The 72,089-nt window shown below is 43.2% G+C and overlaps 1 protein-coding gene across 3 annotated transcripts; it reads left to right on the forward strand.

The window, feature by feature from the left end:
- The first annotated feature begins 14,033 nt into the window (after positions 1-14,033).
- Positions 14,034-46,161, forward strand: YWHAZ (tyrosine 3-monooxygenase/tryptophan 5-monooxygenase activation protein zeta). 3 transcript variants are annotated; one of them, XM_073330425.1, is made up of 6 exons: positions 14,034-14,183; positions 16,860-17,163; positions 41,291-41,414; positions 42,964-43,127; positions 43,238-43,333; positions 45,102-46,161. In XM_073330425.1, exons 2-6 carry the CDS (start codon positions 16,870-16,872, stop codon positions 45,159-45,161), a joined length of 738 nt encoding a protein of 245 aa, XP_073186526.1. In that variant the 5' UTR covers positions 14,034-14,183; positions 16,860-16,869; the 3' UTR covers positions 45,162-46,161. The 3 variants fall into 3 exon arrangements, with proteins under 3 accessions (XP_073186526.1, XP_073186529.1, XP_073186528.1); XM_073330428.1 differs by lacking the exon at positions 14,034-14,183 and adding an exon at positions 14,289-14,381; XM_073330427.1 differs by lacking the exon at positions 14,034-14,183 and adding an exon at positions 15,003-15,024.
- The last annotated feature ends 25,928 nt before the right edge of the window (positions 46,162-72,089 follow it).

A 72,089-nucleotide genomic window follows, 5' to 3' on the forward strand; every position in this document is an offset into this window, starting at 1 on the left:
ATATAACATTCTGAAAATGTCCTTATCTTGTGGTGAAACTAAGTTTTAAAATTTGTATATAGATTAACAAATCCATTATTCTCATTGATACCTATAATCCCCCAAATTAGAGCCACCGATACTCCCAACCAGATCGCTAAAATACCAGAGGCCTAAGGGGGACATTTTAAGAGTCCACAAATATTTGATGAGTGTAACTACCAAAGAAGGAGATTTAGGGTGGGACAGGGGGCTATAACAACTAGAAATGGGCTGGGGCTGTGGACACTGATCATCCGAATCCATATTCTAATTGGCCAGTTGAACCCATTCTGATAGTGAATGGCTGTGACCCTGGCTCCCAACAGTGCACTGCTGGGATCTCCTGACAATCACACCAACAAAATCCCTGCTCTCATTATGTTCAATGGATTGGTACGGGGCTGGAAGATGTTGGCGGGGAAGAACAAAGGATAAGATGCCCTGTGGGGAGGAAGGGGTGAAGAGAGGTTGTTTGGGGTGAGAGGAAAGAATGAGGGGCAGAAGGGGGGGGGGGGAGGAATGATAGTTTTAAATTTCTGCTGCCCTTCAAGCCTGTAGCTTCTTTAACATTTCAGCAGCAATTTGTGGCCCTTAAAGTGTTGTTCCACTCACAATCAGCTGTATAAGCTAAATTGGGAATGGCTCGCTAGACCAGATTTCATTTGTATATAAGTCCAAATTGGCTGCTGGCCTACAAACTGATATAAAACAGCAGCTGAGCTTCAATAGGTAAGGGTGTATAGTAGCAGAGCAAACAAACAAATAAAAAACACCCACAAACAAACAGATAGAGACTGAGAGAAAGGGATAGAAAAAAAAATTAAACAAGAAATATTCAAAAAAAGTAGTACTTAGTGTTTTCCCCCCCTACCAGTTTATCTTATACTGACACGATGAAAAAAGGTTCTAATAAAGAATGCCACATACATTCCAAAAACTGCTTAAGAAGGATTTAAAAAAAAAAGTAAAATGGCAATAAGCTATGCCAAAGGTGATCACCAATCACTCACTAGTGCAGAACTTGTGGATTTTTGCAGCAGTAGGGGGAATGAAATTAAGAAAGGGAAAAATTAAGGTATATATTTCGGATACATTTCATGACAGATCTATTTGGCTGTGGAACAGACCCCCCAAAAAAGTGGAGAAAGCCCCATCACTAGGGACTTTTTAAATGTGACTGAACAAAACCCTAGAAAAAGTACCGTAGGGAATAATCCTTTATTGTTAGGGAAATGGAGTGGATGTCCTATTAGTGTGTCTATGGACACTGGTTGTTTGAAGGCATATTCTGAGTGACCAGATGGTCGTTTCTGATTATGTCACACCCATGCACCAATTGTAGTGATGCACAGTTGGGATCAATGTAATTTTCCACAAAAATATTTCTGAGTGAGTTCTTTAGATATGATGTCAGTGCATAAGAACTGCCAGATTGGATCAGACCTCAGGTCCATCTAATCTAGTATCTTCTCTCTGCCAGTGGCCTGGAACAGATGCTTCAGAGAAAGATCCAAGAGCCCTGCATTAGGCGGCTGCCCTCCACTTTAGGTTTCATCCTAATCTCGAATAGCTAAAGATTGTTTTAAACACTGAAGCATGATCTTTAATAGTCCTTCCAAAATTTTTATTATCATTAGCTATTACAACGTTGGATATTCTTGTTATCCATGTAAATGTCTGATTCCTATTTGAATGTTACTAAATCCTAGGCCTCAAGGCCTTTCATGGCAATGAATTCCAACATTTAATTAGGAGTTGTATGAAAAAGTGTTTATCAGTTTTGAAATCCCTACGTTTTCACAGAAACTTTTCATTGAAATTACGTTCTTATATTATGAGACAGGGAGAACCCAATATATCTTCTTTAGGCCACTCAATTTATATACTTTTAATATGTTCCCTCTGATTCATTTCTTTTCTGAGGTAAACAATTCCAATCTTTTCCATTTCTCTTCATATGACAATTTCCCTATTCATTCTCATCACCCTTCTCTGAACCCTCTGTGATATTAGCAGACCAGGTGCCAACTCTTGCCAAAGTTCCCATGTGTCCATTGAACATGGAGAAATACATAGCTGGATGCAACCTGGCTCGTGTGTTAAGTATTGTTAAAATAGATATTAGAATTATACAAACATGTTTAGACTTTACTGAATGCTTGTGAGTTGCTGCATGCATTAATCTCACTTATAACATCTGTATCCCATACTGCAAGGTAATATTTAATTGGTTGTACTGTGAGCATCTGTGATGTGTAAGTCACCAGACAGGACAGAGACATAAACTAGTCTGCAATGCAGATCTCCAACAGAAGGTGTTATGTCCTGCCCAACGGGAAAAGTCCATTGACACCAGATGGTCTACAGTGGGATGTTGAAGAGGACCTCCATGTGAAGATGAGTCATGCAAGTGGATTCCTCCCCATCAGCTGAGTTTACAGCTCAGAGCACAAGGAAAGAGGGGGATGGAAACTCCTAACAAGAAGGAACTGGATATCTGTGCTGCTTTGACTTGGTGAGGGCGGGGGGCAGCTTTCCTAGGCATAAGCAAGAGATCCCCAGCTGCCTAGCCCAATGGACATGTACAGATTACTTATTATAGAAACTTCTATTGCCTTTTGAAATTTAAGATTGTAACTCATGTGTGTATATGTTTACCTGCTTTAACCTTGCAAATAACTTGCTTCCTTTTCCTATTTAATAAATCTTTATATAGTTTATTATAGGATTGGCTACAAGCATTGTCTTTGGTATGAGATCTAAGGTGCAATTGATCTGGAGTGACTGGTTCTTTGGGCCTGAGAGTAACCAGAATATCGCTATGATTCTTGGTGTAAGGGACCAGCTATCACAAAGGTACACTCACCTGGGTGGTAAAATAGATCAGAGTACCCAAACATACATAATCTGTGACTATGTTTAGACCCTGAAGAGTTTATAGTTGATGGTTGGTTGGTGAAATCTAAGTATAGATCTCACAACCAGGATTTGTGCCCTGGTTCTTAACATTCTGCCCTGAGGTTGCTACTCAGGCTCTTGAGTAACTGACTGCAGGCAGCATTACACCCCCTCTAATTGTACAATATAATTTTGGAGATGCAGTAACTTGTACAGCACACAGTACTCCCAAAGAGTAATTTTATATTATGGCATTATACTATTCTCCATATTATTCTCATCCTCTTCTGTTTGCATCCTAACATCTTGTTTGCTTTTTTTTGAGCATAGTTGCATATTAAGCAGAGTCTTCATTGAGCTATAGACAGTCATGCCTAGGATCCTTTCCTGAGCTGATACGTTCATTTAAAACTCTAAGATGTACAAGTATTTACTTTTTTCCTTCCAAAGTGCATTACTTTGTATTTATTAACAATGAACATTGAACAAGTCCAACTTCCAAATTCCTAATGCTTTTTCTTCTTAGAAACAAGAGGCAAGAGTTCATCCTCAGTTACTAAATCCAGAGGTATTTCACTGGAGTGTAACTGAGGATGGAATGGATGCATCATTAGGTTCTCAGATCTGTATACTATTTACTTAAGCTGTAGGGACTCATGTCTTCAGTTCTGGAGGTCCCTGGTTCAAACGTTGGAGTCAGCTACCAGGATGGCCATCACACCTTCATATGTGATAGGACATTGTATGTCATCTTCAAAAGCAGTGACAAGACTATATGTTTCCTCCTGTGGAGAGAAATGGAGAAGGAATTTCATGTGATACATGTTAGTATTTGTTTTATGTATCTTTGGAATACATAGATATACCACAGTGATAGGCATGGTGTAAGAACCAGAAAAGAATAAAATATTGTGATTTAAGTGATATGTAGGCATCATGCTGGTTCCTACACACGGATATGATCTATTCTAGACCCATGTTTTCAAACATTACAGCTTAGATCGCCAGTAAATTACTGGAAGCCTGCTTTATGACTGGTAGGTCTATTATATGACTTCTTGTTGGTTCCAATGGTAACAGTACCCACCCCAAATCCAGTTCTTCATTTACACCCCAAAGTGGCCTAATTAGTTTAGTCAATCTAATTCTAGAGAGAGAACTTTTTTCTTCCATTTTGTATCTCAGCTTGCATTTAATGCTGTCACACCAACTCCAAACACAGGAATAAACTGATTCTCCCCCAAGAATGTTAACAACCCCCAAACAACATCAAGCTGCCTGGTTTTCAAACCAAGCTCCACTGGATCCAAGAACCCACCGGGCTGCATAATTCCCAACTTAATATAACAGGTGCTCAGACACCACACTAATGGAGGCCATAATAGAGTAATCCATGATTTACATAGTGTACATGTGACACCCATTAGAGACTTATAGAGTCCTCTTCCTTCTCATCGGAGTCTGCAAATTTGCCTGCAGCCCTTCAGGCTCAGCCTGGACTCAGATTCAAGCGAGGTTCTATTCATCTCACATATTTATCACCACTAACAAAGGTTCTACAGATCAAATTAAGCCCTTAGTGACACCTTTGCAAACCCACTGCCTTCAGTAGGTTTGCAAAGGTGTAACCAATTGGAACTTTTCACACACAAGACAAGAAAGAACAGAATCCAGCTTTCTCTCTCAGCTGTGTTAGCTCTGCAGTTCTAACAGGAGTAAAAAGCAGTATACACCTACTTTTGTCACTCAGGCAACTAGATAAGCTGAGTAAGAAGTTGTTTTACATCATTTCTTTTCAGAAAATAACTGCATGTTAAGGTTACAATTTATGGGTTCTATGATATTTGTTTGCAAATATTTGTTGTGTATCTGAAGAAGTGGGGTGTTTTACCCACGAAAGCTTATGCCCAAATAAATCTGTTAGCCTTTAAGGTGCCACCGGCCTCCTCGTTGTTTTTGTTTGTGAATGGTATGTTAAAATTCTATCATTTTTCTTTATCACTTTCTATCGTTTGTAAACAAACATTTGTAAGATATTTCCTCTCATGGACTGGTAACTGATTAAAAGATAGGAAACAAAGGGTAGGAATAAATGGTAAGTTTTCAGAATGGAGAGAGGTAAATAGTGGTGTCCCATGGGGTCTGTAGTGGGTCTAGTCTTATTCAACATATTCATAAATGATCTGGGAAAGGGAGTAAAACAGTGAGGTGGCAAAATTTGCAAATGATACAAAACTACTCAAGATAGTTAAGTCCCAGGCAGATTGTGAAGAGCTACAAAAGGATCTCTCCAAACTGGGTGACTGGGCAACAAAATGGCAGATGAAATTCAATTTGATAAATGCAAAGTAATGCACATTGGAAAATACAATCCCAAATACACATATAAAATGATGCGGTCTAAATTAGTTGTTCCCACTCAAGAAAGAGATCTTGAAGTCATTGTAGATAGTTCTCTGAAAACATCCACTCAATGTGCAGCGGCAGTCAAAAAAGCAAACAGAATCTTGGCAATCATTAAGAAAGGGATAGATAATAAGACAGAAAATATCATATTGCCTCTATATAAATCCATGGTACGCCCACTCTTGAATATGGCGTGCAGATGTGGTCGCCCCATCTAAAAATATATATATATTGGAATTCAAAAAGGTTAAGAAAAGGGCAACAAAAATGATTAGCGGTATGAAGTGTCTGCCGTATGAGGAGAGATTAATAAGACTGGGATTTTTCATCTTGGAAAAAAACAAACTAAGGGGGGATATGACGGAAGTCTATAAAATTGTGACTGGTGTGGAGAAAGTAAATAAGGAAGTGTTACTTACTCATTCTCATAACACAAGAACTAGGGGCCACCAAATGAAATTAATAGGCAGCAGGCTTAAAACAAAAGGAAGTATTTTTTTCACACAACGCACAGTCAGTCTGTGGATCTCTTTGCCAGAGGATGTTGTGAAGGCTAAGACTATAACAGGGTTCAAAAAAGAACTACATAAATTCATGGAGGATAGGTCCATCAATGGCAATTAGCCAGGATGGGCAGGGATGTTGTCCCTAGCCTATGTTTGCCAGAAGCTGGGAATGGGCGACAGGGAATGGATCACTTGATGATTACCTGTTCTGTTCATGCCCTTTGGAGCACCTGGCATTAACCACTGTCAGAAGACAGGATACTGGGCTAGATGGACCTTTGGTCTGACCCAGTATGGCTGTTCTTATGTTCAAATAAATTGAACTTCTCTATCAGATAATGTCTGAAGTATCCCCAATGTGGACATCTGCAACCAAGATCTGCATTAATATATCACTCCATATCCAAAGTCATCTGAAGATATGACTACAAGGATTACCTAAACAGGACTTGAGGTTGTACTGGTTCTTTGCGTCTTCCGAGGAGGATATGTGTATTATTTATTTAAGACTTCAGAAGGAAGCCAAGCAGGAAAGAGGGCTTTGGAGAAGGTTCTAGGCCAGTGGTTTTCAACCTTTTTTTGTTTGCAGACCCCTAAAAAATTTCAAATGAAGGTGAGAATCCCTTTGGAAATCTTAGTCTGCGGACCCCCACAAGGGGTCCTAGGCAGAAGCTTTTCAGTGAAGCAGAGAGAGCAAGAATGTGTATAGCTTTAGGGGTAATACTCCTCATCTTATCCTAATCTATCACTGAACAAGGAAAATGTAAAGAAGGAGTTCTTTCTGTGATTTTTTTTATACCATTGTCACATGACATGGTGTTTGCATTTGATTAGTTTTGGATCAATACAAACAGAAGGAAGAGAAAATTCAAAAATTGACTGCCCCAGAAGTTTTTTAGCTTGATCAGCTGACCAAATATCCTGAGAGGAAGGAACATGTCAGTAGATTCCAAAACACAGCCAAGCTTGCCACAGAGAGTGATGAAATACAGGTCTGCTTGTTAATCTACATCATGAGGAATGAGGCTGAAAATATTTATAAATCATTAGCCTTTGCTGAGGAAGGAGATTGGAATAACTATGACACCTTCTTAAAAAGTATGAATGTTCAGTTCCAAAAAGGAATGTAATACACAAGCAGGCATGCTGTTACTGAAGGATGCATGCAAGCCTTTGTAAGGGTACTATAATGTACAAGTACAGCCTTGTGACTTTGATTTCAATAAAGAACATATAAAAGACCAACTAGTAATTAGAATTTTAAGCAAGGAACTGTCAGAAAATTACAGTTAATGTCTGACTTAACTCTACAATAGGCAGCACCATAAGCACAGAATCATGGAACTGGAAGGGACCTCGAGAGTCCAGTCCCCTGCACTTGTGGCAGGACTAAGTATTATCTAGACCAGGGACAGGCAAACTTTTTGGCCTGAGGGCCGCATCGGGTTTCCAAAATTGTATGGAGGGCCGGTTAGGGGAGGCTGTGCCTCCCCAGACAGTCAGGCGTGACCTGGCCCCCACCTCCTATCTGACCCCCCCTCCCCAGCTTCTCGCCCCCTGACGGCCCCCCTGGGACTCCTGCGCCATCCAACCCCGCCTGTTCCCTGATGCCCCCCCCCCCAGGACCTCTGCCCCATCCACACACCCCTGCCCCCTTACCACGCTGCTTGGAACACTGGTGGCTGGCAGGTACAGACGCACTGCCCAGAGCACCAGGACAGGCAGCCACACCACCTGGCTGGAGCCAGCCATGCCACCGCGCAGCACAGAGCACCAGGTCAGGCTGCAGCTGCGCTGCCCAGCAAGAGCTCGCAGCCCCGCTGCGCAGAGCATTGCGCTGGAGGCACAGTGAGCTGAGGCTGTGGGGGAGGGGGAACAGCAAGGGAGGGGCTGGGGGCTAGCCTCCCCGGCCGGGAGCTCAGGGGCAGGGCAGGAGGGTCCCGCAGGCCGTAGTTTGCCCACCTCTGATCTAGACCATCCCTGACAGGTGTTTGTCTAACCTGCTCTTAAAAGTCTCCAATGATGGAGACGCCACAACTTCCCTAGCCAATTTATTCCAGTGCTTAACCACCCTGACAGTTAGGAATTTTTTCCTAATGTCCAACTTAAACCTCCCTTGCTGCAATTTAAGCCCATTGCTTCTTGTCCTATCCTCAGAGCTTACGAAAAACAATTTTTCTTCCTCCTCCTTGTAACAACCTTTTACATACTTGAAAACCGTTAACATGTCCCCACTCAGTCTTCTCTTTTCCGGACAACACAAACCCAATTTTTTCAATCTTGTCTCATAGGTAATGTTTTCTAAATCTTTCATCATTTTTGTTGCTCTTCTCTGGACTCTCTCCAGTTTGTGCACGTCTTTCTTGAAATGTGGCTCCCAGAACTGGACACAATACTCCAGCTGAGGCCTAATCAGTGCAGAGTAAAGTGGAAGAATTACTTCTCATGTATTGCTTACAACACCCCTGCTAATACATCCCAGAAGGATGTTTGCTTTTTTTGCAACAGTGTTACACTGTTGACTCATATTTAGCTTGTGGTCCACTATGACCCCCAGATCCCTTTCCACAGTATTCCTTCCTAGGCAGTCATTTACCATTTCGTATGTGTGCAATTGATTTTTCCTTCCTTAGTGGAGTACTTTGCATTTGTTCTTATTGAATTTCATCCTATTTACTTCAGACCATTTCTCTAGTTTGTCCAGATCATTTTGAATTATAATCCTATCCTCCTTGCAACCCCTCCCAGCTTGGTATCATCCGCAAACTTTATCAGTGTGCTCTGTATACCATTGTCTAAATCACCAATGAAGATATTGAACAGAACCAGACGCAGAACTGATCCTTGCGGGAACCCACCCACTATGCCCTTCCAGCATGATTGTGATCCACTGATAACTACTCTCTGGAAATGGTTTTCCAACCAGTTTTCACCCACCTTATAGTAACTTAATCTAGGTTGCATTTCCCTAGTTTGTTTATGAGACGGTCATGTGAAACAGTATCAAAAGCTTTACAAAAGCATGACAGACCTGCTGAATCTACAGGATTCTCACAAAGACTAGAGATTTGCAGATATTTCTGGGGGGCTGCTGGGAAAACCCCTAGCCTATGGGGAAATTCCCTCCATTTGGCTGCTATAAGCTATTCCTCACATTCCTTCCCCCTGGAGAAAGGCAGTCAATCAAAACTGCTCTATAGACTGATGCATTCTTTACTCCCTTAGCACAGGGAGAAAGCAATGCTTTTATCTCCCAGTTGATGTGGTGGGACCCCTGTTTTAAGAGCCAGCTGGCAAGCAGCTGCTCCCACTGGCTTCTTGTGCTGTCAACCCCAGTACAAGGCCTTCTCCCTGCTGTATCCCTCCTTCCCCAAGGGAGAGAGGGGTTGGAAAAAAACTGCCCTGCTGCCACCTCCGGAGGTGAATAGCCTTGCTCTGCTTCCCCCATCCACCTTCTAAAAGGTTACAGTTGGAGGGAGGGATAATAATATTACGGGAGAAATAATTATGTGTTGTGGAGGGAGGGTGGTGGAATCTTCATCCTTAGAGGTTTTTAAGGCCTGGCTTGACAAAGCCCTGGTTGGGATGATTTAGTTGGGGTTGGTCCTGCTTTGAGCAAGGGGTTGGACTAGATGACCTTCTCAGATCTCTTCCAACCCTAATCTGCTGTGAGGGAAAGAGAAGGATATTTTGCGGTCATTCTCTGTCCACCCCCTCTTCCTCCCACCTGCTCTGTTTTTAATGTACTTTTATGCAAATCTATAAGTGTATGCAAGTTTCTATAATTTTAGAAATTCATGATCTATTGGTTTTTCCTTCCCGGATGTTGACAAGTATGCCTGACAGTCTGAGATAGTAAAAACACAAGTCATCCAGCAAGAAAACTGTAGAAGCATAGTGCAAAAAAGCAGCAAAGAAAAAAATTATCTTGAGGGAAAAGGAAGCCCCCTGTAACAGGGGATACACACTTCTTAAGCACCTTCTGCTGCTGCATGCAGTACTGCAGTCCTTTTCCTGCTCCTGGCACCCCTTGTAGGTTGTGAAACTCACTTGGCAGCTCTTTATGGCTCAGCCCTCCAGTCAAGTCACAAAGCCCAAATGAACCCCTTCCAAGGTGTTATAAACTCTGATAAATAATTTATTCCCCTTTGGTAGGGTCTTCAGTCCTAGCTCTGGGCCCCTTTAAATGCAGCCCTTTGTTTAGGGTCCCAACTCAGTCCTGCCCCTTAATGGGGTTTACAGCATTTTCTGTGAACAGCAGGGGAACCCAGGCCCACCCACTATCCTAGGTTCCAACCCAGGGTCCCTCTTATCAGCAGCCATGTACCACTCACTTCAGTTCATTGCTGCTTCTTCCCTGGGCTTCTTCCTACCTGCTCCACCTGTACCTCTCGGTTAAGGGTCTTAAGATATAGTTATAACTCTCTAGAAACCCAGCTAAGCAAAATGCAGCCAGAAGTAGACTGGCTACTAGCTCAGACTTCCTTAGGCAGAGAAGGCCCTCCAGTCCCAGCCAGGAACTGACTTACTAAGGCCTTGCCGCAACTTTTATCTGAGCCCTGTGGGCTCTGATTGGCTGCTCCATGCAGCCTCTCTAGGAAAGCCTGGAGGACGCACCTTCACTGCTCCTTTTCTCAGGTGGGGTGTAGTAGGACAGTGGGGCCTCGAAGGCCAGGTATACCCCATCACACCCCCTAACATAAGTCTTTCAAGAATACCAAGTTCCCTGGACAGAAATGTAACAAGCATGATAAAGTAGAACACAGGATTGATGAGGTTTTCCAAGCCAGTGGAAGCATGCAGGAAATGTAATAATAAAGGATGGTGGTGGGAATATATCTTGTTGAAGCAAATGAATCAGGGAGGCAGCACAAACAAAGGTGAGCAATGTATATCTCCTTGGATCATCACAGCTGCAAGGGTAATAATCCCATTGCTTCTAAAATTGAAACAAGAACTAGATATGATAGAGAAGAATAGTGTAACGGAACCTACAAAGTGATGTGCCTTTATGATGTATATTGCAAAAAAAAATGGAGACCTCTGTATCTGCACAGTCCTACAGAGGTTCAATGAAGCAGTAAAGAGGAAAAGGTATATTCTTCAAATTTATCTTGAGCAATATTTTTTCCTCACCACATGTAACTAGTGAATTCTGGTGAGTTCTGCCCCACCATTCTGAACACCTTACTTTTGTTACCTCCCATTTGGTCTCACAAGTGCTCCAGAAATCTTCCAAAGGAAAAAGAATGAGGTTTTGTAAGTCCTGGGGGAAGTGAAAGTTTAAATGGATGACATTTTAATTTGTGGGAAATCCAAGAAAGAGTATCATGTAAATTTAAAACAAGGTCTGAAGGCAATTGGGGTGGTCAGAATAGAACAAAATGTACAATAGCCTCTGATAAACCTGACTACAGTTCTTAGGGCATGTGATAAAGAAGGGGCTGTGTCATATCAGAAAAAGTCAAAACTACTGCAGAAATGTCACCACCTAAAAATGAACAAATGATGTTCCTTGGTATGAGTATACTTTTGAAGAGCTAAACAATCTAGAGACAACATCCTCACTTCTGTCATTTTATTATATTTACAAGTCTACAGCCATTTCTGCAGTCCAGACGAGAAATAGAAGGAGAGGACATGCCTAGAAGTTGTCTAGGGAGTGCATGGATCAACAAGACAGAAAAAAGAAAAGGAGTACTTGTGGCACCTTAGCGACTAACCAATTTATTTGAGCGTGAGCTCACTAAAGCTCATGCTCAAATAAACTGGTTAGTCTCTAAGGTGCCACAAGTACTCCTTTTCTTTTTGCGAATACACACTAACACGGCTGTTACTCTGAAAGACAGAGAAAGGGACACATTGAACCCCCGCATCCAAACCCCAACCCTGCTGAGCCTCACCTCCTGCAATCAGACCCTCCCCACTGAACCCCATCCCCTTCATCCAGACCACCCTCCCAGTGATCCCTCTGCACCCCAACACCCGCCCTGACGAGGTCCATGCACCCGGATCCCCAACCCACCAAGCCCCATTCCCCCAGCACCCAGACTCCCCTGCTGAGCTCTATCCCTCCTCATCCAGATTCTCCCTCTGAGCCCCAACCATCTTCACCTGGACTCCCCTGCAGAGTCCCATTGTCCCGACCTGGAAACCCCAAATGAACCCTGTGCATCCAGATCCCCCACATACCCAGATCCCCCACTGAGCCACCTGCACTCAGATTGCCCCACATAGAACTCTTTCACCCCAAACCTGGATCCTCCACCCACCACTTGGATCCTGCTGGGCTGAGCCTGCCCGGCCACACCTGGTGCGGAGGGGCAGGGTCCCAGGCTTTTCTGGGGTAGGCTCTGCCCTTCCACTGTGTCAAAGTTTGGTGCAGTCTCACCTCTGAGTCCGTGTCCGGGGGGGCAGAGAGGGGCTGCAGGGTGATGTCCCACCTCCATGCAGCCAGTGGCCTGTGCTCCCCACTGCCAGTCTGGAGCCTCCAAGTTTATTTATTGACAACAAATAAAATGTGCAGAATTTTAAAATATTATGCACAGAAATTTCTTTTGGTGCAGAATTCCCTCAGAAGTGTTATAACCTTTGACATATTTGAAGACTGTTATCATGTTGCCCCCAATATTCTTTTCTCTAGGTTAAACATGCCCAATTCTTTTAACCTTTCCTCATAACCCAGGATGACAAATGTGCGAAGTGGAGGACAAAGCATTCTCTGGCAAGGTGATCTGGCTGTAGACCAATTGATCGGGTGGATGCAGTCTGACCATTTTTAGATAATGTTGCAATTTTCTGTCAGAGGAACCCTTTCCATCATAAGTAATGCTCACAATTCAAACACACCTTTTATACTCAATACCCTTCTCAACCTTCCCCCACCCCTCCTGAAACCCCCAGCCCTATCCCCAGCAGAGATCTGACCACATAAAGGGAGAAGTGCCAGAGACTCCAGGAAGGCCACTAGGGACTCTGCTATTGCTATTGATTTTCTGTTTAAGGAACTCAGATCCTCCAGTGATGGGCAATGGCATAAAACTCAGATCGATGGATGACAGCAGAGCACCGGCTTTGCTAGAGTGAAGGGTAAAACCAGCTTTCTGCTTCAAGCTCAACTCTCCTAGGTGCTCTAAAGCAGCCTTTTTCGGCATGTCAGGCACTGAGTCGCTCTGGTCAGCACCGCCAACCAGGACATTAAAAGTCCCATCAGCGGTGCTGCCCAGGCTAGTGCCTATCTGTTCCAATACCACGCTGCACCCCAGCAACGGGTCTGGCTTCTAGGCAGGGGGGCCACGGGGCTCCGCGTGCTGCCCCCATCCCAAGTAGCGCTGAGGGGTGGGGGGGCATGCATGCGGGCGAGAGTCATGCGAAGCCGCTTGCGTGCCTCCACCTAGTAACCAGACCTGCTGCTGGCTGCTTACATGGCGCAGTGCGGTGCCAGGCCAGGCGGGAAGCCTGCTTCTGAACCCTGGTTGTGCCGCTGACCAGGAGCCGCCAGAGGTAAGCCTGTGCCCCAGCCCTGAGCCCCCTAAACCTGGAACCCCTTCCTGCACCCCAAACCCCCATCCCCACCCCCAGCCCAGACACCCTCCTGCACCCTGAACCGCTCATTCCCAGCCCCACCCTGCAGCCCTCACCCCACTGCCCCAGCCCTGAGCCCCTCCCGCACCCCAAACCCAAGCGCCGTTGGGTCATGGGCATCAACAATTTTCTTCAACTGGGTCCCCAGAAAAAATGTTTGGAACCCACTGCTCTAAAGAGCTGCTGCAGGGTTACGCAGACTGCTTTGAAATGTCGTGTGCCACATGGGAGCCGGGGCTTCAGCCAGCCACATTTGGGGCTATTTGAACTGAGAGACGCCGCCCCACCGAGGGCACCTCGCACAAGTCAGCAGGAGGGAGCCCCTCCCCGACGGCATTGTGGCAGGTCTGTGTGGGGGAAGGGAGAATCGGTGCGCAGCCTCTCCCAGCCCTGCCGCCAGGGGAGCGGCGCGGACCCCGCAAGCGCTTGCTCACTCACACGCTGCAGTTGGAAGCAAAGGCGCGCGCCCGCGGCACAGGCTGTGGCGGGGCAAGGCGTGTCCCCCGCGGTGCTGCGCGCGCCGACGCCAGCGGCAGTTGGGGCGGCGGGGAAGGCGCAGGCGCTCGCTCGCTCGCGGTTGCCATGGCCCCGTTTGACGTCACGGGCAGTGTGGTGCCCGTGCGTTGCGGCGCAGTGATTGGCGGAGACCCCGTGTGCGGCGCTGGGAGAGAGGCTGCAGCGGAGAGAGCAGCAGGGCTAGAGAGCTACAGTCCGTGCCGGCTACCCGCCCCGAGACACTCGCGCCGCCGCCGCTTCCTCCTTACACAGGTAACGGGGCCCAGGGCACGGCCAGCCCTGCGGGGCGTCCGCAAGGGGGGAAGGAGCTGGCGGGGTAGCGGCGCCCCCCCCCCCGTCCTTTCGCAGGCAGCAGGGCGGCTCCCCGCGCCGGGCTCCGCGGGCAGGGCGCGGGGGCGCTGGCCCCCAGGTAACCATTCCGCCGCTGCGGACGTGGCCTGCGCTGCACAGGTGAGGCCGGGTCCGCCCCTCCCTGTGCTCCCTGCCAGGTTGCTGCCTCGGAGAGGGGGAAGATGGAGCCGTTGGGGGAGGCGGGGGCAGCAGCGTGTGAGCCGGGGCAGGGGGTCAGCTCCTCTGGCAGGTGGGGCTGCTGGGCGGGGGCTCCTTCGGGCCGGGCAGGCAGCGGGGCAGGGGGCGCAGTCCCTCCGGGGCCGGTGCGGGCCGCCCCACCTGGGCGCGCGGGGCCCCGCCGGCAGGGGTGCCGCCTGCCTGGGGCCGGGCGCGTAGCTTGTGGGGCGCAGGCGGCTCGCTGGTTGGGTGTGGTCTCCCGCCGGCAGCGCTGCCTCCGCCTGGTCGAGCGGGGTTCCTGGAGCGCCTTGCTGCGGTGGCCCCGCCCCGGATCCCGGCGCGGAGGGAGCCGGGGTGTCGCTGGGCACCCGGGCCGCGGGGCGTGTAATGGGCGCTTTGCCCGGGCTCCCGAGCGGCCACGGCAGCTCCTGTAGGGCGGCGACTGCGCTGGCGCCGCGGGGCGGGTTCCGCGCCCCCTCTCTCGCCCGTGTGGCGACTGCGCCGGGCTGCGGCTTTCCCCACTGTCGCTCTGTGTCGGGGCGGGGGCGGGGGCGCGGCCGCCTCCTCCCCCCGCCGCTGGGCTGAGGTGAGCGGGGTTAGCGCGCACAGTGGGCTGGGCTCTGGCACGGATCCGCCATGACAAAGAGCCCAGCCGAGGCGCTGCCTGTCTCGGAACCGGGCGGATGCGGCGGCCGCAGCGCGGGAGGGGCGGCGGGAGGAGTCTAGCCCGGTTGTCCCTCCTCGCCCACGCCGCGTCGATTTCATGGTGTAGCCGCCCTGCGCTCGGTGTAGCCTTGCCGGCTGCAAGCGCGCACCGCGGCCCGGCGCTGCGGAGAGCTCCAGCAGCACCATTTTATGCTGTCAAGACGCGATTTAGTGTACAGAGGAATTGACTGGCATTTTTCCACCATCGCTGTGCTTCATGAAAGTAGCTTCTCTTCTGTTAAAGTGCAGCAGTGCTGTCCAGGATCCTGCCGTGCCAGTCTGCTAGCGTTAGCTGGCCAGTAATCACAGTTTGATCAACTGGCTTTCAGAGAATGTTTTAACCATATCTGCCCTGTCTAATCTATACTGGGTGGTATCATTGCTGTAGCTGCAACCATTATGTAAAATGGCTTCTTAACAGTGTTTGCAGTGTGGTCAAGGCCTTAATCCACCCTAGAAAATATTACAGAGAAATGGAGCAACTGTTCTTGACCAGTGTTGGTTGAAACAGCTACTGAAACGTCTTTCACCCTTGAGATGACCTGATCTCTGAAAAAAAATCTAAATTTTTTTAAATTGAGTTTAAATACAAGAAATTCAATTCCAGTAGTCCCATGTGAAGTATTACACTTATGTAAGACAAACAAAACTGTTGGGGAGCAATGGGATGGCAGTTGGAATAAGTAATATAAAAACACACTTTTTAGCCTCACCAGTTAAGATTCCAAGGAATCTTATAGCTAGTGAATATTGCAGGGCTTGAAATAATTACCAAATATTATGAACCAAAGACTAGTGAAATGAGTGTGGGGGGTGGTGGACTCTAACCATTCTGACATGCAAAAGGGTATATTTTAATCAAGTTAGATCAGTATGATTGAAAGGGCTTGTTAAGATGCAGACCAAAAGGTCTACAACACACCCAGCTAACACTTGCATCTCAATGAGGGGTTTTACTCAAATTGGGCAATGTGCCCATCAAGCCATAACCAGTAAGGTGGAAGAGCAATGCCCAGGTGAGAAGCTCAGCCCCTCCCTTTCTAGGAGGGCTACAAGTGTATGTGGGTGTATGATTAGGGCCCAAGCTGTGATATCAACCTCTGGCTAGTAAGTATCTGAAAGTTTAAAAACTCCTTCTGGCTGTGGCAGAGTTATTTTTTTTCATTCTAGAGCCTCAACTTCTTGAGGGAGTTGGGAGTTTTGTGCAGCTAGTTCAGCCTGGAGTTCAGGGTTTTTTTAATTTCTGTTTTTCATTTATTTTTTGGACTGGTCTTCCTCTGAACTGTTTAAGGGTCAGCAACTGATACTGCTTCCAATTTGTTCTCCAATCATCAGAAAAATGAAACTGACCAACTTAATCATGCTGATGCTGCTTGGCAGTAGTCTGAAGAGAACTCTGAGCAGTGGCAAGAGGCACTTGAATTGTCTACATACTTGGGAAAGCACAGAAATGGTGCACCTTAATCTTCCAAATGTGATGTGATCTCTGAAATGAAAGATTAGAAGTGTTAATTAAAGATTTGAATTTGTAGAAATGTCATGGCATGAAGACTTAAGTCACTGGTTTTATAAATATCCAAGCATTGAGAGCCTTAGTTGCATAACTGACAAGCTAGAATATTATATAATTTTAAAAAAAGACTCATTCTACATATGAGGCTAATTTTCCCTTGATGAATATTGTTTAAATAATGCCTTCCTATTTTCCTTCTTCAGAAAAATCAGCATGGATAAAAATGAGCTGGTGCAAAAGGCCAAACTGGCTGAGCAGGCTGAGAGATATGATGACATGGCAGGCTGCATGAAGTCTGTGACTGAGCAAGGAGCTGAGTTGTCCAATGAGGAGAGGAATCTTCTCTCTGTTGCTTACAAAAATGTCGTAGGAGCCCGTAGGTCATCTTGGAGAGTTGTCTCGAGTATTGAACAAAAGACGGAAGGTGCTGAGAAAAAACAGCAGATGGCCCGAGAATACAGAGAGAAAATTGAGACAGAGCTAAGAGACATCTGCAATGATGTGCTGGTGAGAGATAATAAAACTATTTAATTCGTGTTTGCTTAATATTGCAGGGTAAATAGTTTTGGCCCTGTTAAACTACTATTTTTTAGACCCTTGCTAAAAACTGAGGCATTCTATGCAAAGCATCCAAAATCTCCCCCATACCACCACTTCTGAAAAACAAAATTAGATAACCGAGTGACTTCTCTTCCTTGAATACATAATTCCAAAACTTCTATTAAAGTCTTCATGGGCATCAACTCTTACATATTTGCAAACTTGTTGAAACTCTTTATTGTACGTAGACTTTATATTCCATTGATTTCTTAATTATATACTTGTTTGTATATAAGCAAAAATATTGACACTATACTTATCTATGAATGAACTAATTAAGGGACATTGAACCTGGTTTCTTTTCAAAGAAATATTTTTTTCACATAACCCAGATGACTTTTGTATCTGGAATCTTTAGTATACTGTGCTGCTTGTATGAGGTTGTAATTCTCACTATGGAAATTGTGCCCCTCCCTGGGTAAGATGATGTAATGTTAGTTATGACTCAGCCATGCAGAAAACTGTCTGCACAAGGAGGCAGTAGCAAAGCTACTGATGCCCTCTTCAAGTTACAGCTTTGAGTGATAAAAAGCTATAACAAAGAAGGTGATCTCTAGAGTTAGCCTACTTTTATGGCTTGCAGTATAAAATAAGATTTGTTAACATGAGGGCTGAATGTTTAAGTTTCTAATTATGATGATTCAGGAGCCAAAAACGCTCTTTGAAGTATCTAGTTACCTACATTTTTCGAACTTTACAATAATACACACATACTGGTATACAATGAACTCATTGCTAGTGAGTGTCTTCCTTTTGCATGTGTGCTGAGGTAGAAATCCTATTGCTGGTGAGAACAGCGACAGTAAATGAAGAACTTCACTGAAATTTTGTGATATAAGGATTGAAGTTATACATGTATATGTTGTAAAATCAGCTGAGATACATGCAGGTGTTGATTAAAATGGTATGCACGCTTTAGCTGAACCCTTCTTTTAAACTTCTATTAAGGTTACTGACTCACCTTAAATCTTGGCTGGTGGATAGTCACTAGATGAAATGCGATATGATCATTCCTTAGAATGAACTGAAATGTATGGAATACAACTTCTTCAAAGGTGTAGAAGAGAATATGGCAATTTCAGCATCATCCTGAGTGTCTAGTTCTATTTAGGGTCTATCTTCCTTGGAGATTGGCACACTAAAAGTACTCATGCAGAATGTGTCTTATCATTAATATAAGGGTAACTTTAAAGTGCCTATGGAACTGGGACTGCCTAGCTTACGCAGATGTAACACTATTAAAACAACTGTCTCAATGTGAAGTGTGCTTCAATCCAATTAAGGACTACTACCCAAAGCTGCTAATTCCTAATTTTATTTCAGTAGGTCTCATTGGTGGGAGAGAACAGAATTTTTGAAAAGGACACTGCTTGAGCAGACTTAATACAAAACTCAGCCTTGTAAACTAGGTTCATAAAGCTTTAAGGCCAACAACTTCATAAAAGATTTCTTAATTCTGCTAAAAGATTTATTGGACACAGCAGTGTTTGCAATCAAACACTGAAGTATTTTTTTCTCGAGCATGAAAAACAGATTCTGAAACAAGGTTTTCATTGTTCCTGCTTAAAAAATAAAGCAGGAAACTAAAATATTAAACTATTTCAGCATGTTTTAATCTAAGGTATCTGTGTGGAAAAACAAGCCCCCCCCCCCCCCAAAAAAAAAGCCTGTCAGTATCCTTCAGATTTCAGAAGGGACTTTAAATTGTTTGCTGTATTTGGTGATCAGAAATATAAATTATCTGTTTAGATCATTACTACTCAGCATACTTAACTGACTTCAGCCAGCTAAAATCTTACTCATCTGGGTGTGGCCAGTCCAGTTATTCTTAATCAAAACTAAACCTGTTTGGACTAAGCCACCATCCAGATGAAACAATGCCCTGGTCAGTGACTTTTTTTTAAGAAAACTGCACTTCTAAATGCTAGGTTTAAAAAAAAAAAAAAAAAAAAAAAGTTAGACTATTACTATCTTATGTATCCATGTGACTGGTTATAAAAATGCTTTCAAAGGTGCACTAATTATCAAGGTTAAAATTTTGGTTAAAGAATTAACATTTATAGCTAAACTGACTCTTGTTTCTTGATGGATAAGATGTCCCACATAGACTCATTAATTAAACTAGTATGTACCAAGAAGTTTCTGTACCAGATTCGATGGCTTGAGATGGGCAAACGGGATAAAATCCAGTCCACATTCATTGTAGCCCATGTTACTAAGTGAGAGAATCAACTACAACAGCATATTTTAACTGCATATTCAACATAGGTATCTGCATGATACTACTATCTGAGTGAAAATGAAAAGAGACTTACTTTAATTACAAGTTTTTGTAGTTGGACTCTAAAGAATAGCCTACAACTATCCACATAGCAAACTAAATAATTTCAGAGGGAAATGAGACTGGACAGAGAGCGTAATTATTGACTCTGCTTTTATATAGACAACTGGATCTTAAGTGTGGGTAATAAAGTTCCAGTTATACACAGTTCATGGCCTTTACAAAGTTTCATGCAAAAACTACTCAGGCTCCCTGTGCTTCCCTAACAAGCTCCATTTAAATGAATGTATTCACTTTTCTTTCCCACTCTACTTGGTCATTAAATAAATGACTTTTTTAAGCTGCTGCTCTCCCTGGGTATTTGCAGGGTCATTCAGGAAACACTGCAAAGTATGAAATATTGTACCACAATTCACTTGGAAGTAATAGATATCCTAATCGCTAAATTGATAGATTAGGAAAGTGGTGGGGGGAAGCCCTTTAGTCTACTGTGTTTGTGACATTACCAGAATGTGGCGGCAGTTGGTTGTGCTGGAGCTTTATGATGCTGCGTTTGTAATTTGCTGGGAACGTATAAAAGTGGTAGATTAAAATAAATAGCATGAACACAATCCATTTGTTGGGGCAGTGGATTGGGATTTGGGAGACCTGGGTTCTGTTCCCAGCTCTGCTGCTGACCTGCTGTGACCCTGGTATTACCAATCTTCCATTTAAACTGGAATTATTCTGATATGGAAGTGTGGGAAATTGGTCAAGGAATACTTTCTAAAGGATTTGGCACTTCATAGTATGTATACAGGTACTGGCTTTTCCAAAACACTTAACAGCTGTAAAGGAAGCGCAGGGCTTCAGACAAGCATTGGCCTACGCCAGTTGCTAGGTGCTCACTTAAAACACGAGCAATAGCTGACAATTTACAATGGAAAGTAGTACTGGGGGAACGCATACTTCATAGATTCTCAAAAAGAACAGGAGTACTTGTGGCACCTTAGAGACTAACAAATTTATTTGAGCATAAGATTTTGTGGGCTAAAATCCACTTCATCGGATGCATGCAGTGGAAAATACAGTAGGAAGATACAGCTATAGATAGATATAGATATATTCATAGATTCTATAGGCCTAGCACATTGCACATACCAGGGGCTCCTTGCATTCCTCCATCTCCCTCTTAAGCTCCTTATGTGCTACCTTCCCTGCTTTTCTATTTCAGGGAGTCCCTGCAACTCTTCTGTGCTTGAGTCTGTGTCCTCCATTACCCCCCTGCACCTCCCTTCCCGGGCTCTATTTTCCCTTTCCCAGTCCTTCCACAGACTGCAGGTCACTGTTTCCATGCCCCCTACCTCTTTTTTTCCTCTTCTGGGTCCCTGATTTCCCTCATCACCACTCCCACTTCTGTTCCCTTGTATGTCTCTCCTTTTGTCCACTCGCTAGAGTTGTCTCCCACAAAGCCACCATGTAAGACTCTGTTTGTCTGGCCTCTGTCAGAAATATCTTCTCCACACAGCAAGTTAAATGGCTGCCACTGATATGTGTAGGCAGTACCAGGAAGCCTGATTATTCTCTGAATCCAGAGTCTCTGGTGTTTCTTTTTACATCAAAATTAACAGAGTTGTCTTTTGATGCCTAGAATACTCCCTGAAATTTTGGAATTGATCAATGCGATGTTCCAAGTTATTGTTAGAAAAATGCAGTTGAGTTTAGGGCCTTGTTTTGCTCAGCCAAAAAATCCAGGGACAAGTGGTCTGTCCAGGGACTCCTTGAATGAGGTAATGAGGCCTTCTTCCTCAGATTGTGTCTGTAAAACAATTGCTTCATACTAATTTCAGGGTCAGAAGTTTACAGTGGCACTTCTTCAGGGAAGTGCATCTACTTACACTTGCTATAAGTACACACTGTAAACTGAAGCTGGGTAGTAGCAGAACTGAAGGAAGAGGGCAGAATTTAATCATCCACCTGTATTTTTTTGGTATACAGTTCTCTGAAGAGCATATATAAAAACCCCCAAATTTTATGTGTTTGTGAAGGAGCATAAGTAGCATCAGAACAGACCCAAGTGACTGCTTGTTCTCAAAGTGCTGCAGCAGGGATGTCTGTTGCCTTAGTTTTGGGAATTGGCCATTCTAAAACACTATTTCATATTCCATTGATAAAGATATATAGGTGTAAGAGGTTAATATGCTATCACCTATTCATATTTACCACATTCCATCTGTACTTAATCATATTTCTGCATCAGATGTTAATGAGTAGTACTAGCAAAATTAACATCCCCCACTTGGCTTGTCTAGGGTTTGAGTGACCATTGAATGCTTTTGCAGATGGACATACATGACTATATTTTTACTTTAAAAGTGGCATCTAACATAGTGTCCTACTTCCAGCCTACTAATTTTTAAGGAACACCGCCGTAATTTTTCTGGCAGGTAGACTGGTGGGTTGCTGGTGGGCTCTAGTGGTGTAATAACAGTGAATCAGTTGGTTGAGTTCAGTGGGGTTTTTTCAGCAGCTGCATTGCTTAACTCTTGTGATACAATATAATTCACTATACTGTGAAAGATTTTAACAAACTTGCCAGAGAAGATATTCAGTACTTCCATGGAAGCACTATCGCTGCATGTAATTCTATGGCCATTTAACATCTTTTCTAAATGTAGACTTGATATTTAGTCTCCATGTCAATTCATATTTTTTGTCCTGTATTCAAAACTTTTTGGAGTATGCAGCAGAAGTTTAGCCAGAACTTGTATCAAGAACTTTATTTGAATTTTCAAAGGCATCTAAAGAGAGTTATGTGCTCCAATTATTAAAATTCAGTGGGAGTTGAATGCCTAGTCCCCTTAGGCTCTCTTGAAAAATCTTAGTCATTAGCAGTTGTAATATATCTGTGTTTCTGTTTTAGAACCATTAGTTAAGACTATTATATGCTAAAGAATGTTAGAAATTCTAAATTCATGAATTAAATTGTTAGTCTTTTGGATTTACAAGTGATGCATTGAAGGTAACCGGTATATTTCAGAGAGATTACTAGCTATAGTTCAATTTTTAGTTTTCCATTAAGGCTCTAAATGAGGTCTCCTCTTGATTTAACTGTCTATGATCAGTCTTTCCATTAGGCTTCAGTGTACAGTTGCCAAAGTATTGAATAGGAGGCCGGTGCAAACTCATTGAGTCTTCTGACTTCACACTGTTAATTTGTGAGAATTACTTCCTGGTTGTAGCTGCACCTATCTGAACTCTTTTCCCCATCACAAAGGTGTAGGAACTTGCTAAAATAACAAGATAGTTTTCCTTTAATTCTCTAACAAAAGGTTTCTAGTCAAACTACTAATATGCTGCTAGCAGCTCCAAAATCACAAAGCGGAACAGAAACTCTGTCAGTCATCAATAACTTTGAGTTTGAGATGGACTGTTAACTACCCTGATCAGTTTGGTGTAATATAAATCAGAATGACTACATTTGATTCTATTAATTTTTCTGCAAAGGTATGAAACTTTGGCTCACTAACAGGGTAGCAAAGTGTCTGGATTCCAGCACAGTCAAGATACGTGGTTCATTCTTAACAATAAAGCTGTATGGACAAAGGAAAGGACAACTGTCAATATTGTGTGTTCTGGCCTTCTAGCTAGATGTATTTGTTGCACCAGTCACCATAGTGACTAGGTGTGAGAGATCCCCTTAATAAGTGCAAGCAGGAACATGGAAAAAGTCAGTACAAGTTTCATGGAACAGTCAGTATTTGGAAGTGAGAACACATCTTTCTGATAGCCATTTGTTTTTCCCTCATTAATTTCCACCTGACTTTAATTTCTAGCATGAATACCAAGAACTGCACACAGTGCTTGGTACTATATGATGGCATCGGAACAAAGCTTTTCTTTAACTTTTCTTTTCTTTAACTTTTGCAAGAACTTAAAAATGAACTTGCCAGTAACAAGTAGGAAACTGACACTACCAAAATAAAAATGACACATATTTGGTCAGTTGCCTAATACTATGACTGTCTTTTTCCCTCTGACCCCCTGCTGTTCCTTGTAGTTTTCTACCGATTGTTGATGAAATTATTGTAATAAAGTTGCCTTACTAATAATCCATTCCTCCAGGCCACACTGCTTCTAGTAACCAGTTTTGCTTAAGCTCAGAAAAATTTCTATTTGAACAGCATCTCTTAGGGTATGTCTACACTACAGAATAAGGTCGAATTTATAGAAGTCGTTTTTTTAGAAATCTGTTTTATATATTTGCATGTGTGTCCCCCCACAGAAAATGCTCTAAGTGCATTAACTCGGCGGAGTGCTTCCACAGTACCGAGGCAAACGTCGACTTCCGGAGTGTTGCACTGTGGGTAGCTATCCCACAGTTCCCGCAGTCTCCGCTGCCCAATGGAATTCTGGGTTGAGATCCCAATGCCTGATGGCGCTAAAACGTTGTCACGGGTGCTTCTGGGTACATATCGTCAGGCCCCCGTTCCCTCCCTCCCTCCCCTCCGTGAAAGCAAGGGCAGACAATCGTTTTGCGCCTTTTTTCCTGAGTTACCTGTGCAGACACCATACCACGGCAAGCATGGAGCCCGCTCAGGTAACCGTCACCCTATGTCTCCTGGGTGCTGGCAGACGCGGTACTGCATTGCTACACAGTAGCAGCAACCCATTGCCTTCTGGCAGCAGACGGTGCAATATGACTGGTAGCCGTCATCGTCATGTCCGAGGTGCTCCTGGCCACGTCAGCCAGGAGCGCCTGGCCAGACATGGGCGCAGGGACTAACTTTGGAGTGACTTGACCAGGTCATTCTCTTTAGTCCTGCAGTCAGTCCTATTGAACCGTCTTATGGTGAGCAGGCAGGCGATACGGATTGCTAGCAGTCGTACTGTACCATCTTCTGCCGGGCAGGCAAGAGATGAGGATGGCTAGCAGTCGTATTGCACCATCTTCTGCCGAGCAGCCATGAGATGTGGATGGCATGCAGTCCTTCTGCACCGTCTGCTGCCAGCCAAAGATGTAAAAGATAGATGGAGTGGATCAAAACAAGAAAAGACCAGATTTGTTTTGTACTCATTTGCCTCCTCCCCTGTCTAGGGGACTCATTCCTCTAGGTCACACTGCAGCCACTCACAGAGAAGGTGCAGCAAGGTAAATCTAGCCATGTATCAATCAGAGGCCAGACCAACCTCCTTGTTCCAATAAGAACAATAACTTAGGTGCACCATTTCTTATTGGAACCCTCCGTGAAGTCCTGCCTGAAATACTCCTTGATGTAAAGCCACCCCCTTTGTTGATTTTAGCTCCCTGAAGCCAACCCTGTAAGCCATGTCGTCAGTTGCCCCTCCCTCCGTCAGAGCAACGGCAGACAATCGTTCTGCGCCTTTTTTCTGTGCGAACGCCATACCAAGGGAAGCGTGGAGGCCACTCAGCTCACTTTGGCAATTAGGAGCACATTAAACACCACTCGCATTATCCAGCAGTATATGCAGCACCAGAACCTGGCAGAGCGATACCGGGCGAGGAGGCGACATCAGCGCGGTCACGTGAGTGATCAGGACATGGACACAGATTTCTCTGAAAGCATGGGCCCTGCCAATGCATGCATCATGGTGCTAATGGGGCAGGTTCATGCTGTGGAACGCCGATTGTGGGCTCAGGAAACAAGCACAGACTGGTGGGACCGCATAGCGTTGCAGGTCTGGGACGATTCCCAGTGGCTGCGAAACTTTCGCATGCGTAAGGGCACTTTCATGGAACTTTGTGACTTGCTTTCCCCTGCCCTGAAGCGCATGAATACCAAGATGAGAGCAGCCCTCACAGTTGAGAAGCGAGTGGCGATAACCCTGTGGAAGCTTGCAATGCCAGACAGCTACCGGTCAGTTGGGAATCAGTTTGGAGTGGGCAAGTCTACTGTGGGGGCTGCTGTGATGCAAGTAGCCCACACAATCAAAGATCTGCTGATATCAAGGGTAGTGACCCTGGAAATGTGCAGGTCATAGTGGATGGCTTTGCTGCAATGGGATTCCCTAACTGTGGTGGGGCCATAGACGGAACCCATATCCCTATCTTGGCACTGGAGCATCAAGCTGGCGAGTACATAAACCGCAAGGGGTACTTTTCAATAGTGCTGCAAGCCCTGGTGGATCACAAGGGACGTTTCACCAACATCAACGTAGGATGGCCGGAAAAGGTACATGATGCTCGCATCTTCAGGAACTCTGGTCTGTTTCAAAAGCTGGAGGAAGGGACTTTATTCCCAGACCAGAAAATAACTGTTGGGGAGGTTGAAATGCCTATATGTATCCTTGGGGACCTAGCCTACCCCTTAATGCCATGGCTCATGAAGCCATACACAGGCAGCCTGGACAGTAGTCAGGAGCTGTTCAACTACAGGCTGAGCAAGTGCAGAATGGTGGTAGAATGTGCATTTGGACGTTTAAAGGCGCGCTGGCGCAGTTTACTGACTCGGTTAGACCTCAGCGAAACCAATATTCCCACTGTTATTACTGCTTGCTGTGTGCTCCACAATATCTGTGAGAGTAAGGGGGAGACGTTTATGGCGGGGTGGGAGGTTGAGGCAAATCGCCTGGCTGCTGGTTATGCACAGCCAGACACCAGGGCGGTTAGAGTACAGGATGGCGCGGTGTGCATCAGAGAAGCTTTGAAAACCAGTTTCATGACTGGCCAGGCTACGGTGTGAAAGTTCTTTGTTTCTCCTTGATGAAACCCCCCTCCCCTTGGTTCACTCTACTTCCCTGAAAGCTAACCACCCTCCCTTCCTCCCTTTAATCATTGCTTGCAGAGGCAATAAAGTCATTGTTGCTTCACATTCATGCATTCTTTATTCATTCATCACACAAATAGGGGGATGACTACCAAGGTAGCCTAGTAGGGGTGGTGGAGGAGGGAAGGAAAATGCCACACAGCACTTTAAAAGTTTACAACTTTAAAATTTATTGAATGCCAGCCTTCTTCTTTTTGGGCAATCCTCTGTGGTGGAGTGGCTGGTTGGCCGGTGGCCCCCACACCGCGTTCTTGGGCATCTGGATGTGGAGGCTATGGAACTTGGGGAGGAGGGCGGTTGGTTACACAGGGGCTGTAGTGGCAGTCTGTGCTTCAGCTGCCTTTGCTGCAGCTCAGCCATACACTGGAGCATACTGGTTTGGTCCTCCAGCAGCCTCAGCATTGAATCCACCTTGAATCCTGTCTACCTGGCCAGTGCATCCGAGTTGAGAGTGCTGTCCAGAGCGGTCACAATGGAGCACTCTGGGATAGCTCCCGGAGGCCAATACCGTCAAATTGTGTCCACAGTACCCCAAATTTGACCCGGCAAGGCCAATTTAAGCGCTAATCCAGTTGTCGGGGTGGAGTACGGAAATCGATTTTAAGACCCCTTTAAGTTGAAATAAAGGGCTTCATCATGTGGACGGGTGCAGGTTTACATCGATTTAACGCTGCTAAATTCGACCTAAAGTCCTAGTGTAGACCAGGGCCTAGGTGTGCCTCAGAACTAGATCCCTTTACTTGCCACACATGTTTGTGTCTGGCTTAGTCTGGACTGAACCATATTAATTCATGGTTTTTTTCCATTGGTGAAACTCACATCTGTGAGTAAGTCCTGATAAAAACAGATGTTTGGCTAACTTGTTATAATTACTAGTCTGAAAGGGTTGGAAGTGTTTTACTCTACTAGTAAAGGACAGGGTAGCCTAAAGCTCTTGACAGAACTCTTGTAATCCAGAGCATCTGAAGAGGCTTCTCCCTAGAAGTTGCCTGTAGCAAGGGAATGCTAAGTACATAGTATCCATGTGATCCTCAAACTAGGAGAAAATGGACATCTTAAAGATTCCTTTTTATTGGCAATAGTTTCAACTTTTGAGATAGCTTGATTAATAAAATCATTTAATGCTGCTACTGATTAGCATTTATCAAATTATACTCAGTGTGAATTCTTTTCTCTTTCTCCTGCTGCACAGGGAGAAAGACATGTATGGAAAGAAGCCAGAAAACTTGTATTTTGTAAGTGATGGCTCTCGTACTCCATAGATGTAACTGACGTTTAATAGTTGCTGGATGGCAAACAGTCATAACTACAAATCCAGTGTATATTGCAGAAGAAAATATCCAAGTTTATCATAAAATCTGATCAAGATGAGATGTACAGTCCTAAAATGGAATATCACTGGGACAACTATGGTCCTGCACTGTTGGCATGCTCATAAGTTTAGATTTAATATAAAATTCCATTTGGAACACAGACTAGATCACGATCTTTTCTCCTTGTGCTGTGTGTGCACTGAAAAATAACTCAACTTAGATTGTCTAACGTATGTTCTTTCCCTACTTCATTGGTAGGGAGAAAAACCTCTTAAGCTGTTCATTTGAAACATCACATACATAATGCTGTAAAATATAACTTACACTAAGGCAGTTAGTGGCACCCTTGCCTATTGTAGAGTGCCTAGTTCCTTTTGCTTTCAAAGGAGTCCAGATCTCAGGCAGTTTGGATAATGTTGCACTTGATCTTATGTATGGCCAGTTATTGATGTACACGGCCTACATGAAGGGAATGAACGTGCAAAATATAGTTTTTTAATAAATAACACTGGAAATTGCAGAAGTATCTTACAGCTCTGCACTGTAATCTCTCAAAACTACATGAGTAAATTTAAATGACCAAAATGTGCTACATCTTATAAAAGATTTGATGGACTGTCACTGATTTGCAGTGTAGAAGGGCAAATGGAGAGCCACTAATCACCCATCAACCGGTCACCCTTATTTTTTCTGTTATGTTTCTTGCTCTTTTTCCTGTCTCTTTCTTACTCCAGTCCCTACTATTCCTTCTTAAAGAAACACAAAACTTCTTTGTAATAGACAATATCTTGCATATGGAATTAATATGATGACAAGGGTCTACCATCAAGTGTGGTAGTTTTACTTGTATCCCCTTTTAGACTAAAAGCATTTTTGGCAGGCACTCTTCCTGTTACAGTACCTCTCATAACAGGGCCATGATCTTGATTTGGGCTTACGTACTACTGCAATTTAGATAATACTGAAATAATCTTGGTAGTTTCTACAAAATATAGCCAGATTTAAGTACCAATTTTTGATGCTGTACTAGATCTGATTGCCTGCCTGCAGGAGTTTATAATACAGAATCAAATAAGACTCAGAAGGTGGTAATAGAGCCCTTTATATAAAAAAGGAAAAGTGTGGAATTGTCGGAAGCCTCATAGAAATGGGTTTTCAAGAGGGATTTAATAGAAGATGAGACTCCAGTGTCCTGGGACAGGGAGGTCCATGTCAGAAATAGGTTGCATAAAAGAAGGCTTAGACTGAGGAAAAACAAGTGTGGTAAGACTTAATCAGTAAAACGCGGTAAAATATCCTCCAGTACTTTTAATCCCTTTCATTCCCTAGTAAAATTAATTTTGAATATAACATTGTAAAATAAACAAGTTTGGTATTAATGTTAAAAAATGGCATTGGTTTTGCTATAAACTAACATGACACTCATTTGAGTTCTTAAACTAGCGTAATTGTTTTATCAGTCCAACACATTTACAAATGCAGGCCTTCAAATTTTTGGTCCTTCTAAAGTTTGATGTCTTTCCAACATAAGGTCTGAGTTTTATATTAGTAATTCTAGGCTTTTCTTTCATTGGATATCTTAACAGTAATCAATGGCTTTAGTGTCCTAGGAAGGAAAGCTTTCATAAGGTATGGATAAGTTCTTACAGGGTAGGTATAATTTAAATCAAATTGATTTAAATCACTAGTCAGGAAAACTGGATTTAATCATGGATTTCTACATAAAAGTGCATTCTTGTTGGTTGTTATAACCTTAATACGTATTCTTCACAAGTTGGAGAAGGTTTCATTTTTAGAAGGTACACCCTATACATTTTTAAAGTGATTTATTTTGAAAACTTTTCAGATTAGTTTTCCAGCTATCTGAAAATGAATTATGTCGTTATTTCATTTACCAAAGCAGATATTTATGAAGTCATTGGGAGGTGAACGATCTCCATTCAACAGGTTAATCATTAATATGTGGAGGATTTTCTTGCCATGCTGTATTAGGAGGAGAACATCACCAGATACATTTTAATTGTTTTAGTTAAATAAAACAACGTTATGTATTCTGGATTTTTTTCTTCAACAGCAAACATATATTTTAACAAAACAAGCATATGAATTTTTGAATTTAGTTAAACACTCAATTTTTTTAAAATCAGGTTTGTTTTTGTTAAAATTGTTTAAAATAGTTTAATGAAATATTAAAAAAAAAAAAAATCAGCTGTGTCAGCCAGGTCAACATGAGAAACTTTAAAATATTGGCTTCTGCAGCTAACTCAGTCATCTTCACCTTCATTTTCCTGTTTGTTCATAATCTGGAAAAGAAAAACAAGCTTTCCTGCTTTTTCAGGTCCCAAACGATTTCTCAATTTGGAGTGAATTAGTCCAAAGGAAGAAAATATTATTTCTACACCGGCAGAAGAAGCTACTGCTCTTAAAAGTGAGATGATCACTTCACTAGTCTCTGAATCCAAGTGCTTAAGTGACTTCCACCAGTTCACTGGTGTGACTTTCTTTAAAACATCACCAGCAAACATATTTCTTGAATGGTTCACCCTTAGCTCTGAAGTTTATTATAGTTGGCATTATGGAGGGATGACTGCTGGATGTCCATGTCATAGCCAACTCCTCTTCTTCAGCAGTTAAGGCTTGACCCTGGTACCAAGTATTGAGAATATTTGCAAGAAAATGAGCTGGAGATAGTGCTTGTCCCATTTGTTTTTTTAATGCTTGTAATTTAAAACTCTGTCATTGCATATTTCTCTTTTTAAGATCTCATTCAGTTCCTTCCAGATTTCAACAACATCATCAATAAAACAGCTATTTCCCTGCATTTTGTTCAAGGCTACAGAAATAGGCTTCAGGGTACGCAGCATGTGTTCAACATTTCTCTTCGGCCCAATGTTGAGAACTTTTGCTGTTACAGTGCCATCTATTTTTTTAATGATTTTGTTCATAAACTGTCATCAGATTAGGCCAGTTCTTGATATAGTGCTCAAAACAGTCCACTACTGAGTTCCATCGCACATCTTGTGGGACAGTTAGCTTGGTTCCTCCCACTTTTTTCAGAGCAGCTGCTGCAAAGTGCTTGTTAAAGAAGTGTTTTGCAATTTCAACAACATTGGCCTTTATTTCTGGAACACTGAAGTCTTTGGCTAGGAGGTACATCAAATGAGCACTGCAACCGTCTTATTAGCTTGGGACTCTTTTCCCAAGCTAAAAGATTTTTTTTAATTTTTTTTTGTCAATTACCTCTTTTTGTAATCTGCTTGTTCTTATGACAAACTTATCTATGGTTTGGTTCTGGATGATGGAGTTGTTGTTTTTTCCTTTTCGCTACAGGTGATATACTGTGGCTATGTGACATACATGATGTGACTGAAACACTATCATTGGCAGATAACTCTGAAACTATAGAAAATGATGGTGATCTCGAAGGTGGATAATCTTCAGAATCCTGTATGTTGAGGGTAGATTCTCCTAAACAAAATAAGTCAAAGCAGTTATTTAATTATTACCGTACTGCTCATTTAGTATTCTCATTGCATTCACTGACACTCAGTACCACTTTAAAGGTGAAATTGTAAAAGGAAGATCTGCCTATTTCAGCTTTTTATTTTTTATCACAACTGCATCTAAAATAATAGTACCATAGAGTAACAACTATATTTTTTGCTCAAACATGAGAATTCAAGAATAGTCCAGAAGGAAGACAGGCAATCCTTAAGAAAGAAGTATGAAATATAAAATTTTACTAACCCGAAGATCCTGCATGTTCAGATATGTTCCTTTCATCATCTTCAACGCAGCTTGCTCCTGAGAAGGAACACTTCTCATGATGTTTCATTCGGGCAACCAGGCCTTGCATTTCTTTGTTGCACTCTTTGTGTTTGCACGCATGCCTGTCTTTCCCACAGGTAGAGGAACTTCATTAAAATATTCCCAAACTGGGTCTCTTTTATGGCCTGCTGCCATTATAGGTTTTCCCTTCTAGTGTTAGAATGGTATGGTAGATCTCAAATCAGTGAAGGCTACACTCAGAAAGACCTCAGGACTTCTGGAATATGCTGCTTAAACAGTTTCACTTTTTTGTTTCCCCTGCCTGTCCCTCCCTTCTCACATTTATTTCCAGACTTTTCTTCCTTGTCCAGATCTATTCTGCCCCCAACAATCTTCTAGTCATTGAACTTTTTGAAACTTTGCACTTTTAGAGAGAGGTAAGGGATTGACTCTGTACACAAATTTGCAGAGGGGACAATAGGGTTGAGGTCTGTTATTTCTCACCTCTAATTATGTATGTATTTATTTTAAAACATTTTTGCCCTTAACAAGCATGTTATCTCTGGAGACACAGATCCACAGTTTGAGAACTGCATCTCTGATAGTATCTTCTGGACTGAGCACCGAGTCCCATTTGGTAGATAGAAAGATTAACCTAAATAATCTATAGAGAAACCCCTGGAATCCCATAAGATTGGGTCCCTAATCAATAAACTATTGGAACTAATTTACAAAATTTTTCTTAAATAGTACATGAATATATTGTCTCATACTATAGAATTACTATAGAATTAGAATTTATAATCCCTATTCCTTGTTTAGATATCTTTGAGTGATGATGTATCTTTATCTTTAGATAATTTTTTTCCTCAAAAAGCATTTTATCAAAATTCATTTGATTTTTATCCACCCTGAGTTCTTATGTATTCTTTTAAATTAGGTATATTGCTGTTAATGAGCAGCTGATATCTTTAGGACAAGTGAGCCCACTCCTAATGGCCTGCCCTTGTTTGTCAGAAGGGAAATACTTTAAATAGAACACTGTATTGCAGAAACCTTCCTCAGGTACAATATTAATTATTCCGAATCCCCAGGTGGCAACATTCATTTTTACTGACAGCTTCATCAACAATTTCATCAGTGTACACACTCAGAACTAGAAGCAGCTGGCTAAAGTAGGACATTGGTTTAACATCTTCTGTTGGATTAAGGAACCTGTTCCTGCCAGATTAGTTTCACCAAAAGAAATGAATGAACACTTTTCTACAAAGGTAGTTCAGGCCCCAGATGCCAGTAAAGGGCTATTTTAATCGCCATGGGTTGCGTTCTAGTCTTTGCTTGAAGTCCAGAGCACAACTTCATAACTCCAGTATGTACACTACCTACATGAAGGAAAAGCACTTACATTGCAAAAAGTTTTGTTTTATTTTTTATTTATTTAAAATGTACAAACAGTAAGCATCTCTGGGATAAACCTCATTTTGCTGGACCACAGGAACAAATGACGTTAAATGACTAGTCCCGAAAGAACATATCTGCTACATTTGTAAATCACCATGTAAATTTACAATGTACAGATGTTTTAGTGGTGCATACTGAATATGTATATTTGCCTTGATTTTCTAACTAGCTGGTGGTTTCTCAACAGCTGGAACAGTGGAAAAATAAATCTCTTGCTTTGGTCATTTCTCAGAGTGGAACAGTAAATATCCTTAGCTAAGATCACTAGTTCCAATCTAGCCTAAGCTAATATGCAAAAAAGATGCAGTGACAGTGTGCCACTGCAGATTACTGGACATTACTCTTTAACTATAACAAGTGTTCTTGGCTGTTTCATCATAAGCCTAGAAGTAGATCAGGACTGAGATTCACTGGCAGATTAGTGAAGCTTGTGCTGAAGCTGTCTATATTGTATCTTTTTTATTCTGTTTAAAAAAATTTTTTTTTTTTGGTAGTACTGAAATTCCCTTGGGTTGGGATAGAAATGTGCCAAGTTTCCTCTTTAAGTGCTGGTCCATACGTGTATTCCATACGTGAGGTACCCACACATACCATGTGCCCAAGTCTCAAGGTTTGGGCAAGCAGTGTCCATTGGTCCCACATGCATAGTAGATCTCCTTGCACTTCTAAGTAAGGGCATAAGAGGCAGTGTGGGTCAATGCCCACTCAGTTGCTTCTTACCATCATATGGCCTGACTGTGAATCCAGTGTCCTCTCCTGCTCCAGTCTTTCAGAAAATCCTGTAAATAAGATTTTAAATAGTTATTCTTTTAGCATAGTATAGTTAGTTTTTAGTATAGCTTGTTTCCCCAGACCAGGTATAGTCCCTGACTGTGGGGAGGCAATCCAGAGTCCTGGGCTTCAAAAACTGTCTCTCCTGCCGTGTGTATCTCTCCATCAGTGACTAACATCGACGCTGCCTGATGCATATTTCGACGAAGTGCAGCATTTGTTGCTTGTTTCCACTGAGAACTCTCAAAGTCCATGAGCTATGCCTTAGAAAACACTTAGTGGAGAAGGCCATGAGGTCTCTCTCTGATTTGGCAAGGGAGATTTGGTACATCGGCCTCACCAAACGAGCAGCTCCCCTCCGAGCACATGCTTAAGAGTGGAGCCCTCAGTTTCTAAGCATAAAGACATCTTTCTCTAGGGATTTCCATGAGAGCAAGGGACACTTTCATGGGCACAAGGACAAACCCCATTGAAGAGCATCCATAAGAGAAGTGCTCCTTCCCTGAGCCCACCAAGGTTGGGTGACCCCCTACTTGCAGACCATGAGGAACTGATTCCGCAAAAAAAACCCTGAGACTGAAAGATGAAGCAGGTAACAAAGCGTAAGGACCATCATCCAGTGGTCCTGTCAATGAGTGCAGCTCCAGAATCTGCAGTACCAACTCATCTGCACAAAGAACACACCTCGTCTAAAGATGCTCCTGTACCATCAATGCTGACCACCAAGACCCATGCACACTGGAGTGCAGAGATCTACACAGCACTGGAGGATATCTTACTCCCCCTATCTCCAGTCTCCCCTTTTCTGTCCCAGCCCTCCTGAATGACATTACTAAACTGGAAGATACTACTGTGATATCCAGGAACCGTCTCTGAACCATCAGGCAGGATTGCCCTGGTACTGACAGCTCCGCCATTCCAGCAGGAGTGATCTCCCCCCCAAGATTCAGAATGAATCTGATGGGCTGGTCCCTCTTTCATCCCCACAGAGAGAGCCACACGCAGACAGTCACTACTCTTATGTACACAACCACCGTAGGGGACAGTGGTTTCCCATTCCATGCCCCCTTACCCCCAGTGGTTGGTCCTTCTTTTTGGCCTTACTGTGGGCTGTGGGATCTCTATACCAGATGTCCAGGAGTCTTTCCGCTCTTCTCCCAACCAGTTCCATCGGTGTATGAGGAGGAGGAGGGGTGTTAAACTGGAACTGCAGATACTGACGAGTTCCGATGGGAGTCTCCACCTCTTCTCCAGATGAGGCAGTTTCTTCTTCTTCTTCCCCATCCCGACCAGTAGACCATAAGCAATACCAGGACTTATTACGAATAGTGGCTGACAATCTCCAGTTATCTCTGGAGGAAGTCTAAGACCCACACCACCAACTATTGGACGTTCTGCAGCCTCAGGTCCCGAGTAAGGTAGTCCTTCCAGTTAATGAAACCATATTGGAACTTGTGAGATTAGTCTGGCATACCCCAGCGTCCTGTGCTCCCACACCTAAGAATTTCCCAACTCTGTTGGTGCAGGCTGCTACAGAATGAAATAGGTCACAATACCTAAGGATCCCATTCCATCAGGCAAGGGTTCCAAGAGATGACCTCCTGGGCAGAAAGGTCTTCACTGCTGACTTGCAATTCTGCATTGCCAATTACCGGGCCCTGTTAGTCAAGTATGACCTTTAATAACTATTCTAGACTGGAAGCCTTTCTGGACAAACTTTCCTCTTAGGAAAGAGCATAGTTCCTCTTTTAGAGGCGGGCAGGCTGGTGGCAAAAACGGCCCTTCTGGATGCAGTCAATGTAGCAGATACAGTGTTCAGAGCTTTAGCTACTGGTATTGTTATGTGGAGGGATTTGTGGTTGCAATCCTCAGGCTTCCCCAGGGAGGTGCAAAATACTATCCAAGACCTTCCCTTTAATAAGGAGATAACTCCCTCCAATCGTTAAAGGACTCTCACAGTCTACCCTTTACTCCCTGGGGATCCATCCACCAGTCCCCAGGAGGAAGCAGCAAAGGCAAATCTATAACCCAAGACCACCTTCACCACCACCTCATGCACTCTACTACCAGTGTCCTGCCGAACCTCCCCGTAAGTGATAGCAGACATAGAAGTCCCACTTTTCATCCCCCTCTACCACTGTGACCACAACCCATTCCCAGCCCACTGCTTGGACATTCAATATTCTGGAGCTGTGGGCAGTCCACCTTGCATGCAAGACCTTCCTCCCACTCATTCACTTCCTTCACATTCAAATGATGTTAAACTATATCGGGAAGGTGCAAGATTGTTCCTGCTTTGTTTGGAGACAGTCAGGCTTTGGAACTGGGGCATCAGGCGCAACACCACCGTCCAGGTGGCATACCTCCCAGGAGTTCACATTGAGGCCTTAGCAGAAAACCTCAGCAGGCACTTCTCAGCGGACCACGAGTTGGAAATCCATGACTGCATTTTGTCAGACATATTCACCCTCCGCTAGGAGACCTCTGTGTCTCAAGTGAACAAAAATCTTACTCTTTGTTCCAGAGGAGCCATAAGCCATGACTCCAATGGCGACACTCTCCTGCTGGCAAGGAAAAGTAGTCTCGGATATGCCTTTCATCCCATCCGCCTACTTCACAACATCTCTTTCAAAGCACTCGTGGAAGAGGCCAGTGTCACTCTCAGAGCATTCTACTGGCCAGGATGCTTTTTTGGTTCCAGGAGCTGTCAATGTCAGCTTGTCCTCCAATCAAAATTTACACCTTCCCAGAACTCTTTAACCCTGCCCTTGTCCTGAGTCAACCCCACAGTCCAGACTTTTCACCTCACGGTCTCGTGTTTGGATCGGTGTCGGAAATAGAGCACTCTAGTTAGTCCCCTGTCAGGTGATACTTACCCAGAATAAAAAAAGAATCAATACCTGTTTGGCTAAATGGAAACACTTCTTTGCCTGAATGCAACAGAATCAATCTCACTCAGTCTTGCCAAGCATCCCTATAGTTTTAGATTACCTCCTGTCTCTAAAAAAAAAAAAAAAAACAAAAAAAAAAACCTCCTAGTTTCTTAATCAGCTATTAGTGCCTCCCTCCCTCCAGGGTGCTCTTTATTTACCCAACTACAATACGGTTCATGAAGGACCTCATCAAGGCCTTCACATCAGTCATTAAACCAACACCAACCACTATGGAATCATAACCTCGTGCTGTCAAAGTTCTGGTCCTTCATTTGAACCTGTAGCAACATGTTCCATGTCCCACCTATCCATGAAACTGGAGTTTCTAGTGGCTATCACTTTGGCCAAGAGGGTCAATGAACTGGGAGCCCTCATGGCGGACTGCCCTTCATGGTATTTCCCAAGGACAACATATCCCTTTGCCTTCACCCTACGCTTCTACCCAAGGTCATTTCTGAATTCCACCTTAACCAGTGTATTCACTTGCCTGTTCTTTTTCCAAAATCCCACCCTTCTTCTGAAGAGAAGAGACTTCATTCCCTTAATGTCAGGCAAGCACTGGTCTTTTACCTGAAAAGAACCAAGCCTATCAGGCAGTCTCTAAGACTCATTGTGATAATAGAGGTGTCCTGTGGTCAAGCTATATCATCTTAGAGGATTTCTAAGTGGGTTTCTGGCTGCATTATCAGATGCTACAAACTGGCTCACCTCCATGGCAAAATAACGGCCCACTCCACAAGAGCACAGGCTGCCATGGTATAATCCCTACAGGAAGTCCCAATGTAGGACATATGCAGAACTACCTGGAGTTCTGTATGCACATTTGGTAGGCATTATGCTCAAGTCCAGGCCTCTGCTGTAGCAGTCAGAGTACTGCTTGTCAGTCACCCATATGTGAAAGGGGGGTGGTGGGATAGCTCAGTGGTTTGAGCATTGGCCTGCTAAACCCAGGGTTGTGAGTTCAATCCTTGAGGGGGCTGTTTAGTTGATCTGGATTGGCCCTGCTTCGAGTTGGACTAGACGATCTCCTGAGGTCCCTTCCAACCCTGATATTCTGTGATTCTGTGCTCGAAGAAGAAATAGAGGTTACTTGCTGTGACTGGGAGTTCAAGATGTGTGGTCCCTATCTGTATTCCACTACCTGCCTTCCATCTCCTATGCTTCGGTTCTGGATTGGATTTGCCATAAGAGGAGGAACCTGAGGAGCTATCGACCTGCACTGTCTCTTATACCCTCTCTTGGGAGCACAAGGAGATCTGTTGCACATGTGTGGGCCAATGGACACTGCTTGCTAAAATCTCCAGACTCTAGCACATGTTGTACATGCATACCCCACGTGTAGAATACATATAGGGGCCGCACATGTCAAAGAACTTCCAGTTACAGTAAGTAACTGCCATTTCTTGAATTTGTATTTTATGTACTTTGCTGTGGTATATAGCAACATAGATAATACTTCTCTAATCACATTAGAGAAGACAATCGAGCAATTTACGAAGCTAGTGGTTGCACAGCAAACAGTGGTAGACAAAACTAAATGTTGATACATAGACTTCTGGATTGTACAGTGCTGAGCACACTAACAGACATTCAAGTTAATGCATGGTGAAAGGAATAACTCGAACTAATACGTTTTTTGGGTTATATGTGGACAGTAACCATTCCAGAAAGGCTCAGCTATAATCGTGAATCGCTTAATGCATGGCACTGGTCCCAAAAAGCTGCAGGCAGTGGATATGTAGAGAATGGAATAGTCAGTATTTTTAAGCATCTTGTCTAAATAGTCCTTGCTTGTAGTTAGGATTGTATAATCTCAAAGATGCAGCAGAAACAAAACCCAGTCATATAGAAATTGGAAAGATTAGGTTGTCTCCTTAATAAAGGAGACTGATAAGGAAGGAATAAACCTTGCTTCAGTACGTGCTCCCCCATTAACCACCAGGGATTGGGGAGCAGTGCATAACTCCTATGTTCAGGGTGTGTTGAGGAAATTTACACCTTCTTTTTCCGAGCAGCTGGCTGCACTGTTAACATCTCAGCTGTACAAGAGGCTTTCCTAATTAGTAATCCTTTCTACCACCAGTGCAAATATGTCTCTTCACTTGGTAGTAAGCAAACAAAACTATTAAGCAACGGTTATTTTTATGGATTTAGAATTTCACCTGGAACTGTGGCAGTGGGGAGTTAATAATAAAGGGATATGCATGCTACTGATTGCTAACTGCCAGACTTCATAAAAGAAGCTAGTTATTCTTCTGCATAGCTGGAATCATGTTGCAGAAAACTTCTGGGGGTAATTCCAATTTCTTGACATTTGTAACTGAGAATGTATAGATATGGCTTATCTGAGGGTGGGGGGACTCGTACCAAAGGGTTATGTGCATACTAACCAATCTGGTAAACATTCTTTTCAGGGCTATAATTAAGAATGAGTGTACTGGCTTTTTTTCTTTTTAGTTCTTGATCACCACTGAATTTAATGAAAGCTGCAAATTCTTGGCACTTGTGAAAAGCAGGTCATAAGACTAAAATTTTGAAGGGTGCCTGGTTAGAACAAAGATTAGGGTGTTCTCCCTCGCTGTGATACTAACTTGCTTTTGGGTCAGATCTCTGCCCAAGGATTGGCCCTGCTGCGACCATTCATGCCAGAAGCAAGAACCCACCAGTCAGTTCTCATGTCTCGTTACGCATCTGTAGGAGTTGATACCTACTTCACAGGAGCTGAGAAGATGCTGTGAGAATCACTAATCTGATGAAAGATGCTAGAAGTATGCAGTACTAAAACTACACTAGTGGGCTTTCTCTAACCTTCATAGAGTATAGACAATAGACATTCCTTCTGGTCTGACTCTTGCTTCCACCCACCCAACATCCTGGCTACCCCCATCTGCAGGGGTATGGAGAGACATTTGGCTTAAAGTAGTTTTTCATCTTGAATGTGGGTGGAATTGGTCTTCAAGTCATATTAAATTTCACAACTCACGAAAATTAACAGCGACCCTTTTTAAGAGTATTGCTACATCCTTTAATTGGTTCACTCCTCCCATATCACTTTACTCAATGAGACACATGGTTTTTCCTGCTACATCACATGCTGTTTGCCAAATCTGGTACCAAAGGTGCCGGTATAAGAATTCAGTACAAGTGTGTTCTGAATATGGGGATAGCGTCCCTCCCCAAGAAGGAAACATGCATGTTGCTTCTGCTCCAACTGATTTCCTAGTTCAGTCATGTAGTAGTAAGTGCTGCAAAACTCTCCATAGTTCTGGAGTCTTGAACACCCCCCAATTCTATCATGAGTTTGAAAGGATAATCTAAGAACAGCGTGAGATAAAAGTTGAAATGTTAGGGGTTTATTTGTAGAAGTTAAATAGCGGGAAAAGTTATCGTTAATCAATAGTCTCTTATCAAACTTTAACATTACATACCCCAGATATCTTTAAATTATAACATGTGTAACTGCCTCTAAAATCTCACTCAACTTTAGATGAATGCTATGCCCAACTTTTTCAACGTGGGTGTTAGACACCTAAAGAAGTGGCCTCCACTCTTAGAAGAAAACTGAGTCATTTATATAGGTGCCTAACTTTAAGCACCTAAGTTGGGGGAGGAAACTTGACTACCATGCTAAATCTGAAATGTCCTGAAAAGTCAAAAGAAACAAGTACTAGCGATGACTAGTCTTATCCAGTTCTATTGTGGTGCAAAAGCAATGTGGCTACACTTCAGCTAAAAACATGCTACAGTGTTTTATTAACATAATTATAAACATGCACCATTAAATGATGTAAGATATAGAATATTGATAGGATAATAATGTCCCAGTGTAACATACAGTTAATGCTAGTAGGTACAAAAGTGTCAAGGTGAATAGTTGCATTGAGCCAAGTACTGTAGTGTTTTTAAATAGTGCTTCTATTCCACTACTGATCAGAATCTGATTTACTTTAAACTTTTAGTAGTGGTGTCTGAAACAACATTTGAGAACCAATGTTTGTAATATTGTTTCTATCTGTTAAAATTTTAGTCAGTGTATGCAGGCATACTGTCCTCAGTTTAAGACTCCATTATTAGAACTTATTAGAATTTACAACTAGCAAAATGGAATTATATTCAGATTGGGTAGAGAGGTTATAAAACCAAACATTAACTAGAATTTTTTGTAATCACTGTCTTATGTGAAGTATAAATATATTGCTCCTTTTCAAGGTACTGTTACTCATTTCTCCTCCAGATAACCCATTTTAAATCAGAGTTAAGGAAGAATATGCTAGAAAAACAGTCAAGAATTACGTATGGCATGTTACACAAATAGGTTTTAGGTACTCTCTAATAAGTGACTTCAAACAAATGTAAAATTGCTTTGTAGCCTGGGTGATAGACTCCACATTGTTGCTATGTAAGCACTAATGCTGATACTACTGTAGCTGAAAAAAATCTCCCAGTTTACAATGCTGCTTCTTTCATAAAGTGGAGTTTCATAGGCAGTTAACCTACATTTCGGTTATTTAGGTGTTTTGTTCTGCTGAACATTCTGTACCTAAAACAATTCCTCCTGTAGATCGCAACATGGCACATTCAGCAAAGAAGTGGATAAAAACTAGGCTGACTAAAGCTTGTTATCAGAACCAAGTTTTCTTGACTTTTTGAAAAACCTGCAATATAACTAATTTGATGGATCTACAATACTATTGAAAGGTATGGTTGTGTAAAACATAGTACTCTTTGTTTTGATTTTAGTCTCTGTTGGAAAAGTTCTTGATTCCTAACGCTTCTCAAGCAGAAAGTAAAGTTTTCTATTTGAAAATGAAAGGAGACTACTACCGTTACTTGGCTGAGGTTGCTGCTGGGGATGACAAGAAAGGTACAGTATGTCAGCTTCTTGTTAAATTTGTCAGAAAATGGGCTTGCTTTAAATGGGACAGTGCTCTTTCTCTGATTCTGGGAGATGATTAATGTTAAATAGAATTAAAAGGTGGTTTAGCTCTGTGGTTATAGAAATTCCCAGTTTATTGCCTAAACGTGGTAGGTCAATAGCTCTCAAACAAGAGTCCCCAGGAATTCTCCCTTACAAGTGTGCTTTGCAGATCCCCACTGTAGCAAACGTGTGGTTGGTCATGTAACACTCCTGAAGCAGTCAACCATTATGCTTGTGTATGTGTATACCCCTAGTTTCAGAACAGAGATATGAATTCCCTTTGCCCCAGCCATCTCCATTCATATTCCCGCCTTTGGGTGCGGGGTCAGTACCCTACCCTTTCTCCACAAGGCTTAATATTTAGCTTTTTTGCTAGACTTGCTACACTTCTACAATATTTTTAAAAATAGCTGACAAAACTAGGTGTTGACCCTCAATGAGGCTGGAACCCACCTTGGAAGGGAAGTGGCTAATGACCCAAACTCATGATGTACTGGAATCTAGGAATTGTATTGCCATCCCATAAATTGGTTTGCTTATTGTTTTAGAAAAAAATTTTACCTGTCTGCTGTATCTACATAGATACAAACTTGTAACAACCTAGTAGACAGATTAGCAAGGGTAAGCAGTACCCCTATAGCTTAGTCTCTTAGTCCTTGAGGGTCCAAACACCTAGTTTGTCTATTTTTTAAAATACTGTAGAATTGTAGCAAGTCTAGCCAAAAAAAGGTTTGTCTTTCTAATTCTAAACTTGTACCCGAACAGTTCATGGTAAGTCTCTTCTGCTTTGTTTGCAAACTGTTCAGAACTGACTTTGCATTGAACCCGAACTGAATGGTGTATGGGGCCAGTGCAGTGGCACCAAAATCATACCCAGAGACTATCTGTGTCTTCCTTCAACAAAGAGAAGAGTTACATATTTGTACCCAACAGTTATTTGTGTAGGAGAAATAGTTTCACAAAGTTTTATAAGCAATTGCAAACGGGGGCTTATAATGGTAAATGTGGGAGCAACATTAATCTGCAATGCTGCCAACCCTGTCTGTAATAAAAAGTAGATTTGGAATACTTTGCAGCATTAAAGAGACACTGTCAGATGAAATTGTAATCTTATACATATAGATTAGATACTAGAATTCTGAAACTTATGCTAAATTTTTTGTTCCTTGCCTCTTCATTCTTTACTAAATACTATAAAAATGCTGCAATGCTTAGGTGGCAAATTCAGCTTTACATATTGACCAGCTATCTCCATCCAGCCTTAATGCTTATTGTGGGCCAAAGCTAATTTGGACATGTTGCTTTAACTGGCTAATTCCGCAAAACTGTTTTTAAAACAGTATTATGCTATGAAAATATTTGTAAAGCTAAGAGCTCCTTATTAATGAGGAAACTAAACCCAAACCTATTACTCATGTTTGTTACATGATAAAAACATAGGTCTTGAACACAGCTGTGTAAATGCATCTAAATTATTTACATGTTTTTCTTGAAGGGATAGTGGAGCAGTCACAACAGGCGTATCAAGAAGCTTTTGAAATCAGTAAAAAGGAGATGCAACCAACACATCCAATCAGATTAGGTCTGGCTCTGAACTTCTCTGTGTTTTACTATGAGATTCTGAATTCCCCGGAGAAAGCCTGTTCCCTTGCAAAGACTGTAAGTTTTTAAAAAAGAATCAAAAGCTTAAATGTTGTATGTAACCTATATTATATGGGCAATAACATTTTTTAAAAATTTATTTATTTTTTTTTTAAAAAACCCTCTAGGCTTTTGATGAAGCCATTGCTGAACTTGATACGTTAAGTGAAGAGTCATACAAAGACAGCACACTAATAATGCAATTACTGAGAGACAACTTGACAGTAAGTACCATTAAAACTTGCTTGTTAAGCAAGGAATTTTATTACATGTCATCATGAATCAAGCATTTTGTTCATTGCTTGACTCTAACTAAAGCATATGAGCAGTTAACTGGGGGCTACTATTTTATGCCTAACATGTAGGTAAATAATGTTTGTTAGCAGCAAGTTGTTATATTCCTGAACTGAAATTTTGTTCACACTTTTGCCTCCCATGGTAAGTTAACAACTTTCAGTTTCTATGATCCCATAATTGGCAAATCCACTACATCGTTGAATAACTACACTTTCTGGCTTATGTAAGGAATCTAGCATTTTTAAAAACAAGCTGCAATGTAGGTTAACTTTCACTTACTTATTTTTAGTGTTATCCCCTAAAAATGGTATTGAAAGCTTTGACTGACAGTGCAATCTTTACATCCTCTTGGAATTTTTTTTTTTTGGTGGGGTTTTTTGTTTTGTTTTTAGAGCTACTCTTCACCTTTGTGTAATGGGTCCAGCCTGATCATATGCATAAGGCATGGGCCCTAGTGTAGTTCTAAATGGCTAAATATCATCCAGTGAGGTGTCAGTTGCCTCAGCAGTAAGGTGGGGTTTTTTTCCTCCCTTTTCTTCGTCCCCCCAATGGTTCGTTCTTGCTCATGTTCTAGAGGATTTTTTTTTTTCCAGGTTTACTTGATATTTATGCAAACAAATATTTTGTGAGGTAGATATACTTGAACTTAGTACTAAGACCAATATAAACAAGCTTGTTTCCTTTTTTGGTCATGTTTTTTTATTTGAAACTTCTCTAGAATCAGTGTTATTCAGAAGTCTTACAAGTGAGCCACAGAACAGTAACTTTTAATTTGTTAAAAACAACAAGGAGTCCTCATGGCACCTTAGAGACTTAACAAATTTATTTGGGCATAAGCTTTCGTGGGCTAGAAGTGGGTTCTAGCCCACAAAAGCTTATGCCCAAATAAATTTGTTAGTCTCTAAGGTGCCACAAGGACTCCTCGCTGTTTTTGCTGATACAGACTAACACGGCTACCACTCTGAAACCTTTTAATTCATTGTTACTCAAACTGACTACTATCCACAGCATGAATCTAGATTGGCCTGCATGTTTTCTGAAATTGTTTCCTGGTAGATACCATGTCTCGGCACATCTGTCATTTATTTTCTGGCCAATTTTTAGGTATTTTCATGCTGCTTCAAGTTTAAGCAAGGAGCATTTGCCATGTGGCATCTGCACTGCATTCAGGCCAGGAACAAGGCTGCACATCTTGCACAGTATTCTCCACTGCCTTGCATCACTTACACATATGCAAAGTGTGTGTAAATGTCTACTATTCTGAATTCGTAGTATTTTATACTATCTTTGCACAAGAGTGAATGTTGATTTAAGATATGTGCAAGGCAGTGAAGAATTAAACCCTTTAAGGTCTTTCTACTTGTGAGGGCCTTGGCAGCTAAGGGATCCAATTGGAGCGCCACCTTTTGAAGCAGAGGGATGCTCCAAAGCATAGTGTGATAGCAATGACCGAAAGACCAGCTGAGGGTTTGCTGACCAGCTGATAGTTAAACTCCCAGAGGAGCAACAAACTCCCAGTGACAAAGCCTTTAAGCAATAATACCATTCAAGGTAGGAAGAGCTTCCCCCTTGAAGAAAAGTAGAAATATTACTGATATCCTCGTCTACTCATAATATTTAGCAAGAATCTGGAATGGGATGGGTTTTCAGCATTCTTGCAAATGCAAACACTTTACTGCTTTTTCTCTCAAACAGTTGTGGACATCGGATACCCAAGGAGATGAAGCTGAAGCAGGAGAAGGAGGGGAGAATTAACCAGCCTTCCAACTTTTGTCTGCCTCATTCTAAAATTTACACAGTAGACCATTTGTCACTCATGCTGTCCCACAAATAGTTTTTGTTTACGATTTATGACAGGTTTATGTTACTTCTATTTGGATTTCTATATTTCCCATGTGGTTTTATGTTTAATATTAGGGGAATAGAGCCAGTTAACATTTGGGGAATTTATCTGTTTTCATCTGAGGTGGCCAATATAGGGTTGTGAAATTTTTATACAAGTTTTACATGTTTGGCATAGTACTTTTGGTATACTGTGGCTTCCCACAAGGTGGCCAGGGTTAAACAGCTTCCTATGTTGAGCAAAGAAAACTGCGTGCATATTGGTCTGTCATGATGGAAAAAGGGGATAATCAGTTGCAGCCACAGGTGTAGTTAGTGTGAGTGCTTCAAAGCTGAAGCATACCATGGCTGCGGGGGAACAGATGTCCCATGGATATTGCATGTCAAGCGTGTGAAATCCTATGGAATATACAATCAAGTGTACATCTTTGATTGCAGCTGAAAAGCGTTCCTTAAGACAGTTTTGATCACCCAGTCAACTTTCTCTAGAGAAAGGCAGAAACGGTTCACATTCCATTATTTGTAAAGTTACCTGCTGTTGCTTTCATTATTTTTGCTACACATTTTATTTGTATTTAAATGGTTTAGGCAACCTAAGAACAAATGTACAAGTAAAGATGCAGTAAAAATGAAATGCTTGATATCCATAACTACACTGTATATTGAGCACAGCAGTAAAACAAAAACCCATGTATTTAACTTTTTTAGGTTTTTTTTTGCTTTTGTGATTTTTTTGATACTTGCCTAACATGCATGTGCTGTAAAAATAGTTAACAGGGAAATAACTTGAGATGATGGCTAGCTTTGTTTAATGTCTTATGAAATTTTCATGAACAATCCAAGCATAACTGTTAAGAACATGTGTATTAAGTTGATGTAAGTGGAATAAAAGTTTTATGAATGGACTTTTCAACTACCTTCTCTGTAGCTTTCATGTAAATCTGTCTTCCTGTTCTGAATTTTTTTTACAGGGATTCTAGAGAAACTTCACTAAAACGAGAGGCATGGCGAAATATCTTGACTATTCGAATGTCAGTTTTCCCCTGATTAAATGATTCTCTGCATCCAGATTTTGGTTCACTTTCCGCAGGAAATGAAGTAGCAAGATTAAGAGCTTGTCTTAACTATCTTGAAAGCTGAAACTACATTGTCCTGCTAAAGTATGTAATACATACTTGAAGGGGCTAGAGCTGCAGGAGGCTTTTGAGTGTCCAGATGGTACACCCATAAAGGCATTTAAAGCCACGGAAGAGAATATTACAAAAGTGCAACCAATACAGAAAAGACCTGGGGGAATGGGGGGACTACCTTCAAGACCCAAAAATTCCATGTGCACCAGGGCATGACCAGAACTAATCTTTGGAGCAGATCCGGAATCTGACCATCACATTGAATCTCTCCATTTGCTTTTGTGTTCTTGCTCTTAAATGGAGCGTTGGAGAGTCTTGACAATTTCTCTGAACCCTCAGAGCACTTTACTATTTGATTCTGGGAAAGGATCTGGAGTCTAATTCTTTCTCTTCCATTCCCCTAGCATAGGCCCCCTGTAAGAGCTGCATTGACAGCAAACCTCTGACAAGTATCTTCATTACCTTCAGGGATGTCAGTGTGAACTTGACATAATCGAGACGGGCGGAGCACTTCTTGATCCTCATTTGGTGTTCCACTGATGGCAGAAACAACATTAATTTCATTTCTAACATTCTGTGGAATTATAGAATAAATGAAAATATTTTAGAATGAAGCTGGGTAAAAACTAAAATAAATGGGGATGAAAAGTATCACACAGAAAACTCAACAGTACTGTATCTGTAAGCACAGCTTAACGTGCTATTTACATCCACTTTTTGTAGCATTTTTTACACCAAATAATGGATGCTTCACTGTGGTAGAAACAGGGAACTCTTGAAGGATGAAGTGAACTGAGTTGCTAGATTGGATGTCTGCTTTCCAGCTCAGCTGACTTTCTAGAATACACTGGATTTTACCAAACAGTGCCTCCCCTGCACAGTTGTCTTTCCCTCCTTTTACAAATTACTCTGCTGTCTTACATCCTAGTCAACTGAATAGCAAATTCAAAGTGGCCTGAGAAATCTCTAAAAACAGCTGAGACCCACACCCAACAAACAGTATAACAAAACTGATGGAAGAGGGTGGGGAGGATAATCTCCATATTAAATGTATAAATGTTATGAGTAGGCTCACGTGTTAAGAATCTACTTTTTCTAATTAGGGTTCACAACAAAATCATACAAATCTATGATGACTTCAAAGGTGGGAGAATGCAAATAAGAGCAAATAGATTGCAGGGGAAAGTAAGTGTGAACAAGTTCCCTTATTAAAAGGAAAAGCTGACAAATCACCCAAGATCACTTCTTACAGTTCCATTCTTTTCTCTAGCATTATAACTAACTGTATAAAAACCAAATACCTGTCTAAAGGAAAAGGCAGTAATTGGTTAAGCTTCCTGCCATGACTAAATAAAGGGCCCAGTTCTATCCTGAAATCTAAGTGTAAACTGAGTTGTCTGTCAGAAGGTGGCTAATACATTAAGAGGATTTTCAAAGCCACTTTCTTAACAATGAACCAAGGATAGGTATCTGCAGTATGTGGTGGCTCTATTTCTATTTCTATTTCATAACTTTTGATGAAGACACAGCTTCACTGTGTGAAAGCGGTAGAATTTAACATCAGAGTTGCATGGGTTGTTTTTCCCCCCATTCTACGAATAGAATTAATTTAGACTTTGAAATAGTTTCAGCTGAAGTTTTTTTGGTCTAACCCTGCATCAAACTTTCAAAGGAGAGTTTGCCGCCTCCTGTTAAACGTAAGTAGGATGCTAAACTAGTAAGTCCTGCAGTTCTTTGTTTAATGTTCTAGTTACAAGTAAGTTAGACCATTTTATCATCTAGGAATACGCTATAAATATAATTCCTGGTTTTATATAATGCTTTTCATCAATAGATCTCAAAGAGCTTTATAAAAGGTCATTATCCATAGGAAATTGTATCCAATGTTTTTAGATGTGAAACTATTTTCTAAATATCTTTAGCACAGAGTGCTCATCCTGGAGTCTTGATCCCCACCCCAACTCTTGATGCTAGAATTTTCCACAGCACTTGATTAAAAATGTAATTGCTTCTATGGAATGAGTCTCCTGCCTGTTAGTGCAAGTAAATTTTAACACCAATCTAAGGCTCTTTTCTTATTTAGCTATTTAATTCTTTATTTGCACTGCATATTGCCTAATTAGAACAGTAATTTTCAAGAGTGCTTGTATTACAAGCAGAACCCATGCAGCTACATCATCCAGAATCCCATCAGCTGAATGTTCTGTTGTGTAAGCAGAGGGACATGGTGGTGAAAGCTCCTTAAACATTTGGGCATGGAGAAGACAGTGGAAGGGGAGAATTGTCTACAAAGAGAGGTGTGTTAACTACATGTTATGGCAAGGGCCCTACAACTAATAGGCTTAAACTACAGATGGGACAGCTCAATTTAAATAAACTAATTATATAAAGGTAATCATGGAACAAGGTGCTTAAATGAAGTTGAATCATTGCAATGAAGATAGTACAGGCTGGACTGGCCATTCATCAGCAACAGTTTGGGACTGACTGTAGGGGGCTGGAGAAAGATTCCTACAATGGCAATAGGCACATGCTCTCTTCTAGAAAAAGAATCTGGTTAAGTCCCCTTTCTGCAGCAGCTCTCAGTACCTGCTTATCAGAAGCTCACCTGTAAGCTAGCCAGTGGCATCTCCCCATAGCTCCTTTTGCCTTGGATTTCAGCTCCTCCCAAGTGGTAAGATGTGGCTATTGTGAGAGAAAATGACTTCTGAGAGCTGACACCTCTTGGTTGGGTGCATCTCCCTGTTTGCAATAATTCTTAGTCCCTTGTGACAAATTTCCTTCAGGTTGACGTGACCAACCTCTGAATAGTAGGGAAGGTGTTCTTCTAGTATGGCAAAGGATTAGAAATCAGGAAACCTGTGCTCTCTTCCCCGCTCTCTTCCAGATTTTTTTTGTGACCTTAGTTGGCCTGAATTTTTCAGAAGTGCTCAGCACTCAGCTTTAACTGATACCAGTAAGAGGTGTGGGTGCCCTACGCCTTTGAAAATCTGGTCGTTTAATCTGTTCCCTCTGAAAAGAGGTTTTCACCTACCATACTCAATGTGACACAAATTTTGCAAAATACTTTGAGATTCTTGTTTGGAAGTTGCTAGAAGTGTAAAATATTTTAAACAGTAGTAGAAACTGTGTAGAGCAGTAGTGTTTGAGCAAGTGCTCAAAGGCTTCAAATTTGCCTTCTACTAGGTGAGATTGAAGAAATACCTTTCATCTGCCCTACCCTTTCTCCCTATCCCTCTGCTCAGATGCAAAGTAGTAAGAAGTCTCAGGTGCAACTGCTGATTTTGATGAGTAAAACTTAAGTAGGTGCTCCACCAGTCATGAACCATACAGTGAATAGGCTGAGTGCCAATCACCATAGCAACTAAGTGCTATTGAAGTATTTTAGGAGCACAAATTACATATTGCTACATCACTGGAAAACAAAATCAGAAATCTAAACTAAACCAGATATGCCTTGCACTGTACTTAAAGGCCTCCAAACTCTGCTTCTAGCAGGCTATCAAAGGGGCAGAGTCCCAAAAGTCAGAAGAATCTGCTGGAAACCCTGTCTCCAGTCCTGAAAACTTCAGTCCTCAGAGCTGACAGCACACCAGCTGGGAAGGATGCTTTTGCTATAGTGAGATCTAAAGTAAGAGGTCTTATGTCAGGTAAGCAAGATTCTCACCAACATTTTACATTGTCATCAATACTTTGAATTGCACCCGGTAGTGTTATGTGCACAGAGCAATCTACCCTACTTGTTAGACTACTACATTTTTCATCAGTTGAAGCCTGTTGGTCTTCAGAGTTTGCCCAAAGTAGAAAGCACTATAGTAGTCTAGACTGTAGGTGACAACACTGTGGCTGACTATGAAGGTCTGCACTGACAAGAATGGTCACAGCAGCTGCATGGTCTAGTGTCCCTCTGACAATTGATGAGACACGATGTAAGTTTGACTCATTATATTAGGTGCCTACATAGCTAACTTAAAACTAGAGCGAAACTGGCAACTGAAGATCACAGACTTTAAGGTCAGAAGGACCATTATGATCATCTAGTCTGACCTCCTGCACAACGCAGGCCACAGAATCGCACCTACCCACTCCTGTAACAAACCTCAAACCTATGTCTGAGCTATTGAAGTCCTCAAATCGTGGTTTTCACAGATTACGTTCCCAAGAGAAGCAGCCAAGCTTGTCAGGGAAACCTACAGTTATCAGTATAGCAGATCTCCCAAGAGTTTCACACGACTGTCCTGCTTTGATCCACAAAAAACTCTGTCATGTGGGTCTGGCTGGGCTTGGCTTCCCATTGTGGCCACAGGTGGATGGGCCAATCCTGAGCAGCGCTGTGACCCCAGGTTGCAACACCTAGAGCAGGCAGCCACTCTCAGCCAGCCCCACGGGACAGGAGCCATAAGAGCTGCCTCTGCAAGGAAAGTATGGGGCAGGTTCACTCTGCAACATCCTCCCCAGACTTCCCCCCATTCCTGCACAGAGGCAGGACCCTTCCTGCTTTAGCTACTTTAAATGTTGGGCGGTATGCTGTAGAATCCAGGCACCGGTTACATAATATCACAGAAATCCAAACTGGAACAGACCTCTGAGAGTCATTAGTCCACCCCTTCCAACACCAGGGCCCCAGTCCTGCAACTTCCTGCTCATAGGCAGACTGGAGAGCCCTGCATAACTTCAGTGCAACTGCAGCTGTTTGCATACAAGAAGTTGCAAAATCAGGTTCCAAGTTTGCCAAGTGCTTTGGGATCCTTGGGTGGGGGTGCAATATGTAAACATAAATAGTTATCACATTGAAATGATACTATTCATAGTTTAGTGTCAAATTCCAAAAACCCCCAATGAGACCCTTGAGAGAGAAAAGGAGGAACTGCCCCCTGGCCTAACCTCACAGCAAAACTCAACTGTCACTATTTTTTAAGAGACTCATTAAAGTTTAACCTTTTGGGACTGGGTAGTTAAGCTGCCTTGCTACTAATGCTAAACCATTTAGCCTTGCATGTTTAATTCCAGCTCCCACTGCCAACAGGAACTGGAGAATCTTGTCTAAGTAGATAGGTAGCATTGCCCATAAAGTTCCAGCAACCCCTTTTCATAAATGAGACTTCTTCCACTTAAAGGCTTTGACACATCATTGGCCCAGATTGCAGTTAAGCTGTACTATATATCCTTGTCCCATTGCCCTTCTGCTGCTTCTCTCTGCCTCTTTCTTTCCCATTCTACTACCCCTTCCTCCTCCCCATGTCATCTCACCTTGTGCTCTCTTCTTTTTATTTGAGCATAAGCTTTCATGAGCTACAGCTCACTTCATCGGATGCATGAAGTGAGCTGTAGCTCACGAAAGCTTATGCTCAAATAAATTGGTTAGTCTCTAAGGTGCCACAAGTCCTCCTTTTCTTTTTGCGAATACAGACTAACACGGCTGTTACTCTGAAACCTCTCTTCTTTTTGTTTCCTTTATTGGCCATCTTCATTTTCTGTTTCTCAGTGTATTCTGCTTCGTGTACCTGATGCTGAGTCAGCTTTTCAAACAGCCGGGACCCTTCTCAGTGTATGACTTCAGATTTCACACATTGGGAGAGGCAGGTTTATAAAATGACATTCACAATGAGGGAGAAACAGACTTTTCTTCAATAGTAAAATGCAAATAGAATTGGTGAGAAAGGAAGGGAAAAAATGGAAAACTCCCGATTCAATATATTTCACAGATGATTCTTTTAATAATTCCCCTGCTTTCATTATGGTACTGTCGAAAGGTAACTGAGTGCAGGTATCTTCACAAACCCATACATACCAACCAGCAGAGCTAAGGGAAGGAGAACTAAAACTTGGAAGATACTTATAGAAACTCTGTTTCAGACCGAAGAGTGCTCCTGTAATTGTTGAAATGTGTTAAAATTCAGTTGTACAGTCTGTGGTTGGCCTACTCCGTTTCTGAATGAAAAGAAAACTTAACCCCTTGGTGTCTGGAGGCAAAATTTCACCAGCACTAAAAGATAATGTAAAGTGCATTTGTACTGATGTGAGCACTTGAGCACTAAGGATTCAACTCTTGTTATAGTTTGAGTGTGACTTTACTTAAGAGAGATGCATCTGAGCACTCTAAAAAATTCACAGAAAACCATATTAGAGCTATATGTCCTCTAGGTTACAGCCACTAGAGGGTGAGAGGATCTCACACTTGAGAGAAAGACAGTGGTCCCCATGTTCATTATAGGAGGACAAAAGGGTGGGAGTATTATCTACAGCAGCTAATATTGGCAATGAGTGATCTAACTGCCTGGTGGCAAGTCTATAATTCTAGCATTGCTGGCACTTGAGTCCTGATCTACCCTGAGTGAAAGGTTTTGGTGCACTATGGCCTCCAATGAACTTCAAGCCAGAAAAATATTATTTTTGTGTAAAGAATTTTGTGTAAGATCAATTTTTTGCTGTGCTAGCTTGACAGACTTGGAATTGCATTCTAGACAGAATGGAAGATTTAGCAGTGGGTCAAGCGATTACAACATGATTTAAGTGTGTATGATGTGGAAACAAAGTTTATTTTTAAGGGTTAGAGAATGAGTGTGTAAAACTATGCATGCTGGAAGATGCATTCTTTGACAATAAATACACTAAAACACATACTCCGTGATATAGCGGAAGAGGTGAGCAAGGGAAGGGTTACAACCAAGAATATAACAAGAAGGAATTAAGCAAACATGCTGAGAATGAAAGGGAAGTTAGGCAGCCAGTGTAAAACCTCAAAGCACACAGTAGATTACACCATCCTCCTTCTAAAACAACCATTCTGAACATTTTAATTAGGGTAACTGTAATAATATATTTATCCAAGCCCCTGTTATCTTGGAGGGCCCAAAAGTACTTCACAAACTATACCAAAGTGGGAATAGGTTCATCCCCCATTGAAATGCATCCACCTCTGGGGTTTAGCAGCTGCTAAAAAATGCCTAAGCAACACTATATGATGGGGGCTATGAAATGAAATGAAAAAAGAATATATCTATTTGAAACTTCATGGGGATTTTAATCAGGAAGAATGCAAGTTTCCTGCTCAATTTCCACTTTTTCATTACAAAGAGTGGTGTGGGATCTTTAAAGGTGGCCTGCAGAGAGAAATAAATTAGACTTGTGTTCTTTTGTTGTCTAATTTTTAAAAATAAAGTCTTATCAGACCTTCTTTATGGTGCTCTGTAAAATATTATAACAAAGCAGTGATAAGATATTCGTCTTCGAGTATCCTCTGCATATGTCCACTTTTGGGTTGCTCCAGCTGGTGATGCCTGAATGGTAGAATTTGTGACCCAGGGAGCTGCTCACTGCCAACTGTCTGAGGGCACACTATGCCATAACCCACATCATGCCTGACACACTCATTGTCCCACCTCACTGTTGTCATAATCCATATCTAAAGGTGTCATGTAAGATATCATATACAAACTGGTAACATGCTGGTCATTAATATTATTGTGTGACGCACGTATGGGTGGAGTATAAACCATTATAGACGTGTGATGGAAATATCTTCTGAAAAGGTGTGTGTTTGACAAGCGGTGCATAAGTCTAGCCTGGCCTAGACAAAGGAATGTTGTTTCACCCACTTGACTGTGTCTCCAATTGAAGTATATTTACATAGATGGTAAACAAAGCCATCAAACTATCAAGGGTCGGAGATGACCACTTAGTAATCACGCCAGGAGATGGAGACTGCACTTGCAGAAAACCACCCTGGCTCTTGAAACAGACAATGGACTTATGCAGAAACAGAAAACCATTTTGGTATCTGTCACTTGAGGGACACAAGAGGCCAGAGGTCTTGAAATCCGAGAAGGGTGGTGTAATGCTGGCAGACCAGGGATCAGTGCATGCCCAATCTCAACTGAACACTGACAAATCCGTAGCTGGAAGCAATCTGGCTCACCTATGTGTTAATATTGCTACAATAGGTATTAGAATTATATGAATGTGGTTGGTGTTTAGTCTTTATTGAATGCTTGTGTGTTGTTGCATGCATTAATCTCAGTTATAACTTCTGTATCCCATACTGCAAGGTAATATGTGAATGGTTGTATTGTGAGCCTCTGTGACTTTGTAAATCACCAGACAGGAGAAAGACATTAACTACTGTGAAGTGCTGATCTTCAACAAAAGGTGTTGTGTCCTGCCCAAAAAGAAAGGTCCATCCACACCAGTCAGACTATTGTGGGACATTAAAGAGGGCAAAATACTTTGTTTTTCTGCCCTCCCCCACATGAATATGAGTCATGCAAGTGGATGCCTCCCATCAGCTGAGTTTGCAGCACAGAGCACAAAGAGAGGAGTGGAATAAAAACCCCTAATAAGAAGGAACTGGATCTCTGTGCTGCTTGGACTCTGGAGGGCAAGGTTAACTAGGCATAAACAAGAGATCCCCAGTACTTAGCCAGGGATAGCCCTAAAGGACATACATTTCAGAATAAGCAAGCTCTGTAAGATTATAACTAATTTCTGTGTATATATTTACCTGCTTTAGCCTTGTAAATAACTCTCTTGTTTCATTTCCTACTAATAAATCTGTATATAGTTTATTATAGGATTAGCTCCAATCATTGTCCTTGTTATAAGCTCTAACGTGCAATTGACCTGGGGAAAGTGACTAGTCCTTTGGGACATGGAGTAACCTAAATATTGCTGTGATTCTTGGTGTAAGTGACTATCACAAAGGTATTGTCACCTGGATGGCAAGATATATCGAAGAACACAAAAGGACTGTCTGTGGGGCCACATTTAGTCTGTTATAGTCCCTGACGAGTTTACACTTGGTGGTTGGTGAAATCTAAGTACAGAACTCACGGCCAGTTTGGGATTTGTGCCTTGGTTCTTAACAGTCTGCCCTGAGGGTGGTACTCAGGCTCTTGAGTCACTGCAGGCAACTTTATAGATGGATCCTTCAACCAAGGAGTTGAAGTCTCTCAGAACTGGCTATAGGTGAGAAACCTGCTTAGACAAGGATTGTAACTTGCTGGAAGTTAAGTGTTAGTCACTAGAAAGTGTGTTTTGTTTGTAACATTTCATATTTCTTACTTGAAATCCCTTAATCCAATGTTCTATGTTAATAAATGTATTCTTGTTTTATTACAAAGCCATCTCAGGGCTGTCATATTGGTTTGAAGTGTGTCTTCAGCTAACCTAACAGGCTGGTATGTACTCTGCCTCTTTGGAGGCAGCAAACTTAATAACTTCAGCAAGGGCTTGCTTTCACGTACAGCACTATAGTGGTGCAGTTGCACTGCTGGAGTGTTTTAGTGAAGACGCTACTACCCCGATGGGAGAGCTTCTTCCATCAGTGTAGTTAATCCACCTCCCTGAGAGGTGGGAGCTATGTCAATGGGAGAAGTTCTCCCATAGTCATACCACTGTCTAAACAGGCGGTTAGGTCGGTATAACTACGCCACTCAGGGGTATGGATTTTTCACATCCCCGAGCAACGTAGTTATACCGATGGAGGTCTGTAGTGTAGACCTGGCCTAAGTGTCCAGTGGGAGGGACTGGACACTGCAGGGAGACATCTCTGGTGAACTCAGGAACTGGGGTTCACTGATGGTTACATGCAAGACAAGGTTTGGAATGGCAGAGTCCTGTAGAGCAGTGGTTCTCAACCAGGGGTCTGGGGCCCCCCATGGGGCTGCGAGCAGGTTTCAGGGGGTCTGCCAAGAAGGGCCGTAATTAGACTTCCTGGGGCCCAGGGCAGAAAGCTGAAGCCCCACCACATGGGGCTGAAGCCCAGGGCCCTGAGCCCCGCCATCCAGGGCTGAAACCAAAACCTAAGCAACTTAGCTGTGTGGATCCCCCTGTGGCATGGGACACTGGACAACTGCCCTGCTTCCTACCCACTAACGTGTGCTCTGGCTTTTATATGCAGAAAAACAGTTGTTGTGGCACAGGCAGGCCGTGGAGTTTTTATAGCACTTTGGGGGGTCCTCAGAAAGAAAAAGGTTGAGAACCTGGGCTGTAGAGTTTGCTGGCAAGGCAGACAAGCTGGTGTGTCAGGGCAGTGACACACAACTTAGCAGCAGCAAAGCTCACTTGTGCTGAGGCAGAGCAGTACATGGTAACTCAGTTTGCGGTGACCTGAGCAAGGTGTCAAAAAACCCTAGCTAGTAGTAGCTGTTGGAGCACTCGTGCACCTCCTTCTCCCCTCCCTTCAGTGAACATCAGCTGTTCCAGGGTGAGGGTATAACAGGCATTGTGTCCAGCTATCTCTGTTCCTTCCAGCCATAACCAGCTGAATGGATTAGGAACCACTCTGGGGTATTCCCAGATCCACAGCTAGTTTGATCTTAGTTAATATTTTGGTAGTTCATTCATAGTTTTAGATTTTGATCAAGTTACTTATAAGTTCTTTGCTGCAAAGATGGTGGAACTGAAGACTGAAAAGCCCAGATTTAAAAGGTGCATTTCATGCCTGGCTGTGTTCCCAGCATCTGACACATCTGCCAGGTTCCTGGGATGTTTGGGTGAGGCACACTCACTGTCAAAATGCTCAAGTTGCTCAACCTTTACAATGTGAGCAAAACAAAAGAGGCAGACAGTGCTTCAAGCGATTTTCCGATAAGTTCTTGTCAGCAAAACTATCTGGAACTGAGTGAGTGCAAGGTTCAAACACATCTTAGAGACTGGCTTTGGCTCTGAGTGAACCAGTAAGGAAGAAAGCTAAAGCCTCCTCCTCAGTACTCAGCGCTAAAGGATCCAGAAGCAGGAAGGATCCAAAGACAAAAGCCTCTCTCACCATGACGGCAGCTTCTGTTTCTAGAGCCAATCCATTGGTGAGTACAAATGCTCTATCCTTGCCAGTTGCAACCTCTTTGAAAAAACCCAATCCGTGAGAGGAGGCACCCGACCAGAGGATCTTCAAGGAATCTACCAAGAGTACAGATTCTCATGGTAGAACCAGGAGACTTGCTTCTTTGGATCCAGTCCTGTCGAATCCAGCTGAGCCAATTCCAAAAATTAAAACTCAGGAACCAATGGTTTGAGGGAAATATAAGGATCTGATAACCAGTACTGACACAGCACTGCAAAAAATAGTTATAGTGCAGAATATAAATCAGATGCTTCTCCGATTCCATCAGAGATTAACCCATGTGTTGCGACTCAGCAGGAATCAGACATTTTCTTGGCACTGGTTCAACTGGATGCTTCCCCCGTGAAGAGAAGTAGAGTTGAGGATGTCAGGATTTCTCCATTACTTCCATTACCTAAACCTCCTTCTGGATCTCCAGAAAAAGTTTTTCTCCACTCTCCTTTATTCAACCTAGAAGAATGATATCTCCATTTCCATCCAAACTAAGAATGGGCTCAGATGGCAGAATGGGTACAGATTAGAGGTTGCATTTGGAAAAAAGACCATTACAGCAATTACATGCATTTCCTTTGGATCCATACGGACAAAGATATTTCCAGCTGTCAAGAGACTGGCTCCTGAGTGGTTTGGCCTAGTGGTTGGAGCAGGAGTCAGGTGTAGTGAGGGGGGAGGGGGAAAGGTCAGAATAAGAATCAGCGTCAGGAATTGGAACCAAAGGTCAGAACTGGATTACATGGAGTCAGGAAAGGAAGGAGCAGGGGTGGTTTCAAGGCAGGAGCAATGCTGGGACAGGACTTGGACAAGTCTGGATGCCAAGAAGGGTCTAAGCTGGAGCAGAAGCAAGGCAAACACAGAGAGACAGAGAATCTGTGGGCATGTGCATTGAGCAGCCAGTGAGCTACTTACTGCAGCTGGGATTAAGAACAGGTCTGCTAGCTTCCTCAGTCAATAAGGCAGGGCAATCCCTCAGGCGGCCTCGCTGATGTGACCCATTTGTGGGTCAAGGCCACCAGGAGACTGAGCAGGTGCAGCTGCAGTGCCTTATTCCCAGCAGAGTATGGGCTTTTGGCCTTAACAGAAAGTCCCTCCTTGGGTACAATGATCTCATTTTGCCATCTCCAGCTCCGCATCAAGATGTCCCTATGTATTGGAATGGACATTCACTGATGTGGTACCAAGAGGACGTTCAAGTGCCTGATCTGAAAGACATAGATCCGACAATGTCCCGAAGTCAGGATAGATCTCCTCCAGTGGTAAGAGATATACTGTCAGAAGAGGAAGAATTAGCAGACATACAAGAATGGGATCCAGACTCTTAAGGAATGACTGGTGGAGAATGTGGGATTCACACCAGCCTTGTGGCCATCAGAGAATGTGGTATTATCTCATGAGCTCATGGATCTCATGGTAAAAACATTGGTTAGTCCCTCTGTTTCTGTTGTAGAATCTTCTCACCCTGTTTTCGATATTTTGAGGGCAGCTCCTAGACAGAGGGTCAGGCTCCCTTTAGTGGAAGGATTGTCTTAACTGCCTAAAACAATCTGGAATGCACCTCATCTGTTCAGCCTATGTCCAAAAACACTGACAAATCGTGCCAATTCCTTCAGGAAGGTCTTGCTATGTTCCATACTCATCCCTCGTCTAAACTGTTAGTAGTAGAGGTTGCACTACACAGGTCAAAGGGTATACAAGTTCACTCTACTCCTTCTGTTAAAGAAAGAAGAAGACTGGATGTGTTTGGGAGGAAAATATTTTCTTCAGATTCTTTAGGTACGCAAATAGCAAATTACAAAGCTGTCGTGGCTAGATAGCAATATTATTTAGGAGGGTAAATTGTAATGTTCCTGAATGCTCTCCTGGAGAAGCATAAACCTGCTCTTCCAGTGGAAGGGAAAATTGTTGCTAAATACCAGTTGAGAGCAGCATTTGAGTCGTCATATGTATCAACTAGAGCAGTAGCTTCACCTATTGTATTAAGAAGACATGCTTGGCTGAAATCAGTGGGTCTTCCTCAGGAGATAAGGATGAGAACTGAGGATCTTCCCTTTGAGGGAAATGGTTCATTTAGTATACAGACAGACAATGTGCTAGAGAAAATGAAGAATGTCACTCTACAGCTAAATCTTTAGGGATGTTTAATACAATAAGATCACCCTCTGTTCTATTTTTCCGATACCAGAGACCATACCCATCTTTTTTGTCATCAGCACCATACTCCTATTAGAGAAGGAATTATTATTACCAATAATATTACCAAAAACATCATTCCTCTTAACAACAACAGCAGCAGCAAAAGAAGAGGTCGTTTAAACCTCACAATAATTGGAAAATCTTCAATTTCATCTTCTGCTGCTACTCGTCCAAGATTACATATTTGACATAAGGACACAGAGCTTCAAACCTGTCTTGTTAGATTCTGTTGTCTCTCTGTTTGGGGCCCACCTGTCCCATTTTTACCATCAATGGGAACTAATAACATAAGACAGGTGGATTCTAGAGATTACTGAATGCTGTTGTTTGATACAGTTCAAATTGGGGGCAGGGATTCCAGCAGGTCAGCCTCATTGTTTGGGAAAGGTCCTGAGAACTCCTTCAATAGATTCCCAATGTATTCCCTGACATGGCCAATAATAAAGGGATAGGCAAGGGACGGGACCAAGCTGACCATCAGGGACTTAATATGCTCCCCCCACAGTTAGATTAACTTGGACATGAGGATAGGGTTTCACATCCCCATGTACACATCGTAGAAGGATGGTGCTCCAAGGTGATGCAGGATTTGGGACCATCAAATTCTGCACCAGGGTTTGGGCACATCCTGAGTCCACAAGACCTACCACTTCTGCCCCACTCACCTTTATGGGAGTGGTCAACTTAGCAGGCTGTGATCTTTGAGCTTGGGTTCGACCATCCCAATTTGCTCAAAACTGCGTTCCATGAATGGGAACTCAAAAACCCATGCCCAGGACAGCCACATGAAAAGCAAAAATCTCAGGCTTTGCCATTGTCTTGGGAGCTTCCCCGGGTCCCTGGGAGGTCCCATTGCATGGGGGCTCCCTACTTGGTTTTCATGGTTGTTACCTTCTTAAGACCAGGTAGGTTGGTGGTTTCTTGAACTGGGGTCTGAGTCAATGGCTCCAGACCTTGGTCCAAGCTATTGAAGGTCCCTGTGACTTATGGGACCTCCTGAGTGCTGGTGAGGGGGGAGCAGAGTGGAACCCCACAAGATGTGAGCCCCCATGGCCAGCTTTCTCATTTTCCTGCACTGGTCCTTTGGCCCCAGTGGGCCCCTCATGGAGTGTCATCATGGCAATCTTGGCCACCAGATAGTTCTCCATGAGGCAAGTGACATTGGCCATTGTCTTGGGTTGATGCCATAGGACCAGTCCTTTCCACCAAGGAGAAGTATCTGGGTTAACTGTTCAAGTAAAGTTATCTCTGTCTCCTGGGCTTCTGTCTTTGTCTCAGGTCTGACATCTCCAACATGAATGTTGTAGCTTTTGGGTGACCAGGCAAGGCTGCACTCCCAGAGGATACTACTCCTCCTGAAAACATTGCTGGAACATCTCTTTGGAGATGTCTAGAGCATCAAGCACAGCTGCTTTGACCTGCCATCATTTCATGAAATAACCAAGTCCAAAGCGTGATAAGCTGTGTGCACCGTCCTGCTTAAATACAGGGCCAGCATCACTGCCCATTGTTTGAGAGGCTACCAGGCTGCTGTGGCCACCTCCTTGAAGGTTTTGAGGAAGACCTTGGGGTTCTTGTCGGGCTTCATCTTTGTAAGCCTGACGGGGTTGGGGTTGGGGCCGCTGCCAGATGGGCCTGCTGGTCCTGCTATAGCAAGTGGTCATAGTACTGTGACCACCTGTTATATCAGCTGCTGCTTTTGGGCCACTAGATCACAGATTAACTGCTGCCACTGTTAGGCCACTTGCTAGAAGAGATGTTGTTGATGTGGAGCATTCTGCTCTGTCATCTACTTCAGCAGTTGATCCATACCCATCTGACAGCGGGGTGGGGGATGGGGAGTAGACTATTTCCTGTAGGGTTCCTCTTTTTTCCCCCCTTTATTTTAAGGATTGACTGGTTCCTTTCCACAGGGACTAAGTTGTTACCCACCAAATCTGTAGTAAGTGGCCTTGTGGTCCTCCCAGGCTTCCCTGCCTAGGGTGGGGAGGGCGTTCCACCTCCAGGGCCCACTGTAGTGTGGCTCTGGCCCACCAAATAACTGTCCCTTCAACTCTTATGCCCCTCTCAGGGAGGCAGAGGGGCTCAGCCCCCAAAAGTTCCAAAACACAAAGAAAACACAACTGAATACTGGGCTGTACCCCAGCCTTCCAGTGGGGCTCCCCATCCTTCCTTTCAGATTTGTCTCCAAAATAGTCTCTTACTTGAGCATTGCTCCCTTCTGGGCTTTAATGGCTCCTCCCCAGTGGTTACAGTGGCTAGGCAGCCCATCCCTCTGCAACTCTGCAACCGGAGCTCCTTTCAGGCAGAGAGGCACAGCTCCATCCTCCTTCCTGGCTAATCACCCCTCAACTGAGCTAGGCTCTCTCCTCTTGTTCCATCTCCAGCTTGGCATTGTGGAGATATAGCAGGGCAGGGTCAGCTGGGCCCATATGCTCTCCTTAACTCCTTCTCTGCTGGTGTGGGGGTCCTCTCTGCCCCACACACCTACATTTTGTTTTTGTAAGGGAACGTTATATGACTGAAAGCAAAAATGCATTAAGGGGAATGGGAGGGATTTGGAGGATTGGTGGTAGGAGAGAGCCTTTTACTCCTAGGTTGCAGGTTCACGTCCAGTCCAGGTTGGTAGTGACTGTGAATGTTTACTATTTTGTTGCCTGTATGAAAGGAGCTGGATGGTCTCAGTTCAGCTCCCACTGGGCTTGTATCCACATCTCCAGTAGCTGGCTTGTGGCAATTTCCTGCAATACCTTGGAAAAAAACCTTCTTGAATTAAGTTTAAGTATCTTTGGAGTCCACTGTATTAAGACTATATTGAACAATGTGGCAGGCAAGAATGATCTTTTGGATCAATGCGTGGGAGTGGATTTCCTGGGGGAATATCTAGGGGAAGGTGAAGGCAAATTCCTTGTCCTCAGTTATTCAAAAACCCCACCTTTTGCAGCTATGCTCTGAGGAGAGAACCATCATCCACTGATCACCTGTTCCAAGGGGTGGAGATCAAAGGCCTAAGCTATATAAAGAAACAGGCTGATCTGCGCAGTCTGTGTCCATGTTATGAGCTGAGGCAGTTATGACCTTGTAACCACATAAAAACTTCAAGGTGGAGTTTGAAGGACTGACTCCTGCAAGAGCCCTGCTGGAGTTGGGGTGATCTCTGACAAGCTTTTCAGCCTGTGCATAGGTTCTTTTATTGTTTCTAATATGTTTTCTCTGTAATGCTTTCCCCTTAAGAATAAATGTACTTTCAAAAAAAAAAAGCTGTGGAGTAACTCATAACTGTGGGCAATTCCGCTGTTTATAGCCTCCAAGGAGAAAACAAAGCAGAGGACATGGCCTGTCTTGACAATCTGGCTTGCTGGGAATATCACAGTGTAGGCAGGGAACTGTAAAGTCTGGTCAGAAGAGAGAGAGAGACACACACACAGGTCTCCAGCCAAGAGAGGTGATGGCTGAGAACCAGAAGCCTAAACATGGGTGCCCTGGCTGAACCACAGAGGGGAAATACAGGTGCAGTTGCCCTGAGCTGTGACATGGCTGTATCAACTTTTCTGAGAAGAACAGGATGGTGAAGACTGAACTCTCTTACCCCTAGAGATGATGCCTCAAGATCAGAGCTAAGGCAGGTTGGCCAGGGAATATGGGGAGGCTTGCAATGCTGACCTGCCTGTGTTGTTCCTATTCTGTGGCTCAAAGGAGGATGCTGGTTTCCAGGGCTGCCATCCTAGTATCTTTCACTAGCACTAGATGCACATAAGGTTGGGTTTTTTAAATTAAATGACTATTTGTTTAAATTGTTTAATATAGAACAGTTTAAGGAATGTCAAGATGCTATTTTAACCACAAAGAAAAAATATGAATGCATTTGAGGAAATGAAAGAGAGTCACATGCAGAGCAGACTTTGTGCCACATGTAATACCCTGATTGAGAACCACTACACGCTCTCCCGAGCAAGGTTCTTGAGACACAATTAAAGAACCAGTTAGATGGCTTCCAAAAGGAAATGAGACGTCCAAAAGGAATGAGCTCAATGACCTTTTCTTGATTCCAGCAAGGTCTGTTACACAATAATGTTACATTGTTCTTTTAACAGTCAACCCTGCAGCCTGAATCATAATATCACTTTTTATTGTTTTAGATTCTCTTTAATTATGTCTTTTCTTTCATGTAGCTTGTTGTAGGATGTCTTATTGTGCCATGGTCTCTTGTATTTCTCTTGCTAAAAGAGCAAAAGCAAGTGGAGTATTTTATAAAGATGGATCACAGTAGGAAGAAAGATGTGGTTATATTCTATTTAAACTCTACTCACTCTCGCTGAGTGACTGGATCTTTCTGCAAAAACAATGTAATGAACAATGCTGGTATTCCAATTTCTGTCATTAAGCTTCAGAATGAACACCAATTGATGCTTTTTCATTTTTGTTTTGAAATGAAAGCTTACATTTTTCAGAAATTTATGGTGGCCCCAAAAGACTTCTGGAATGCCACATTACCACAGGCTGGCTTGCTTCTACCCCTGGTTATAACTCATATTTATTGTGATGAGAGAGGAGACTGATAACTCACAAGAGGTTAGTGCTTAGGTATTGTAGGGGTCCAAGTAAAGTGTAAGCTTTCATGTACCTAACTTGCTGCAATATTTAGGCACTACAAAGTGAGCTGAGGGGAGATTACCTTAACACACACACACACACACACACACACACACACACTTGTATTAGTTAGTGTAATAATCTTAAAGATGAATTGCAAATATTTACCCAAATCAAAAATAAATTATATGGCTAAGATCCCAAATCACTAATATATTGTAGATTTAAAATTTACTAGTAAACAGATTCTGTAACAAGCTATTTAAAAACAATGGGTTAGATCCTCAGCTAGTACAGATAAGTAAAACTATACCAGTTTACCCCAGTTGAAGATCTATCCCCTATTCTTTTAAAAATCAGATTGAAAACTTGTTTGACATAATGCAAAGTAATTTCAGGGACATTTTAGAGAGAGAAGTAAAATCTATGTTTTCAAAAATTTCAAATATTATGGATTTTATAGTGAACAAAGAGAATTTAATTTTGCAGCTACTTAGATTTATTGCTGAAAAGAACTGCTGTGCATGACTAGTTGGCTCTTCGATGCATGTCCAAGCATACTGCTGTAGGCAGGAGCCTAGACAAGATGGAGAAGTAGTGTCTATCTCTGTTCTGCTTCTCAGAGTGGCAAGAAGATACAGGACTCTCTGAGCTAGCGAGTGGAATCAGCTTCCTTCCAGGAGTTGAGTGGTATTATTAGTAGCAGGAAACATGTTGTCACACTGTCTGGAGTGGCTCATGACTGTGAGTGCCTAGTGCAAGGCAGATTGTCAAAACCAAGGCAGAGACCCCAAACTGGTGGTGTGTTCTACAATTAGATTTCACCTAGCCAGTAACAAATGTGAATGCCTGGATCACTGTACCAGTCTTACCATGGAGTCACAGACAGTTCTCTTAGACTCTCCAGTCTATCTTGCCACCCAGACAAACTGGACTTTGTGATAAATGGTCACTTACACCAAAAATTACATTATATTCATGTAGCTCCCCGTTCTATGAGACCAGTCACTTACCCCAGATCCACTGGTAACCTAGATCCTGCACCAGGGGTGGGCAAACTTTTGACCCAAGGGCCACATCTGCGTGGGGAAACTGCATGCAGGGCCATGAATGTAGGGCTGGGGCAGGGGGTTGGGGTGTGGGAGGGAGTGTGGGGTGTGGGAGGGGGTGTGGTGTGCAGGGCAGAGGGGTTGGGGTGCAGGAGGGGTGTGGCAGGGGGTTGGGGTGCAGTAGGGGACTCAGGGCAGGGGGTTGGGGTACAGAGGGGCTCAGGGAAGGGGGTTGGGGTGCGGGGTGCAGGAGGGGTTTGGGGTGCAGGCTTCAGCTTGGCGCCACTTACCTCAAGCGGCTCCGGGGTGGCAGCAGCACACAGTGGGGCTAAGACAGGCTCCCTGCCTGTCTTGGCCCCACGCTGTGTCCCGGAAGCAGCCAGCACGACGTCCCTGTGGCCCCTGGGGGGGCAGAGGGCTCTGTGCACTGCCCTCGCCTGTGGGTACCTCCCCCGAAGCTCCCATTGGCTGCGGTACCCTGTTCCCAGCCAATGGGAGCTGCGGGGGGCAGTGCCTGCAGGTGAGGGCAGCACGCAGAGCCCTCTTCCCTCCTCCCCCAGGGGCCGCAGGGATGTTGTGCCAGCCGCTTCCGGGAGCGGCACGGGACCCGCAGGGCAACAAGGGTGGCAATCCCGCGGGCCGGATCCAAATCCCGCGGGCCGGATCCTGATGGGCCGGATCCAGCCCGCAGGCCATAGTTTGCCCACCCCTGTCCTACACCAAAGACAATATAGCTAATCCTGCAACAAACTATCTAAAGGTTAAGGAGTACTTGTGGCACCTTAGAGACTAACCAATTTATTAGAGCATAAGCTTTCGTGAGCTACAGCTAAAGGTTATTAACTAGGAAAAAATGTTATTTACAGGTTAAAGGAAACAAACATAAACACACAAATGAGCTATCATCTAAATCCTAAGGGTGACAGAGTTGTAGAGTTCTGTCAATTCAAAGTGTCTTTCAGGTTGGACCCAGGACATAACCCCTGGGGATCTCTGGCTTCAGTTTGGTTTATCTGACTCTGTGAGAGTTCAAACAGATGAAAAATCTTCACATCAACTATGTGGATGTGGCAATTAACAAAGCTTTTGTCTTATAAATGGCCCACTTAAATTTGGATAGTTCTAGTTGAGGGGAGGGAGGGGATGTTTCTGTGCCTGGGTTCATAAGTTGAGAGCAAACGTTTTCAAAGTTATAAAGGGAAACTTACATATTTTCTTACAGCCTGGAATTCAGACATTACAAGTGAGATTAATCCAGCAATTTACAAGCATTTCACAGCATCTAAACACTAAATGAATTCTTATAGGACTCATACCTATTATGAGCAAAACTAACATATGGGTGAACTGGTCTGGTCTCCAGCTATGAGCTTGTCAATTATTAGCTAAAGCCTGCAGTCTTGGCAAGAGCTGGCACATGGTCTGCCAGCTTCACGCATGTGTAATACGGTAGTACTTATAGATCCCAACTGGGATGGGGCCCCTCCCTGTGCTGAGTGCTGTATGGACAATGAAAATTCATGCCCCCAACGGTTTTAAAGTCTAAAATATTGTTGATTAAGATGTGGAATTCAACTAGCAAATTAACTCTGGGATATACATTCGTCCATAATTGCCTGGCACCTTTGCCTGGTCAATATCCAGTTCTAGGAGCAGCCATCCCTAGAACGATGTACCACAAACTTCAGCACTTATGATCAAGGGCATGTGCCAACACAGATGTAGATCTAAACTAACATTTTTTTTTACCGGGTTTAGGTAAATAAATAAATTAAATAAATAGTGGGCCCCTGCGGGTGGAAGAGAAGGTAGGTACACGTGCTCTTTGGAGCTAGACATATCCATGGGCACAATCCCCACTCCAGCGATGCTCGAAGGTCTATGTGCAGGAGTAGCTCCAAAAAAAGGGCTTCCACGGCATCACTGGCCTCTTTAAGGAAGAGAAGCTCGGAATGGGGGAAGGTACAAAATCCCAGCTCTTAGTGTAGTAAGTTCAGCTGCTACTATGGAACAGGGAAAGCAACTGATGACTCCTTTGAAGCCACTCAGCCATCTATCTGCTGTTGTCCCAAAACACCTGTGCTCAGCTCAGGAGCAGATGACTCCAGGAAATGTACACATAAGAAGGCAGCCATCAACCCCCACCCCCACCCCCCGAAACACCTGTGCCTCTGCCTTAGCTGTGTTGTCCATGGTGGGCCCTGTGCTCTCTGGCAGCAAGGCTCCAATAGAAGTGTTCTGACAGAGCTTTTGCAGCTAGTGGTTGCCCCCAGAACCTCCCTTTAAACAAGTTTCCTGCCATAGGAGGAAGAGGAAGGGCATTGCCCTACTGAGGGAATCTCTATGGGACCAGTAGGGCCCCATGTGCGTCTCCTCCCTACTTTCAATCCTTCCCTCCTTTGCCCATCCCCTAGGGCCTGTGGAACCTAGGAGAAGGGGAAAACTTTATTTCTGTGAAGGCAGCTGAGCCTACTTCCTTCATTGGTGGGCACAAACCATAGACATAGTTTGACTTCTATATTTTGGGGCGGGTAATGGGAGGTGGTGAGGCTCTGTGGGGGATCCAGGTGTGTGTGGGGGGGCACTCTGGATGCAGGGGGTAAGCCTTTGTGGGGGTGGGGATTCAGGCACAGGGGCACTCAGAGGAGGGCTTAGTGGAGTTTGGCAGAGGAGTCTGGGAGAAAGGGGGCTCTGGATGCAGGGGGTGAGGCTCAGTGGGGTGGGGATTCAGGTGCAGGTGGCCTAGTGGGGGGGGCTGGATGCACAGGGATTGGGTGGATGGGGGCGCAGCCCATCCATGCCCATTGGGGGAGGTCCTGGACAACTGGAAAAAGGTAAATATAGTGCCCATCTTTTAAAAAGGAGAGGAGGATCTGGGTAACTACAGGCCAGTCAGCCTCACCTCAGTCCCCGGAAAAATCATGGAGCAGGTCCTCAAGGAATCCATTTTGAAGTACTTGGCGGAGGTAAAGGTGATCAGGAACAGTCCACATGGATTCACCAAGGGCAAGTCACGCCTGATCAACCTGATTGCCTTCTATGATGAAATAACTGGCTCTGTGGATATGGGGAAAGCGGTGGATTTGACTTTAGCAAAGCTTTTGATGCGGTCTCCCACAGTATTCTTGCCAGCAACTTTAAAAAGTATGGATTGGATGAATGGACTATAAGGTGGATAGAAAGCTGACTAGATCGTCTGGCTCAACGGGTAGTTATCAATGGCTCAATGTCTAGTTGGCAACTGGTATTAAGTGGAGTCCCCCAAGGGTTGGTCCTGGGACTGGTTTTGTTCAACATCTTCATTAATGATTTGGATGATGGGATGGATAGCACCCTCAATAAATTTGCAGATGACACTATATGACAGGTTGGACCCCCACTTCTGGGATGCCACCCGATGTGCTGGGGTTTAACTGAGCCTCCCCTGCTCAATCAGCTGGGTACCCTCTCCCTGCTTTGCTGAATTAGGCTCTCCGGCCTCTTGCAGCACACACAGGCCACACCCTGCTGCAGACACAGACTGAAGTCAGATCTGTGTGAGAGGACTCCCCCAGCACTCATGTGTCCACCCCTTTTGGGAGACAAACCCAAGATAATGCTGTCTTGCACTGTATAGCAATATCTGTACAGCACAAGCTCATAAAAATCCACTCTCTTCTTCAATGTGAAGAGAGATGTGCATGACTTCTTGCCCCCCCAGTTGGAAATGACATAAACTGGGTTATATTATAAACAATAAATAAGTTTATTAACTACGAAAGGTATATTTAAAGTGGTTCAAAGGATAGCAAAGAGAACAAAGCAGATTACCTTAGTAAATAAACAAAAGCCGAGACTGAGCTTAACATACTAGATAGGTAAGATACAAATTAACAAATTCTCACCCTGAGTGATTAAACAGGCTGGCAGATTCTTAACGCATAAGTTGTCTTGGCTTTCCCAGGTTTTCTTACAGAGGCTAAAGATCTTAGCCTGGGACCATCACTTCTCACAGTTCAGTCTTTGTTCCTCAGGTGTTTTCAGGTGTGTTGTCAAATAGAGAGTGAGGACCCCTCATGTTGTCATTGTCCCTCTTTTATATCTTTCCCTCACTTGCTGAAAAGCTTTTTTGCTGTGACCTGGGTCAAACAGTTCCCATTGTATAGGGCAGGGGTTCTCAAACTGGGGGTCAGGACCCCTCAGGGGTTTGCAAGGTTATTATATGGGGGGGGTCGCGAGCTGTCAACCTCCACCTCAAACCCCGCTTTGCCTCCTGCATTTATAATGGTGTTAAATATATTTTAAAGTGTTTTTAATTTATAAGGGGGATTGCACTCAGAGGCTTGCTACGTGAAAGGGGTCACCAGTACAAAAGTTTGAGAACCACTGGTATTGAGCTATCTGACCCGAGTCAAACAGTTCCCATTGTGTAGAGCTATCTCTGAGAGGTTTCTATTGCACATGTGATGGGGCAAGGTTAGATGGCTATAGTAAAGTAGTGGGAGACAGATATATTAGCAAATCCCTGTTACCAGGATAAGCAAATAGCAGCTGCTCCAGGTCAATTAAGACACCTGGGGCCAATTAAGATTTTTCCAGAAGGCAGGGAAGACAGCTAGGTTGATTGGGACACCTGAAGCCATTCAGGGGCTGGCTAAAACTAGTTAAAAGCCTCCCAGTTAGTCAGGTGGGGGTGGGTGGGATGGGGTGTGTGTGTGTCAGGAGTTGTAGGAGGAAGCCATGCTGTGGGAAAAACTGAGCAGTACAAACCATATCAGACACAAGGAAGAGGCCCTGAGGTAGGGTGAAGTAGCTATTGAGGAAATGGGGGCTGCTGTGGGGAAGTGGCCCAGAAAACTGTAGGTGTCCTGTTTCCAAAAGGTCAGCTATATAGCTGATACTATTAGGGTCCTGGGATGGAGCCAGAGTAGAGGGCGGGCCCGGGCTCCCCTCTTTCTCCCCCAAAAGTAATCACTGAGACTGGGAGACAACAGAGACTGTGCAAGGGAGAGTAGCTTCTCCTCATCACCCTTGCTGGCTTATGATGAAAATGTGTCTGTAGGCTGTGACCCTTGCCTCTAGAGAGAGAAGGGCTACTTGGAGGGTCACAGTGAGCCTCTGAGGCTAGTGAAATCCGCCAGGAAGCACGGGACCCATGGAGACAAGGACAGAGCTTTGTCACACACACAGTTCCTGGGCTGATCCTTATGCTTGTGTTCATTTCTTCAATAAACCACTAACAGTGTTTGGCCTCATCCAACGTACCACATTTGAAATACAGAGACATGGTCAATATTCCCAGCTTCAGATAAACACATTCAGTAAATCATAACCTTTCCAGTGATACCTTACATGAGCCATCTTGCATAAAGTACATCTCAGTTATGTCACATTCATATCATAAGCATATCTTCATAAAGAATATGGAGTGAAACGTCACACACTAAGCTGAGGGGAGAGGTAGATACGCCGGAGGGTAGGGTTAGGGTCCAGAGTAACCTAGACAAATTGAGGATTGGGCCAAAAGAATTCTGATGAGGTTCAACAAGGACAAGCTCAGAGTCCTGCACTTAGGACAGAAAAATCCGATGCACTGCTACAGGCTGGAGACTGACTGGCTAAATGGCAGTTCTGCAGAAAAGGACCTGGGGATTACAGTGGATGAGAAGTTGGATATGAGTCAACAGTGTTCCCTTGTTGCCAAGAAGGTTAACGGCATATTGGGTTGCGTTAGTTGGAGCATTGCCAGCAGATAGAGGGAAGTGATTAACCCCCTCTATTCGGCACTGGTGAGGTCACAAATGGAGTACTGCATCCAGTTTTCTCTTTTAGTTTCCATTTAACTAGCTTCCTCATTTTTGTGTAGTTCCCCTTTCTGAAGTTAAATGCTACTGTGGTGGGCTTTTTTGGTGTTCCTCTCACAGGGTTATTAAATTTAATTATATTATGTTCGCTACGACCAAGTGGTTCAGATATACTCACCGCTTGGATCAGATCCTGTGCTCCACTTAGGGCTAAATCAAGAATTGTCTCTCCTCTAGTGGGTTCCAGGACTAGCTGCTCCAAGAAGCAGTCATTTATGATGTCAAAAAACTTTATCTTTGCATCCTGTCCTGAGGCAACATGTCAATATGGGGATAGTTAAAATCCCCCATTATTATTGAGTGTTCTATTTTTATAGCCTGTCTAATCTCCCTGAGCATTTCACAGTCACCATCAAAATCCTGGTCAGGTGGTTGGTAGTATATCCCTATTCTTATTGTTCAAGCATGGAATTTCTATCCATAAAGATTCTATGGTACAGTTTGGTTTATTTAAGATTGTTACTATATTTGGTTACTATTCTGTCATTTCTATATATTTTGTACCCTGGTATTACCCTGTCCCATTGATTGTCATCTTTCCACATAGTTTCTGTGATGCCTATTATATCTTATTTAATATGAGGCACTCAAGTTGACCCATCTTAGTATTTAGACTTCTAGCATTTGTATATAAGCACTTATAAAATTTGTCAATTTTTAGCTGGCTGGACTCCTTTTCATTTGACTATTTCTTGTCAGCTCCTACCTGTACTTTATCATCTTCCATCCTCTCCTCCTTACTAGGATATAGAGAATCCCCATTAATAGATCCTCCCCTAAAAGATGTCTCTGACCTAACCATATGCTCCTCCACACGTTAGCTTTCCCTCAGCCCTTAGTTTTTTAATTCCTGTATGACCTTTTTAATTTTATATGCCAGCAATCTGGTTCCATTTTGGTTTAGGTGGAGCCCATCCTTCCTGTATAGGCTCCTCCTTTCCCAAAAGGTTTCTACATTCTTAATAAATCTAAAGCCCTTCTCCCTACACCATCATCTCATCCACACATTGAGACCCCATAATTCTGCCTGTTTAACTGGCCCAGTACATGGAACTGGAAGCATTTCAGAGAATGCTACCATGGCGGTCCTGGACTTCAATCTCTTACCTAGCAGCCTAAACTTGGCCTCCAGGACCTCTCTCCTATCCTTCTCTATGTCATTGGTACCTACGTGTACGATGACCACTGTCTCCTCC

This window comes from Lepidochelys kempii, chromosome 2 (assembly GCF_965140265.1).
Source record: "Lepidochelys kempii isolate rLepKem1 chromosome 2, rLepKem1.hap2, whole genome shotgun sequence".
Lineage (NCBI taxonomy): Eukaryota > Metazoa > Chordata > Testudines > Cheloniidae > Lepidochelys > Lepidochelys kempii.

What these genes read in the sequence shown, in the direction of transcription:
- YWHAZ (XM_073330425.1), top strand. Translation starts at nt 16,870, where the DNA reads ATGGATAAAAATGAGCTGGTGCAAAAGGCCAAACTGGCTGAGCAGGCT. An exon ending in ACATCTGCAATGATGTGCTG is followed by an intron (nt 17,164 to 41,290) that starts GTGAGAGATAAT and finishes TTTTGATTTTAG; the next exon opens with TCTCTGTTGGAAAAGTTCTT. An exon ending in TACTGAGAGACAACTTGACA is followed by an intron (nt 43,334 to 45,101) that starts GTAAGTACCATT and finishes TCTCTCAAACAG; the next exon opens with TTGTGGACATCGGATACCCA.